This window comes from Cryptomeria japonica, chromosome 3 (assembly GCF_030272615.1).
Source record: "Cryptomeria japonica chromosome 3, Sugi_1.0, whole genome shotgun sequence".
NCBI lineage: Eukaryota > Viridiplantae > Streptophyta > Pinopsida > Cupressales > Cupressaceae > Cryptomeria > Cryptomeria japonica.
Window position 1 is genome coordinate 21,242,700 of NC_081407.1, and position 72,089 is coordinate 21,314,788.

Consider the following 72,089-nt stretch of genomic DNA (forward strand, 5'->3'; position numbering starts at 1 on the left):
GATAAACCTTTGTGCAAATGTTTAAGAGATAATCATGGTCAAAGCATTAATGGCCTGATGAAACCTTTGGGTTGGGTAGAGGTTGAGTCAAAACAAATGTTTTAACCATGTGGAAGGGTTTGAGGTAACCATTAATGGTTATTGGAGACTTTGGGGATTAAGTGGTTGAAGGTTGAAAGCCTTCAATGGTTATCAAAGACTTTGAGCCATTTAGTGGTTGAAGGTTGAAAGCCTTTAATGGTTATCAAAGACTTTGAGGGTTTGAGAAGTGACTTCCCTTTTGCTTAGGAATGTGACAAAGTTTAGAGAAGGGGTTAGGTTATTTAGAAGTGATTAGAAAATTCTAGAAGGGCTTTAGGCATGCAAGTGGATTTTGTAGGAAAATGCAAGTGGGAGAAATTTTGGTATTTTTAATTAAAATAAAATCATTTATTTCAATTAAATGGTGTAATTTGCATTTTGGATAAATATTCAAATAAATATTAATTTATTTAAATGAGAAAAATGAAGATAAAACATTAAAATGCTTGAAGACTTTGAGGGAAACCATTAAAGTCTTAAGAAGACTATAGAAGGAAGCCATCAAGTTTGAAGACTTTAAAACCATCAAGTTTGAATACTTTAAGGGAAACCATTAAAGGTTTCAAGTGGGTGAGGATAAATAGGATTTTAAATAAATAATTTATTTAAAATAGTTGTACAACTTGCTTTTGTAGGAAAATACAAGTGGGTGAGGATAAATAGGATTTTAAATAAATAATTTATTTAAAATAGTTGTGCAACTTGCTTTTGTAGGAAAATACAAGTGGGTGAGGATAAATAGGATTTTAAATAAATAATTTATTTAAAATAGTTGTGCAACTTGCATTTGTAGGAAAATGCAAGTGGGTGGAGGATAAAGGTGATTTAAATAAATTATTTATTTAAAATAATTGTGCAACTTGCATTTGTAGGAAAATACAAGTGGGTGGAGGATAAAGGTGATTTAAATAAATGTTAATTTATTTAAATGTGAGAGGTGGGATTTTGGGGGATTTAAATAAATATTAATTTATTTAAATGTGAGAGAATATTTAATTAAACAAATATGATTTATTTATTTAATTAATGGTCTGAATTTGGTTAAGTGAATTAAATCAAATAAATTGAATAATTTATTTAATTAATAGGAGAAGAGGGTTAAGATGAATTAATTAAATATTAATTTAATTAATTCATTAATTGATGGTTAAATAATCAAATAAATACTAAGTATTCATTTAATTAAGTGGACAGATTTATGTGACTACATTTGCCCCTCTTTGAGACGGTGCAGTTTATCGCGTCGTTTCAAAGAAAGAAAAATAGGTGCGAAGAAATGCCTCATAAAATGTAAATTTAATGGGTGGTATGCCTCCTCGAGAGATGGGCCGAATTTTTTATTTTTTTTGAAAAATCGGGCGATCTCTCGAAAAAGAATGAAAAGTGGAGGGGATGTAGAATAGAAGAAATTAGAACTAATGATGAAAGAATGGGAGAAAATGGAGTGAATATGAAGAAACAACAAGCCAGCGAGTACCCTGAGGTCATGCAAGAGATACATAGCAGATGTAGTGTGGGGTTTGGATTGATGCTATACAATTGATCAAAATTGGTTGGACAATCTGGTGCAATCGGTTTAATTGCCCCAGTCAAGTCAAAGCGTGACAGTTGATGTCAGTTGGTCGCTTGGACATGATAAAGTCTGAGTAAGTGAATCAAAGTGACCTGATGTGACTTAGACAATTGATATAATTGCCCGATGAAGTCAAGGTATATGAAGCAAAATACTCGTTGAGACTTAGACAATTGATGTAATTGTCCATTGGATTGTGTTTGATTGGTTGATCAATTGATAGTGTGTGCGTGAGATGGATGATTGTGGTGAATCATAGCAGCCCCGTTGAGACTAGGTCATTATGATAAATGCCTGATGTAGTCTAGGATTACCATGATCAATTACCTGTTGAGACCCGAAGATACTTGATCAGAGTATCTGTTGATAGTCTAGGTGTGTGGGAGTCGATGTATCTGTGCAGATAGAGTAACTTTCTTGACTTATTGGATGACTTAGGATAGGAAACACAATCCCTCCTATTTAGAGATGGATGGTGATGAACATGGCTTGATTAGGTTGATTGGGACACGATGTAGGGTATGTGATGGTGATTATCGAGATGGGGAGGGTGGGGAGGGGTTCAATGTTAGATAAAAGAAATGGAGGACCTATTACATTCCTATGGAAGAAGAGGAAAAGAGAGTATCCATTGTCATTACTATGTATGAATGATTTGCAGCTATTTATGAATGTATGGATGGATGGAATGCAATATATACAAATGAGATGGAATGATGATCCATGGTGCTTTATTTTTCATCATTGAGCTTTAAAATGTTGTAAGAAAATACAAGCAACTTGACATAAAGATTCAAGATGACCAGAGTATTTCTTACATGGATTTTGATATAGCAAGTTAATACAAGCAACTTGATATAATGGATCAAGTTGACCAGAGTATTGCTTGTGGAACAGACAATGATTATCTCTGTTCATGCATGACTTGGATCGTCCTCCTTGATCTTAGGCTGATCATATCCTAAGACAAGTGCATACCATACTAAGAGATAAAAACCTTTATCCAGTTTGGATGAGGTAGGAAGAACCAAAGGAAGAGCATTATACCTGCAAACAAACAGTATATACATAAAGAATAAAGAATAAGGATCCTTGGTAATGGTGCATGCCCATATGGTCGAGGTATACGCTGTAGTCAGCAAGCCGTAATGATCTATGACTGCATTTGGCATAAGATCACGTAGGTTGGTGAACTTCCCACGTAGACACCATTAGTACATGCCCTAGAACTTCATCGGAAATAATGCGCAAACGATACAAAACAATGCTGCAAGATCCTGATACAGATAAACGAACGATTGTACTCACAAATCAACCAAGTATTTGATAGCTTAACATAATTTTCTTGTCAAAGAAAATGTCACTTTTGTCTTTGTTTTGGTAAGGATGCATCCTTGTTGAAGACAGTTTGATTGTTGATGTTGATTGTGTGGTTGATTGGTAAATGGTCATTGTGTGAGTAGTTTGTCAATGTTTATTTTGGTATCTGCATGGATGGGTATGTACAAGGTGTTGCCATGTTTTTGTGTGATTTTTCAATGGTTTTGTCGATGTTTTTGGATTTTGAATTGTTTTGAATGTTTTTGGTATTTTTGCGAGATATTTTTGAATGTTTTTGGATTTTTGATGATTGTTTGAATGAAGAACTTAATGAATCATAAGACAATGTAGAATCCACTTCCATCAATAGGTTAAAGGCATTGCCCCCAGTTTTAGACATGACTATGAAAAAGTGGGATGCAAGATGTATGGAGTACTATCATAATTGCAGAGGAATAAAAAGCCATGGTTGATGGATGGATGGATGTATGTATGAAGTAGATGTGATCGCAACAAGTCTGAAAGACAATGGAGCCATAGCCTTTACGAGTGGCGCCTGTTTGCCAGGTTTTCACCATCGTACTTACCCAAGGTGCCACCGGAGTGGTTGTTCATCGTTTGGATGCATGATTTTTCTTTACTTTTTTTGAATGTTTTTGTATTTTCTTTAGGACATTTTTCTTAATGTTTTTGGTATTTTCTGGTATGTAGGGGAGCCTGATGCTCTGTACAGCTTAGGTATAAAACCATTTGAGGTGCATGCTGTTGATTGGATCTGCAAGCGGTTCTCCTTTTGATGTAGCCAACTAATATGCCCCAGACCCGAACACAGCAGTGACAACATATGAGCCCAGCCAGTTTGATTCAAACTTGCCCTGATGTTCTTGGTTTGGTTGGTTGCGAGGATTCTCTCGTAGAACAAGATCACCTACCTCAAATGTACGAGGTATAACTCGGTGATTGTAGCTTCTGCTCATGCGCTGCTGATAGGCTTTGAGATGGTTGTATGCAGCTTGTCGCTTCTCATCAAGTAACTCTAAGTCCTGAAGACATGAGACTCTGTAAGCTTCATCATCTATCAGATTATGCAAGGAAACCCGTAATGATGGTATCTCAACCTCAATAGGTAAGATAGCTTCTGCACCATAGACCAATGAATAAGGAGTTGCACCTGTAGGGGTTCGAATGCTAGTTCGATATGCCCATAGTGTCGGATTTAGTTGAACATGCCAGTCACGACCGGCATCATTGACTGTCTTTTTGAGGATTCTTAATATGTTTTTATTGGATGTTTCGGCCTGACCATTGCCTTGTGGGTAATAGGGGGTGGAAAAGCGGTGTTGGATATGAAATTTCTCACAAAGTTCACGGACATCCTGATTTTTGAAAGGGAGACCGTTATCTGTGATGATGGACATGGGCACACCATACCGGCAGATGATGTAGTTGAGGATGAATGAGGCGATCTGCTTGCCGGTGACTTGGGTAAGTGGAACAGCTTCGATCCACTTTGTGAAATATTCGGTGGCGGTAATAATGAATTTATGGCCATTGGATGAAGATGGATGGATTTTACCCACAAGGTCAAGGCTCCATTGACAGAAAGGCCATGGTGTTGTGATTGGTTGCAGTTCTTGGGCTGGTGCATGTATCAAGTTGCCATGAACTTGACATTTCTTGCATTTTCTGACAAAGTAGTAGGAATCCTTTTCCATAGATGGCCAATAATATCCAGCTTGCATGAGTTTCTTGGCTAGTGACGGACCACTTGAATGAGTCCCGCAAATTCCTTCATGTACCTCTTCCAAAGCCTTTGTTATCTCACCTTGTTCCAAACATCGAAGGAGAGTACCATTAAGACCGCGTCGGTATAGGGTTTCGGCAATAATGGTATATCGAGCAGTTTGGCGAATGAAGGTTTTTCGTTGGTTATTCGATTGGTTGGGAGGAAGGGTATGATCGCGAAGATAGGTGTAGAACTCACCGTACCATGGGGATTCAGAACCGACAAGGTGACATATCATCTCAGATTCAAGGATATCATAAGTAGGGATCCAAAGCTGTTCTACCAAGAACTCGTAGCGTGTTGAATTTTGTGGAAGATCTAAGAGAGATGCGATGGTAGCCATAGCGTCAGCAGCTCGATTCTGATCTCTTGGTATTTGCTCAAAAGTGATAGTAGTAAATGATGTCTTTAGAGTGTCCACCATTTGCTTATATGGCATGAGTTTATCATCCTTTGTCTGATATTCATCTGTTGCTTGTCGAATGACTAGTTGGGAATCGCCATATACTTGTAGTTCTTGTAATTTCCATTGTACGACTAACCTGAGTCCTGTGATCAAGGCCTCATACTCTGCTATGTTGTTTGTGCATGGAAATGTGAGCCTGTAAGACTTCGGGATGCTATCACCTTGAGGTGTGATAAACAGAATGCCTGCCCCCGAGCCGTGCCTAGTGTATGAACCATCAAAATATAGTTTCCATGGTTGTGCTGCTGTGATCATGAATATCTCCTCATCTGGAAAATTGGAAATAAGAGGATGATCGCCTGTGAGTGGTGCATCGACCAACTGATCTGCAATAACCTGCCCTTTGCTAGCTTTACGGTCCACATACTCGATGTCAAATTCACTTATAATCATCACCCATTTTGCTAAGCGACCTGTCAATGCTGCTTTGCTGAGTAAATACTTGAGTGGATCAATCTTTGCAATGAGTTGTACTTTGTATGTTAACAGATAGTGCCTCAGTTTAGTGGCTGCTAAGATTACTGCTAGGCAAGCTCGCTCAATAGGTGTGTAATTGAGTTCATAGCCCACCAGTGTGCAAGAGATGTAGTAAACAACACACTCTTTTCCTTTTGCATTATGTTGTGCCAGTAGTACACCCAATGTTGTACTGGTTGCTGAGATATAGAGTAACAACGGTCTACTTGGATCTGGTGGGATCAGCAATGGTGGTTTCATGAGATAGTCTTTAAGCGTCTGAAATGCTTGCTGGCATCGGGTGTCCCACTGAAAGCGGATGTTCTTGTGTAGCAGGTGTGTAAATGGGTGACACTTATCAGCCAGTTGTGCAATGAATCTTTGGATGGATTGAAGCCGTCCTTGTAGTGTCCTTAGCTGACTGATATTCTTTGGAGGTGGCATGTCCATGATTGCCTTAACCTTTGCTGGATCGACCTCAATACCTTTGCTTGAGACAATGTATCCTAGAAGTTTCTCGGAGGTTACTCCAAAGACACATTTCTTTGGGTTGAGTTGAACATGGTATTGTTCCAGTCTATCAAAGATTTTATCTAAGATGTGGAGATGCCCTTCTCTGGTGAGTGATTTTGCTAGTAATTCATCCACATAATCTTCCATCATAGTATGCATCATGTCATGGAAGATGGTGGTCATTGCTCTTTGATAGGTTGCTCCTGCATTTTTGAGACCGAAGGGCATTACATTCCAGCAATATGTGCCCCATGGACATGTGAAGGCTGTCTTATGTTGATCTTCTGGTGTGATCTTTATCTGATTGTATCCTGAAAAGCCATCCATGAGTGAAAGCATGGCATGTCCCGCTGTTAGATCCACTATGATGTCGATATTTGGTAAGGGGAAGTCATCCTTAGGACAGGCCTTATTTAGATCTCTGAAGTCAGTACAAATGCGGATGCCCCCTTTTGGTTTGCCAACTGGCACAATATTGGAGATCCATTTTGCATAATCAATTGGTCTAATGAAACCAACATCTAGGAGTTTCTTGAGTTCTGTTTTGACTAGCACTGCAATCTGGGGATGCATCTTACGAAGCTTCTGTTTGACAGGTTTGGCTCCTTCTGCGACGGTGAGGTGATGCATGACTAAATCAGGATCAAGCCCAGGCATGTCTGCATATGACCATGCGAAGTTGATCTGACGCTTCTGGAAGAACTCTATAAATTTAGGCTGTTCCTCTGGAGTGAGAAGAGATGCCAGATGTATGATTTGAGGATTTTCAGGAGTCCCCACATTGTACTCTTTGGTTTCCTCGATGAGAATTGTTGATCGTTCCTGTTGTGTATTATCAGGGAGAATGTCAAACCCTTCATCCTCAGGCGCCTCAGAGAGGTTTTCACCATTGGATACACTCTTTCTTTTTACTTTTGTCGGATCAAACAGTGCCACAGTGTGGTTTTCACTGGAAGATCCATGTTTTAGTGTTATATTTTTGCAGCTGAAAGGTTTGGCATCTGCCCCGAAGTATGCTGCGCTATTAAGTTCAATGGCAAATCCAGCTTTGTGATCCCCGCTTGGTAGGTTATCCCTTAATTCCAAAAAGTCAATGATGGCCTCATCATTTTGGAAGAGGTCAAGACATGGGGGATTTGGTTGGTTCCATTCAATGAGTTCAGGGTGGATAATGGGCATTACTTCATTGATTAGGTTAAGTGCGTTAGATGTATCAGTGAGGGTTAAGACGTTATGGTGAAGGTCGTTAATGGTACTCTCCCTATCAGAATCAGGCGTAGGATGAGACGTAGGGTCTGTGGAAGATGTTTCCAGTTCAGGAACCCAAGTGGTCTTTATCTGTGCTTCTCCGTAAACAGGGATGTCTTTGCATGGTGGAGGTGGTGATGTGTCTTCCTCATCTGAAGTATTAAGCTGTACCAAATCAAATTCCCATTCATGTTAGTCGGTCTCTGAATCACTTTCTAGCATCCGATTGCTATACCATACTGGGATGTCTTTTGAGTTAAACACTGCAGGTGTGATTGGTTGATGTACCTTTGTAGTGATCGGTGCTATAGGAAGTTTGATGGGGATAAAAGAATCTAGCACAGGAAGTATCGACAGTTTTGACTCAGTGGCTTCTACGGGAACTGCTGGTACCATAGATGCTGCTGCGGGTTCTGATACAGTTGTTGCTGCTAATGGTACTATGGATGTAATGGCTGTTGTGAATGGGATTACTGGTTCGCTTGGTGGGATGATTGGTATTGTAGATGGTTGTGTTGGGGTTGTGAGCCTCGATGGGGCAGTCGGGATGGTGCTTGAGGCTGCTTTAATGATGAAAGGTGTCCTTTTTGCAGTAGGTTGACATAATGGTTTGCTGGGTTTTCCTTTGAATCTGAGTTTAGGAAAGATTTCTTTTTCAAAGCCGAGGCCTGTATTTCCTTTGGGCTTGAATTCCGGCAGTAGAGGTTCATGTCGTCCTTGTTTGCAATATCTTAAAGCACTCTGACCATCATACCCCATTCTTTGCATAATGAGGAGACCTTTCCCATACTGATCCGTAGGAAGTTTAACTTGCGGTATATCAGTGGTGATGGGATCTTTATAGATCCATTTTGCTAAGTCCTCATCTTGGGTTTCTTCTTCTTGACTCTTTCCAAGGATGAAAGGTGTCAAAGCACATGCTGGTGTGATTAGTGGTTGTTGTAGTACCTGTTGTGGTTTACCATGTGTTCTAGGAGAAATGGGCATTTGTCGCACACAAAAGAGTTGACTCAAGTTGTACTCCCCAGGACCCTCCTCTGCTATCCTCATCTTAAGCTTTTCTTGCTTGGGTATAGTGGTGTTTGAACTGGTAAGAGAGGCGGGACTTATATATGATGTGGAGGAAATGGCTTCTCTATTATTAGGAACAGTAATCTCTGGTTGATGGCTGATATTATGACAGTACGCAAAGGGGTTTGCATCGCCCAGGATTGTGATCTCTACACCATTATGTGGGAACTTGATACATTGATGGTAGGTAGATGGAACGGCTTGCATGGCATGTATCCAGGGTCTCCCTAACAATAGATTATATGGCAGAGGAAGGTCCAGAACCTGACAGATGATGTGCTTTACCACAGGGCCCACTCGGATTGGTAGTACCACAGCTCCTTTGGATGAACGCTCTGCATCGTCATAGGCTTTGATTGTGATCTTCTTATGGGGATCCACTGATTCTACCGCATATCCCAATGCTATGACCAACTGTAGTGTACAAATATTCAGGCCTGCTCCATTATCGATCAAGACTCGCTTGATCCTATGCTGGTTGATAAATCCTTCGATGTGGAGTGAGGCGTTATGAGGTTGCTAGAAGGAAGAGTTGTCACTTTCGGAAAAAGTGAGACAAGGTGATGACTTTAGACTTCCAACCATGGCTTGAAATTGGTCTGTATTCAGATTTGCAGGGACTGACACCTCTTGGAGGGCTTGATCCAAGATAGTTTTATGAGATGGCGATGGGCGCAATAGCTCTAAAATGGATATAAGCGCAGGTGTTTTGTCTAATTGTTCCACAAGATTGTACTGCTTTGGGATGTAGGTGGTGCCTTGTGGAGCTGCCTTTATGGTGACCTTACTGCGACGTGTAACAACATTGCAATTTGAGTTGGGATTTTTTAAGGTTATAGTTGCAACTTGTTCACTGGCATCATACAGATGATTTACAGTGTAATTATACGCAGCCTGTGTATAATCTGTGGTATCAGTGCCTCGCCTAGAAGTGGAAGGACCCCTTTGATCTTGTGTTGGAAGTGGATTTTTGAACATCAGATGATCATTATTGGTTGTTTTTGGGTCATGTCCTTCAATTTCAATTTCTCCTCGATCAATAAGATCTTGAATGAGATCTTTCAATCGGTGACAATTACTTGTCTTGTGTCCTCTTCCTTGATGGAATTCACAGTGTTCAGTATCTCTCCACCATGCTGGTTTGACCTGAGGCTCATAGTTTGATAGTTTAGGTAGAGTGACCAAATTTTGAGAAATGAGTTGTCGCAATACTGTTTCAATGGGTTCCCCTAAGGGAGTGTAGGTGCGTTTCTGTTTTTGCTGACGAGGTCTAGGTTCATTATGAGATGTGATGCGACCTTGATTGGAAGGACTATTTTAATTATTCTGAGGTGGAGGATTTTGTCCTGCAAACCGAACCATAGGTTGTGCATTTTGTATAGTCCGGGCATCCACAACCCCATCGTTGACGATATTCTTGTTTTTATTCCAGAAGTTTGGTTTATCGCTATTGAAGCGTGGGCGAGGACCATCTTTTGGTTCATTATAGATTTTGATAAGTCCTTTCTTGATGAGTGCCCTTTCACACTTCAAACCCTTGGTGATCATATCATTAAAAGAGTCTGTGTCTTTGACATCCAAGTGAAATTCCATTTCTTCGTTTAAGTTGGAAATGAATATTTCCACTAGTTCTCGTTCAGGTAACTGAAGAGAACGTCTGCTAGACATTTGACGCCATCGTTGCAGGAATACTGAGAATTGCTCACCTGGTTTTTGTTTGGTGTTGCATAGATTAGCCATGGTGACATCGCGTTCAATGTTATGAGAGTAATGAGCTAGGAACTTCTGGATGAGTTCCTCAAAGGTTCTAATGCCACCTGGTAGTCGGGAAAACCATGATGTGGTTGTTCCTCCCAAGCTTTGGGGAAAAAGGCGCATTAGGTAGGTGTCTTCATATGCCACTTCAAGACAAGCGGAATGAAATTCTCTGACATGATCACGAGGATCTCCCTTTCCTCTATATTTTTCGAATTTGGGTGTTTCGAATCCTCGAGGAAATGGTGGTATGTAAAGATTCCTATCAAAAGGATAGGGACAGATGTCATTGAGTGAGAATTGGTTAGTCTTGACACCACTATGAAGCTGTTGGGCGAGATTCTCGACTTGTTGCCGCAACATCTCCATTTCATTTGGAGGAGGAGGTGGTGGGTTACCTTGAGGAATGTTATATCTGATGGGATCTCTACCTCTTTCCTCTTCATGGCGACTTTGTCTTTCTGATGCTTGTCTTAATTGGGCAAGATCAAAGTCAGAGGGGAGTTTTGTTCCTTCTTGAGCGAGTCTTAAGAAGTGAGCATCCGCATTGCTCCTAAGTATTTCGTCAAAAAGCCTGTTAAAGAGAGGGTTATGCTGAGCCCTTTCTATTGTTGCAGGAGTGGGAGTACTTGGGTTTTCGTCATCTGCATTTCCTCCAAGTGCTTCTTGAAATTCATTGAGATTTTCCTCTTCTTCTTCTTCCCTTTCTATTTCTCGTTGCCTGGACTGTGATCGGGTTTGAGCCATTTTGCTTGCAAGCTGTTGTTGAAGTTGTGTGAAAATAATGATGAGTTTTTGATGAAATGAAAGGTTGATGGTTGGTGAATTGTGTTGCACGTGGATCTCTAGCACTTTTAAGGTGGATGTAACCAAAATTCCTTCTTTGAATTGCTTGTTTGTTTGATAAGTTTTGATGTGATAAGGTGTAGAGAAATTTGAGATGTGTTACAGATTTAACTACCTAGTAATGAGAGGATTCACTCATGAACTAGTTTTAACTTGCGTAGATGTGTCTCTTAGGATGAGCTTATCCTAGATGTAGAAACAATCTAAAAAGTGATGTGATGTGTTTGATTTCAAGCAATATCTAAAAGAGAACTTGGGACAAGAACCTCTTAATGTTTTGAGAGTTGGGACGGATTGATGATGAAGTGATGATGTATGAGTGAGATGATGGATGAAAATGTTTTCAACTTCAATAAAAACTTTGTGTTATAAATGGGACAAACTCTATCTCTTCCCTTTCGGGTGTTGATGGTATTTCTCGAGCTGTGTTGTATGTGATACAGACGTTTGGGAAGAAGTTGGGATTAATCTTTCCTCCTTGGTTTTTGTGATAACTCAGAGCTCTATATTGCATAAAAGCTCTGCGGTTCAATGATTCGGAATCAAATTCGTTTGTTTTGCTTTGAAGATAGAGACACATGTGACGCAAGAAAACTCTATGGGAGACAAAGATTTGTCTATTGATATAGAAGAATTTCCTTCGTTTGATCAAAGCCTTTGAGCTTAATTGTCTTCTTTTCAAGTTGATATTTTGATGACGCTTCTTCTTTCGCAAGATGTGAAGAATGGTCATAAAATTTTTGACTCTTTGTTGTTTGCACTTTGTTTTTGATGTGTTTGGTTGTTTTGAGAAATGTTTGGTTGGATGAATACTTTGTTTTTGGGATTGATTTTCTGATTTTTCTTTGACAAGAAAACAAAGCAAGCACACAAACACAAGAATGTTGCCCTCAAAGGCACAAATGAGTATGGGTCTAGATCAACCCAATCTTTGGACTTGTATATGACCCTTCCTTTAGATGTATTTTAAGGTGTATTTCCAAAGCCTGAAGTCGACTCAATTTGCACTTGGTCTTTAAAACGAACACACTTCAAACACTTTTTATCCCTAAGGTCAAATGGCCAGTTGTGATAAATTTAGCCCACATCTTGATATTTCTTTGACTTTGGTACTACATACCTTATGAATCCCACCGTGGCAGGTAAGGATGTGATATACTAAGTCTTGCACGAGTATAACAAATAGATGATCCCTATGATGGGGGAGTCACCACTTTTATCAAGCCACAAGTGACTTTTCAAAAATCTATGTTTCTATTCAAGGAAATATGTATGGTGAGTATCTTGGGAGCAAAACCATCTATGCTCTTGCACTAAATTATATCGCAAATATCCTCAATCAATAGAATGGTTGGGCTACTACTTAAAGGTGTTTAGTCATGTTCGATGTTTTTGGACATAAGTTCATTCTGCAGTGACTCACTTAAGAGCCTTGTAACTGGTGGTGGGGCCCATTTGTCCTTTCGGCTAGTTACACTGTAAGAACAGCTATACCCAAGGCTACAGCTTTCGCTCTCACCTGATTTCTATAGCGGCTCGAAGGATTTACCGCTCGAGGTCGTTCCCAAGAGTATCGATCCCTTGGCAGACCTCTCTTAAAAAGATAAAATTTTGAGTGTTACTAACACTTTTCTCTTGCACCTAGGACCACGAAAGCCAAGGGAGAGGATAGTGTGTGTTAGAGGTAGAACCACTCGACTGACTTTTTGCACAAGTGTGCCAAGTACGAAAGACACTTGTTCTTTTTAATCCACCATTACAAATGTGATATAACTATTTGGAGATGTTGCTCCAACAGCCATGGTGTTCTTTTTAACTTCAAAGACAATGTGTTTTGTAACCTAGAATTCGGAAATCCTGGTCAACTTAAAGAAAAACACGTTTGCTTAAGTAAAAATTGTTTTTGCAAAAATCAAAACAAGTGGATTGTTCTTTTTATTTGCCCAAAAATTGAAGTGTGGCTTGTGATTTTTAAGTTTGATGTAAGAAAGAAAATTTGTTTTGTTGATTTTAAGCACCAAAACAAAATGTATCCCTAACTTGCAATGAAAGCAAAATTTTGAAGTTTGTTGTTTTTTTTACTTTGCAATAAAGAAAGATAAATTTTCTTTTTAAGCACCAAAAACAAGTTTGAGGTTCATTTTATGCACTCTAAAATAAAATGTGAGGTTTATTTTAACTTGTGCAAGAAGGAAAAATGGATTCTTTTTAACCAACTTTTGTTGAAAGAAAGTAAAAAAGAAACTTTTAAAGCATTTAAACTAACTCCTTCCCCTGCACAAAAAGATTAGAACCTGCATAAAAGACAATTAGTTAGAAAAATCCGCATGTTTTGGTGGGCTTCTACAAGCCTAATTTTTATTTTTTTTGGTTACAAGGTGATTTGTACAACGTTCTGTTACAATAGCGCTAGTCTGCGTTTGAACAGAGGCGCTATTTAACACAAACGCACTAAAAGAAAGGGAAAGACAGAGAAGGGAAAAACGCTGAAACAAGGTGAATAGCACCAAAACAATGTCAAATACGCCAAAACAATGTCAAAAGTGCAACCTGTGTGACATTTTCAACATTCAAACATGTTATTGGTTAAAAAAAAAAGTTGATCTTTGTGGTGTTTGGATTCACGTCGGGTTCACCAAATGATGCTCTGCAAAAAGGATTAGAAAATCTGTTTGATGGCAACACACACAAGAGCACAAGAAACAAATGTTAGTGTTAGCAACAAAAGATTATCCTAAACAGGCATATCAAGAGAGATATTAAGCATGAAATAGAAAGCATATAAACATAAAATAAAATAGCTAATCAAGATGCTCATAGTTGCTCCTCTCTTGTTCCTCTCCTCTCCAAGTCCCAAATGAGTGTAACTCTCAGCTTTTAGCACTAGCCATGGATGCCATATGGAGATTCAAGATAGTTGAATATGATAAGCAAATGCTATGCAAGTGTAGATAGTGATGCTATGAAAAAGCTCTATGCTAATGCCAGTATAACAACAATACTCTAATGCTTCCTTTTTTGCTTGAGGAGAAGGGTTCTATTTATAGAAGAAATGGGGAAATGAAGGGTTAAGATTGAATGGTTTAATCAAGGGCCAAGTTTGAAAGTTGGGGATCCATGTGCACAATTGACACCAATAAAATGGTGACAAGTGTCAACATAGGATTGGGTTGAGAGAAGAGGTTGGAGGCATTAAAGGCCTAAGAAGACCTCATGGTTATCTAGAGGCTAAGGGTCAAGTCCAAATTAAGATTACCCACTGGATTAAGAGTTAATCCAAGGATAAACCTTTGTGCAAATGTTTAAGAGATAATCATGGTCAAAGCATTAATGGCCTGATGAGACCTTTGGGTTGGGTAGAGGTTGAGTCAAAACAAATGTTTTAACCATTTGGGAGGGTTTGAGGTAACCATTAATGGTTATTGGAGACTTTGGGGATTAAGTGGTTGAAGGTTGAAAGCCTTCAATGGTTATCAAAGACTTTGAGCCGTTTAGTGGTTGAAGGTTGAAAGCCTTTAATGGTTATCAAAGACTTTGAGGGTTTGAGAAGTGACTTCCCTTTTGCTTAGGAATGTGACAAGGTTTAGAGAAGGGGTTAGGTTATTTAGAAGTGATTAGAAAATTCTAGAAGGGCTTTAGGCATGCAAGTGGATTTTGTAGGAAAATGCAAGTGGGAGAAATTTTGGTATTTTTAATTAAAATAAAATCATTTATTTCAATTAAATGGTGTAATTTGCATTTTGGATAAATATTCAAATAAATATTAATTTATTTAAATGAGAAAAATGAAGATAAAGCATTAAAATGCTTGAAGACTTTGAGGGAAACCATTAAAGGCTTGAAGACTTTAAGGAAAACCATTAAAGTCTTAAGAAGACTATAGAAGGAAGCCATCAAGTTTGAAGACTTTAAAACCATCAAGTTTGAATACTTTAAGGGAAACCATTAAAGGTTTCAAGTGGGTGAGGATAAATAGGATTTTAAATAAATAATTTATTTAAAATAGTTGTCCAACTTGCTTTTGTAGGAAAATACAAGTGGGTGAGGATAAATAGGATTTTAAATAAATAATTTATTTAAAATAGTTGTGCAACTTGCATTTGTAGGAAAATGCAAGTGGGTGGAGGATAAAGGTGATTTAAATAAATTATTTATTTAAAATAATTGTGCAACTTGCATTTGTAGGAAAATACAAGTGGGTGGAGGATAAAGGTGATTTAAATAAATGTTAATTTATTTAAATGTGAGAGGTGGGATTTTGGGGGATTTAAATAAATATTAATTTATTTAAATGTGAGAGAATATTTAATTAAACAAATATGATTTATTTATTTAATTAATGGTCTGAATTTGGTTAAGTGAATTAAATCAATAATTTATTTAATTAATAGGAGAATATGGTTAAGATGAATTAATTAAATATTAATTTAATTAATTCATTAATTGATGGTTAAATAATCAAATAAATACTAAGTATTCATTTAATTAAGTGGACAGATTTATGTGACTACAGATTGTATTAGGTAAAGTATGTCAAAAGACATCATATTTGTTCATTATTGCACTTAAAAAATTATTATATTATTATATTGTAATTAATTTTAAATTATGATTAAATATGATTATATTATTATGTTTTGATATACTCTTATTTTATTAAATTCTTTACAAAAGTAATTTTTTTTTCCTACCAAATTATTATTATTATTATTATATCAACATATATTTATTTTATATTATAATTAGTAATATTTGATTGACATAATTACTAACTTGTTGCATGATGGAGATAGAAGAATTGATTGATAAACTCATAGTGAGTGGTAGTTGAGAGGTGGAAGTGAAGAATATATTGATAAACTCATAGTGAGGTAGTTGAGAGGTGGAAGTGAAGATATAATTAGAATTAAATAAAATAATTAAGCTTTTCTATGTTTTAATATATTCTTATTTTATTAAATTCTTTACAAAAGTAAAAAACTTTTACTACCAAATTGTTATTATTATTATATAATTATATTTTAATATTAATTATATTATAAAATAAAAAATATGATGATATAATAATAATAATAATAATAATAATAGATTTATTACTTTAGTTAAGAGTTTAATAACTTCGTAATTATCTCAATCTAATATTAATTATTATAATTAATAATTTTAGATTGAAATTACAAAGTTAACTCGTTGATGGAGATAAAGGAATTGATTGATAAACTTATACTTAGTGGTAGTTGAGAGATGGAAGTGAAGATATAATTAAAATTAAATAAAATAATTTAATTTTTTTTTTTTTTTATGCATTTAAATGTCACAAACATGTTTTTGATTATAAAGCAGTCAAAACCGGAGGCTAATCTGAAAGAAACAGAAAAAAACATTACCAGCACACACACGACACACACGTCAGCCATGTTAAATTAAATGCTTCTAATTTTTATTAACATATATTCTTGCATTCATGAATGTAATACGTCTTTCATATAATTAATAATATAAAATTAAAAAACAATAAATATCAATATGGAGGGAGACTGAAAATGCTTTTTATCCCGGAGCTTACAAATTAGATGGAAGCGACAAGTCTACCCAACAAAAATTTACAAATTGAAAGGGACGGTCCCACTTAAAAGTTTATTTAAGTCGGTACTTTCAATTCAGGATAATATCCATTAATGAAAATGACATATAATTTTCATAATACTTCCATATTTACATGAACGAGGGACACTTGAGTTTGAATGAACGTTAAGCCAAGTTCATCAGATCTTCACAATAATGATATGACACAAGGACAGTACCACATTTGTTCAAATTCAGCTTTATAGTGAGGGGGATTTTTAAAGCAACATTATGGTAATTGCTCATGGCCTCAGTAATCATATTAACGATCCGCAGCAGAGATAGAGGTAGGTGTCTGCAGGCGTTACAGTTTTAAAGAGAAAAGTCTACTCTACATTTAGTGCATGGAGGTGCTTTGACACAGAACAAAGGAAGAGAAAAAGGTCAAGTTTTGTTTCCTTTTCTTCTCCCTTGGCTGTTGATAACACCAACAATCTGGTCTGGTTGTCGAGGTAAGCAAATCAAGCTCTGTTTGTTTGATCTGCTGTAATTAAAATTCTTTCTGTTTGCATCCATATTCAAACATCAATGATCAATGAATACATCATACATATAATTTATTTACTTATCTCAGCATTGTGAAGCACATGCATTTCATGTTAGTTTTGAGTAAACTATCGTGCAGAAACCCACATGCATTTCATGTCAGCGTTGAGAAACCTACCATACAGAGACCTACATGTAGTTTTCTTCTTTGCATGGGCAGCAATCCTAATTTTCTTGCAAGAAATCTTTTATCATGATAAGTAGATGCTAGCTCAACTCTTATCTGCATTGTCTTATCTTTGACAGGTGAGATAGTATTCTGTATTTGGAGTTATTGCAGTCTTCCAGGTCACTTTAACTATCCTTTTCTCTGCCATTTTGGACTATGTGTCACATTCCATTTCCTAGTTCAATTCTCTCAGGTCCCCAGATAGCTTGTAGCTCATTTAGTTGGATTTTCCAGTGAGGATCCTCTAACAAAGAATAAGTTCTTGGTTACCCACTTGCCTAAACTGAGTTTTGCTAGGTCCATCTTTAGTTAAACCTTTGTTGGGTTTTACTTCCAATGTATTTGGTTGGAGTTTAGTTACTTTTGTACCCTACTGATTAGATCCATTGACCTACGTTGGTCATTATCTGTTTTAATTGAATGTGCTTTGGAGTCCCAATGTTATAGTCTGGTCATTCTCTATTGCAACTGAATGCACTCTGCAGTCTAATGGACTTGCTAAGGGTATTTGTTTACATTCTGTAATTACGAATTTAGATTTTTTTTTAACCTTTAGATGGGATTCATAGTTCTGTTTAGAATAATAAGGATTATTTGTCTCTTGCTACCACGAATGCAATTCTCTCAAGATTTGATTTTGAAAAAGGGCATCAGATGGTATCTATCACATTTGATTTTTCTCGTGATAATCCACTTAGTTACCCACTAACCCAAAATGAGTATATTTGTATTTTATCAGGCACAACCCACTAACTAGATTCAGTCCTTGGTTACTAATAGGTATTTCTGTCTGTGTGACTTCAATGTCTTTGTTTCTCTAGATAGCATCCCATACTGATAGTAAGCGTATTAATAATATTTGTCACGTCCCAATGGAAGTTCAACTCTTTTGAGTCCTCATTTTGAAGTTGGTCTTACGTTAGATAGGATGTTTATATTTTTTTACTGGGAAACTACTAACTCAACCTAAGTTCTTAGCTACCAAAACGAGTAATGATAAGTCCATCTATTGTGAAAGGTGTTGTGCTATGATTGTAATATATTGGTTCCTGTAGATGGGATCCCATAGTTTGTTAAGCACACCAGAGATCATTTATCACTTGCCATCAAGAGTGCGATTCTCTGAAGCCTTCTTTTGAAGTAGGGTTTTAGAAAGTATATGGTGCATTGGATTTTCTCTGTGAGGAACCAAGAACCCTGGTTCAGCCATTGGTTAACCTTACACGCTACTTTTTTTTTAAATGACTCCAAAATGATTTTGTTAAGACTATCCCTAGTTATTATCTTTCACTGTTTGCTTCCAATTTGCTTGTTGCTGATGAGAGGATCCCCTAGTTCCATCGTTAAGTTAAGGACCATCTGTTACAAATACTCTTTTTGTTGAAGGATTTCTCCCAGTATTCAGCATATTTGGATTTTCTCACTTTGATGTTTGAACACACAAGGTTGAGTCCTTGGTAATTAGCATGTTTAGATTTTCTCAGTGAGAAATTAAAAACCAGTAGTGCAGGTTATGTGTTAGTATTTAGAGCATTTGTATTCTTTTAGTGAGAACTCACTTTCCCAGGTTTAATTCTTTGGTCACACAACATGTTTATTCATTGATCCTGCAATCAATTTGATTATGCCATCTGTAGTTAACCTTTGCCTGTTTGATTTTCAGTGGAATCATTTCATCAGATGAAATCCCATTGTTCTGTTAACCAGATGAAGGATCTTGGGTCAATTGTCCCCCCTTTAGCTACCTCCAAGTTCAGGGTTCCTGGAGACGTTTATGCATATAGTATTGAGTATTAACTTCCATAATGCTTTTATGTTAGCGTGGGAACTGCTAAATTTTTCAACTTTTGTCTATGTTATTTTGTAAACCTAGTTGGAAACAATCGTTTCATTCTATGTATGTACGTGGCCAGGTGCTTTTTGATATGTAAATTGTGCCATTCTTGAATCATTTACCATGCTGGTTATTTCAAAAGAATTGCCATAGCACACAGTTCAATGGAAAGATTTGTCAAGCATCAAATTTAGTTGTTTTGTATCATCCAATTCAATAAAACTATTCTATATAGTTAGTCATCAAAGCTCAGGTACCAATTTGTTAAACCATAATCTGTTATCATACAGTGATAGATGGTGTGACTGTTGAAGAATGAACTATATGGAGGTTCAAGTCAACTGTTTAGCATGCCCCTAAAGTATTGGTCCAACTATGATAATGCTGGATGACTATTTTACATTACCAACATAATTTTAGTATGCATACTTTTACACTAACACCATAAGCTGCTTCTAGGTGTAGTCACAGGTGAGCGAGGGTGTGTTTTATACAGCCTGTTTAATTTGTTTCTCGTTTATGGTCATACTAATGTAAAATTAACATGCCTTGTAAAGATCGAAAGAATATTTTTCTCCAAATTGAATCCCTAATGAACCTACTGTGTTCAGAAATGATGCCAAACGTGTAGAGTGATTATCCTTCCTCTCAAATAGCCATTGCTGATATCAAATTATCTGCATTAAAAATCAAATATGGAGGCAAGCATCTTGCTTACCTTTCTACTATAAGTATGCTCTAAATGAGAAGTTTGCTGAATGCATTTCTAATATGCTAGTTCTTGGTCCTATAGCCTTCCATCTCTGGTGAAGCAGAAGTTGATTTATTGTTTTCTAGGACATCTTTTATTAAATGCTTTTATATGTCTTTGCATGCATGCTTATGTGGGGGTAGTGGCTGAGTGATCTTAGAAAGAGTGGGGGAGGGAGGGAGGAAGGCAGGATCATTTTGTGTTTATGTCTATATGCTTTCTTGAATGCTGATTGGTTAAATCTTGGCTGAAAATTGAATATGGTGTGTAGCAGCACAATTTGATGGTTTTAATGAAAAAGGAATGTGAATTAGTAATTTTTTAAAGCTCTTGTAATTTCATATTCTTCCTTTAGATTGACTTTGTGCAAATTTTCATAAATCATTTTTTATGACAAGCAATTTAATGAGCTTTAATCCATTATCATTTGTTTTCCCTTAGTACTAGTAATATAAGCAACTTGGCAGATTGTTCGTTGGGATCTAAGAAGTTGTATGGAACAATAATAATTGAATGTTTTCCAGGAATTTGAAATTGTGTAAGTATTTGCTATTTTGCCACAATCAAAACTACCTGTTATGCACAAGTGGAGATTGCAAAATCACAGGTATGGCCAAATTGGCATTTTAATAACCACAGTGACAAATGTATAACCATCACGACAGTTTTGTAGTCACTTGGATGGTTATGTGATCTCTAGAACAAGGTATGTGGTGGTTTTGTCATGATGTAGAGAATAGTCATGGGAAACAAAGAGAGTAGTCCCAAGAAACAAAAAGTTACGTCTTTTGGCATTGTAGATCACAAATGGAGGCTTCTAGTGCATGAGAAATACTTCTAGGAAATTTCTTGTGGGTGTGAGAAGGACATTGACTAGGAGGTTTTAGAATTGGATTGTAAGCGTCGGGGATAAAGAGGATTGGTTGGTATACCAAAGGAAGCTTGATAGTGAGCAAGGAACAAGTATTGTTGTAATCACTCTACTTGTTTTCTATCTAATGCTTTCAAATATATGAGCTATTTGGTTGCTACAAGGAGATTTTTCTTTTGTTTGGAGGTTTGGAGGATAAAATTGAGTATGGTGTATGTCTTTGCTATCTACATGAGGTGTTTCTTTCGTTTGGAGGTTTTTTGGGATAAAATTGAGTATTATGTATGCCTTTGCTACAGGGAAACTTGAGGACACGTCCTCAGCATTTTTTGGGGCATCCCTATTTTTGAAATGTGCCGAGGATGGGGGGATGCCTAAGGGACATCCTTGGGTCACCCCCAACTTAAAAAAAAACAGGGTACATCTTGGAAAATTGAGGATGTCCTTGAAAACAAAAGCGGACGGCCAACCATCTTCAAGAAAGGTGGGTACATTTGTGACATCACCCAACTGTCTCGGAGATGATTGGCCATCCCATTAGATATTGGATAAAGCAAATTGACTTCACATGCCAACAACCCCCACACCCCAACTGTCCTAAATAAGGAGGAAATGAAATGAAGCTTTCTTTGTTTTTATATTTTCATATTAAAGTTGAAAGTGAAAATTTGCAGCCTTTGAGCATTTTGTTGTCACTTTTATCCTATTTTTTAAATTCACAGGCACATTGACAGTGAATTTTGAAAGCAATTAAGTTTTGACATTTGCTAATTTTTTTTGACTCTCATGTGAACTCTCAATTCAACACAAATATATTAAGGATCTGTAATGTATATAATAAATGCTTATCCATGTTATCACAGGAATATTTGAAATTTTGCCTTTTTTTTATATAGCCATCCCTTGCCATTTCCAAAAATATGGCTTGAAAAAATGCCGTCCTTGTCCCAGAAACTTGGGTTAACATAGCTTTGCCATCCAGATGTTTATTTCTATTAAGCACAATCAAAGTCACTTCTAAGACTCTTTTAGTCATTCTATCAATATCAATTGAATTTTTTGTGATTCTTCATTTTGATGAACTGTTTGACAGAAGTTATGAATCATTTTGGTATCAGAGCAGGTTATTGATCATGGGGAAATTGAGTGGAATTGAATTGTATGATAGTGACAAGCTCTTCAGGGGATCATAATTAAATTTGCTTTCTTGAAATCATTAGATTGGAACACAGAGGTGGATCAAAGAAATAAGGATCGAAAGAGATTTGAGTGCATGACTCAACAACAAGAGCATATGACTCAACAACAGGCCCAAATTACTCAAGAATAGTCATCCAATAATTTGTTGGTGTGTGCTCCAGCCTATAAATTTGGTATTAGAGTCAATGGAGAGGAGAACAAGCATAATGAGAATTTTTGGCATGAGGAGGATGCTGAGCGGAGTGAGGTAAAATGTGAAATTACTCCATTCAAGGTTGAAACTAAAGTAGAAATCAAAAATTTTGACGGTCAAGTAAATGCAAAGACACTAGATTCTTGAATCAAGCAAATGGATGTATATTTTAATGTTTATAAAGTGAGTGAGCTAAAGGGATTTCTTTTGCTTGCCTCAAGATGAGTGTTCATGGTCTTGTATGATGGGAAAGTTACCTTGCTTCTTGTGAGAAGAAAAAGAAACTGGTAGTATGTAATTGGGAGGGTTTCAAAGATCTGCTACTTAAAAACTCTGAAACTAAGCAGAAGATCAAAGGATCAGGACGACCCTTTTAATTAGGCATGTTGTTAGAATTTCAGCTTATGGTTTCAAGACAGATTGATAGAGGCATGAATTCTGTGGGACACGCTAGAGAATGTTGGTGTCAATTGTGATTCAAGGGCTTAGTTCGACAACAGTCACATGTCTTGGATCCGAGTTATAAATTGAATGATTTGAATTTAAAATCAGATTGGGTATAAACGAATATTCTTTCTCTTGAGTAGAACCTTAAACAGTCATGGAAACTCAATGGTTAGTGAGTTTGAATGTTAAGAAGAATAAATCTAAGTTTGGAGAAGTTTCTTACAGTTGTTGAGTGCAAAACATAAATATGCTGCTGTTGTACAACTCAAACTGTCAGTATAAGTAGAAAGACTTGATGTGAACATGATATGAATAACTGTGGAAAGAATGCCACAACAGAACCCCTTCATGTTAATGCAGAACAATCTCAAGGACTTCACAAATACCCAGGAAAAATCACCTATCTTTATCTTCAAATGGACAGACAAAACCAACAAAAACAGAGAAAACAGAGGGAAAAACACCATATTTCTGGTTGATACATGATTGCATATGGGCCAGGGATGCATCTGAATCACGTGTAATAACTTTCAATGGGGTTAGGTATATGATAATTAATTTGAATTGTTGAAGTATAAGATTGTCCATGTATTGTCCAATATATATGCGTAAGTTCATTCTGACTTTCTCTTCTATAGCTGCTCCCTTGCACTCAGTTGCAGCCATAGTTAAGAACTTTTAATGGGGTAAGTACATGATGAATCATTTAAATTGTTGAAGCATAAGATTTTTCATGCTTTGGTGTTAGCTCTACTTAAGTAGCTGTTTGATGTTGAAACTGATGTTGGTGAATATGCTACAGGTGAATGCTGAGTTGCTACAAGGAGGTAAACTTGTTATCATTTGGAGGTATTCACTTTAATCGTTAGGGGGCATCCGATATGTGACAAGGTGTTATATGGAGGTCTTCACTTCAATTGTTAGGGAATATCCAGTATATGACAAGGTGTTATATGGACAAGTTTATGCTATTAAGAAATGGGGACACCACTTGTTTGGAAAAGGAACTATCCTTAAGCCATTGTAATATTTCAAGCACAAAACAAGTTGCAACAAACAACACACTATGTGTGGATGGGATTTTTGCAATAAATTCATTTTTGTGATGAAGTATAGAAAGGAAGTACCAATGTTGTGACAAGTATGTTATCTAGAACACTGGTTTGTAGACCCATATCAGCTCTCACTATGATGGATCAACATTAGCTTTTCATGAAAGAGGCCTATGAAGAAGAATATTAATAAGACTTAGGTTTTGAAGAGAAGTATAGGCAACTGCAAGGATGAGGTTGCCAAGAAGAAAGATGACTTTTGCCTCAAGGATGGGCTGTTCTATAGGTTGGGCAAGTTGTCTATGGCAAGGACACATAGGCTTCTACTCATGATGGAGGTACATACCTCCAAAGTGGCAAGTCATTTTTGCGTTGGTAATAAGGTGGCTATAATGCCACAAGATTTTTGCCCATGACATTAATGGATGGACAATTGTTTTGCGATGCTATTGTGACATCATGCTACATTGCACTCCTATGTGCACAAAGTGCCATGACTTGCAACACCAATGCATTAAACATAACAACACAAGTGGAAGACTAACTCAATCACGGGTCAAGAGAACTATAAAAAAACTACAAGGAGATAGAAATTTCCTTATCTCAGCCGCCTAGGACTAGGATGTCCATCACTTGTCATGCCAAGGATAGAATGAGAGCATGGTGTCATCAATTCTCTAAGAGACCCAAACCAACACAAACAAACATCAACCAAGATGTGGGACTGACACTAGGATCCAAGGATCACACAATTACAACTTAGAAGGATAGGGGAACTTGAGGCCTCACCTGACACACTCTAGACTAGTCTTACTAATATGAGGCATGACTCCCAACACAAAAATAGAACTCCAACCAACCTACATAGAGTACCATACCACCTCAAGTGCTAAAAGAGAAAGGCAAATGTTTAGGAACAAATCTCCTTTAGGAAATTCCTCCAAAAAAACATGGTAAGTACCCACTATCCAAAGGTTGCTCAATATAAGGTTGGGTCACCCAATATGCTAGTCTAGGTCACCTGGAAGAGGTTTGGTTGCCCAATGGGGATGCCCTTGTGTTGTGAACTTTTCACACATCGCCCCATTGCTAACGGGGACCCCCTCTTTTCCGGCTTTCTGCGTTGTTAGGTTAAGGTTTTGGCTGCTTAGTGGGCAATTTTGCGTTTCCCATGCCCGAGTCTCGGAGTTTTGATCATGCCTAGTGCCGTCTAGGGTTATTTTTGAGGTGTTAGGATCAAGTTGCTAACGTTGATATTTTAATGATCCTAAATTTTGTCTAAGTGTTAACCTTTTGAGCGTTAACGTGTTTTTAAACATGCGCATCAGTGATTTTAAAGTGCCAAGGTATTCCTAGACCATTTGGAGTTGTTTTCTCACTCCTAAGGTATTATTTAAATTGATTTTGCACTTTATCCCGATAATTTCCTAGTGTTTCGCTCATATTTTGGAAAATTTGCTTAAATCCAGTCTAAATTTGAAGTTTCTAAGTGATTTTGAGTGGTTGAATTGTCAATTTCCTAAGGGAAATCCATATTCCAAGGGTTAGAGGGTTAAATTCCATGCTAGAGGTGCTTTTCCCCTCATATTCCAGACTACCCACCCTTTTCCGCCACTCAAAATCCACACTACACATGGGTTTCCCCTGAAATCCATACTGGTTATGATTTTCCACCACTGTTTATCCATACTTGGATCGATTTTCCCCTGGAAGTGCTAAAATTTGGCTTAGTGTCAGGATTTTTCCAGACTGCCATCGATTTTCCACCAAGAGTGCAGACTATAGTGCGGACAATGTTGAGGATGATTCCATGCCTGGGTCGATTTTCCACCAGGATGTTTTGTGACAAGTTAATGCGGATTTTTGTGCAGACTCTCAGTCCATACCCAAGTCGATTTTCCACTGAGAGCATTTTGATGAGTTTGAAGTGCGGATTTTCATCCAGATAGAGGTCGATTTTCCACCAGGGAGTATTTTTTTGTAGGTAAAGTGAATTTGGAGTGTGGATTTTGTGTCCAGACTGCCATCGATTTTCCCCTGGAGTGTTTTATGTGCATTTTGATGAAATTTTGCATGGATTTTTATCCAAGCTAGGATCGATTTTCCCTTATGGGGAAATTTTTGACACTTTCATGATTTTTAAAGGGATTTTTTTAATCCCAACTAAAGTCGATTTTCCCCTGGAGGCTCAATTTGGACTTAAATCGAAATATTTAATAAGTGAGCCCCATTTAATTGTTTTTAAATGATGATTAATGATTATATTAAAATTTTAAAAGCAAAATTAAATAACTTGCAATAAACATTTAATATTTTAACCTTCTAGAAGCAAGTTAGTTTTTTTACCAAACAAGTATTTAAGCAAGTGTTTTATCCCATATTGTTTGTGTGGTGAAAGTGAGAGGTAAAAGCAATTATAAGAGAGGAGTTTTCCAACATTATTTTATTATTAAATCTGCTAGGTGTTTCCATGAAAGGTGATTTTTCTCCCTTATTGGCGAATTTTGGCAAAGTGCTGAAGTGAAGTGTTGGGTTGAGGATTCTTTTCTCCTCCATTCTTTTCCAGCTTGCTGATCCATTCCCTTGCTGCCATTGAAGACCATTTCCAGATTTTCGATTTTTCCAAGTTTGGTGATTTTTTCAAACTTGGCGATTTTTGGTGAAAGTTGGCAATTTTTGTGTTTGGAAAGTTGGCGATTTTCTCCCCCATTTTTTGCTTGTTGTTCGACTTCCATTGTTGCAGATCCAAGCTGCCATTGATGACATTTTCAGAATTAAAAAAATGGCGCTATAGTTGGAGAAATTTCGATTTTGGTTTTGGAGGGGTTTGATGCCACATTTTGGTGATTTTTCATGCATGCTTGGTGACTGCCATCATTCCCAGCTTGCTGATTCGCTTTAGATCTGAGGTTTGTCTTCAGATTTGACCTCCAGTAATGGCTGCTCATTAATTTTCAGACTTCAATTTTCATTGCCCAGCCAATTCCAACTTAGGCGATTTGCATTTGGAGGTGTTTTGTGGAGTTTTCTGTGCATTTTCAGACCATTTTATCGTTGTTGCAGGTCTGAAAACTCCATTGTTAGGCGGTTGTCCTCAAAAATTTTCATTTCCAGCCACCTAACCACTTTGACGATTTTGCTTGGAGCTGATTCCTTAGCTATTTTCCATCATTTTCAGGGATTTTTAACTACTTTGCAAAGTGTTGGTAAGTCTGAAGTAATCAATTTTAAGAGTTGTCTTCAGAAATTTATTTTTTACTAGCCACACTTACATTTTTGAATATGATTGTTTCATCATTAAAACTGATTTTTATCGAGTTCATGCACATTTTTAAAGATTACAACATGTTTTAAAAGTCTGATTTTCAGGTTGTCTTCAGAGTTGTTGACCTCCATTGTTGACTGTGGAAGGTGTCTTCAGACATACTTTGTGTGAAAACACAACCTTTCACACCTTTCCTTAGTCATCATTGATCCGGTATAATCCTTTGCATTTTAGCTTGCATATTTTCTAAGCATAAGGAGGTATTAATGAATTTTATAGAGGGTTTCCATGCCCTAGCGTTGTCACACTTTGAATCTAATTGTCAAAATTTACCAAGTGTAGAGGAAGATTTGGAAAGAAGAAGAATGGTGTCAAAATGTGAATTTCGCTCCTGACCCTTCCAAAGGGTCTAGAGCGAAATTTCTTATAGGTCTTGTCCTTGGCCAAAGTCCATAGCGAAATTTCTTAAAACACTATTTTGCTCCTTGTTTGAAGCCTAGATTTTGTCCCTATGGCGTAAGATTGATGTATTCTTGCCTTGAGAAGAGATTTGAGGCAAAGAAATGATGAAATGCAAATTTTGCTCTTGACCCTTCCAAAGGGTCCAGAGTGAAATTTCCAGGAGATCTAAAGTTTTGACTAAGTCCTTGAGCGAAACTTATTCTTAAGCATTTTTGGAGGTGAATGATTTGATCTTGGTAAGGTAAGGTTGAGAATGAAGTCTATGTGAGGTAAATTAAGCAACTTTGTGAATTTTTGCTCCTGACCCTTCCAAAGGGTCCAAAGCGAATTTCACTATAGGGCATGTCCCTGGAAAGGATCTTGAGCGAATTTCATTCTAATGCCCTCTTGTTGATGATTTAAGGTGAGAAATATCATGGTAGAACAAATATATCATGTATACTTAATCATCCTTTGTTTGTTTTGCAGATTAACAAAATCAAGATGGAGGAGGATCAGGCCAGGACAAGGAACACCTACTCAAGTTTCATCATCATTAAGGACACTTCAAATGCATGAAGGAGGACTCAAGGCGCTTTTAAGGCGTTGGAAGGCTTCAAGTGTTTGAGGAAAGCGTTAGAAGACTTCAAGTGTTCAAAGGGTCGCAAGCAATATAGCAAACTATCCTCAAAGAGATCACATGATATCAGAAGAAAGATCCTGTAAGCATTTTAAGGTGAAGTGGGCTACTAAGGAGTGATCTGACCATAAGGAGGCTTCATCAAACATATGAGAGTCAAGGGGTTACATCATTCACTAAGTACATCAAGGATGAAGGAAGATCAATCCAAGCACAAATGCAAGACAAGGTGGCATCCCAGTCATTGTTCCTCCAGTCAGATAGCTCCACCTCAACATGTCTAGATTCAATGTACCTGACTCACCAGTGATGGCACAAACTTCGAGGCACCAACCCCTAACATTTATTGGTCCACATTTATGGAATGTAATTTTCTCATTGGCTAAGGAGAGTTTCTTGTAACAAACCCTGATTAGGGTTTTCATTGTAAAATCTTGGCCATTGGTCTTAAATTGATTTGAGCCATTGAATTGTATTGAGAGCATTATAAAAGGCCCAAGCTCTTCATTTGTAAAGGTGAATAGTGAGTTAATAGTTGGTTGATAGAGGTTAATAGCTAGGAGTTAGTAGCTAGAATAGTGAATAGAATAGCAATTAGAGTAGATTAGGAAGAGAAGGCAAGAAATTGTTGCCTTGATTGTAAATGAACTCCATTTTCATTGAAGTTATGGTGAAATGTATTGTTTCTTTGCAATATGCATGGTCTCTTGTTGAATCTTCATTTTAGATTATGGTTAATTAGATTGAATGAAGGAAGTTACTGATTGCACTCGCGTGGAATCCGCCTAGTCCAAACCAATAGCCTCTTGCTAATTGTAAGGGTGCCCTTCGTGGTCAACTGGCATAAAATAAGCTTAATCTCGAGTTGTTACGCGTCTGTTGTTCATGCATTAACTTGAATGGTGATCAGTGTCTGATGGGGTAACGATTTGAACATCTTCAAATTTCCCTTAGAAGATCGCACTGAGTTGGTGTCGGATTGTTCAACCTGATGGTGAGACCCAACCCAGTAGGACTCCACCTAGTCGTTCATCCATCTTCTTGCATTCTAGGTCTTAGATTAAATTCTTCAAACCCTATATCTTTTGATATTTCTTTATCTTCCAACCAGTAGATAAGATTCAAATTCCAGCAAATTAAACGCTCAGGTAGTCGAATGTAAGTCCCCTTGTGATTCTAGCAAAATCACATCATACCACAAGAGCTTATCCACACGTAGAGATCCTACATACCAGAACCTTGGAGTTGCCTTGATTGATCCTTAGGCGAAATCTTCAGCATTCGGGGAAACTTTGTTCAAGAGAGGATAAGATACCTTGGTATTTTATTTTGTGTTCGCATGTGCATGAAAAACACATCAACATGATCCTCAACGACATTGACATTGATCTCAAGGATTGGTCCCATGTACTACATGTTTATATGAAGTATCCACATGGGCATATGGAATTGACTTGTGGGTTAATCTTTGCATGTGTTGAAATGTGCAACCCTGTTCATTTTAGTTGTTCACTTCTCATTACCTCTTGTTTTCCTTCATTTGCATTACAACTGAATGGTCATGAGAGTCCACACCACCATCAAGACCTAGAGTCTTCACAACTTAAGGCCACAGTTAAAAACTCAATATGGTCGTGGCATGGAAAATGAGGTCAAACTATGGTACACCCATGGCCATCAGATTTCCCATTTTTCTTCCATGAGGATTTTTGTTCCCACAAAATAAAACTTGAAAACAAATTGGGAATTCAAATTTCTATTTTTCAAGAAACACATTCAAAGTTGCAAATTTCAAAATTTCAATCCCTAATCAAAATTTAAATTCTAAGAATACTCTTAGAAGCTAATAAGGGCATGGAAAACCATCTTTTCCAATCACATAAATTTTCAAAATTTTCAAATCATATTTTTGGTGTAAACTAGAAATTCTAAAAAATTTAAACATGGGAATCGCTAAAGTGATTTCACACAATTCAGCAATTCTCCATACAGGTGCAATCCCAAAAGCAAAATGCAATATGCAATCACATAAGGTGGGCATGGCCAAAGCAATAAAGGCATTCACAAAGCATGGATTGAGATTCTCTCACCTTCAATCCCAACAACTTGGAGATAGAGAGGGTTTTTAGTTGATGCATCTCCACTCGATCCAAATCAGCAATCACTTTAATTCAATTCTTCAATTCCAAGCAAACAATCAAACTTCATAATCTTCCAGTCAATCTTACAAAACCTCCAAGCAAGCAAAGAGTAAGAGGAGAGCAAAAATGGTAACCAAAACAAGTCACAATAGAATACTCCAAAAAACTATAGTGCAATTTTCACTTTTTCAAAATAGGCATTTTCAATTTTATAATTTTTTGCATTCCTTTTGAAGGGAAAATACTTAATTTAATACCGTGCAACCTTCTTTTCACAAATACAATATTTGCTTATAAAATTACTTGCCTACCTACTATATTTCTTTTTAACATAAGGTAAAATTAGAAAAACATAGGCAAAACATTTACACAATATGTATCACAAATTCTGAAAAAACACAATTCCTATTTCACAACATTGCAAAGCATCAAAACAATACTCATAACTAGCAAAAAGTCATATCACAAGCACTCAAGCAATCATGGAAAATGATTAAATGCAATTAACCCAAGTCAAACAACCTCTAGAAAAAATGCTAACATGCTTTATGTGTTTTCACATGATTCAAGAATCCACCATCAACTAATTTGACTCCAGGATCACCGGGCCACATAGGACTCATCTCATAGCGCTCAAAATTGAGTAATACGGGGAAGAACACAAACATTTTACCCAAGTTGATTGTCTCCAATTAAATCACCGTTGGGGAAACTTGTGTGTGCACACTTAATGAAACATTAGGTGTGTCTACACAACACGAGATAGCGGAAGCACAATATATAGCAACCAGTGAGATTTTACGACAAGATATAAAAATCGACTTCGAACTGAAAATCATCTAACAATAGCATGATTTAGACATGCATATGCATAATAAATAATTTCAAAGTAGAACTTAATAAACTAGCCCAATCACATATCAGCGTGAAAAGAGTGAAGCTAAAAACATGGTCCAAACTCCAAACATATAAAAATCACACATGTGAATCCAAATTACATGAAAAACAGCATTGGCATGTGTGATATTAGAATCAAAACACTAAAAGAGCAACAAAATGAGGCATATGTGCCTAGGGCCTAATAATTGCTTGTTTGCAAAGGATGTTTACTGGCCTAAAATGCAAGTAGCAAGCTTTATTAACGAATTAAAGTTATTTTGCACTAGTAAATCAAGGGTTACAAAGGAAAGATGGGCAATTGCATCATCATGTAAATGACTGATTCAGTAATAGCAAGGTCAATAGGATAACAAACTCATTTTTCAATGGTCCAATAGGCAGCCATTACCTATGTTGGTGTTTGTTTCCTGCAACCCTCATTCCTAAGAAACCCGTCACAGTTGAGGTCAAGGATAGAACCTATAATATGACTTTAGAAGCTTTCAATAGATTAAGGACAAGAAATTCTAACAATAACAAGGCTTGAACAAGGCCTTCTTCACTTCGAGCTCTACCACACTCAGGAGGGTATTCCTACTTTGATCAGTATATCAGGATATTACTTGAAATCCTCGTAGATATACGGACTTACTTATTGGTAGATTTCGTCAGATAAAACAGGGGATCCTGCATGTATTTCAACACCCACATCCCTGATCCCGTAACATTTCAATACCTGACCGAGAAAACAATACACATGCAATGCCAAGAGATACTAGGGAATATCTAGCATGCACCTAAAATAAAACCCCCACTCACTCAAAAGAAAAGAAAAGAAAAGGGAGAATATAACTTAATTAAAGATTTCTGAAACACTTCCGAAGCAAGGAATACAACCAGTGCCTATCCACGGGACCAAAGTCACGCCTATTAATAGAAAATAAAACCCCATTTTGCAAAATAGTTCGAAATAGGGAATTAACACGATTCCACTTAGCTATTGCAGTCATCCATTCTTGTTAATCCTATGAGTATTTCCCAGAATCACTGTAATTAGCATATAGAATTTAATTCCCTCCTGGAGAGAAACCTACAAGCATGATCACACGTTGATATAAACATACCAAGATAAACCAATATATCCTTAACATATCAATCTAAATGAATTTTGATAATAAACAAGGAGACAAAATATGCAATTATGAAAATAATTCCTTCATTACTAATTGATTTTTTTACAACATGGAAGTTGTATCTTCCCTTCTGTAAGTGGACTCTTAAAACCCAAATAACACAGGACTGCAATTACTTGATACAATTTTCATAACCCCTATTTACAACCATGGCATTCCTTTTATATGAAAAATAAGGAATTCACAAGTTACCGGTTGTATACATTTGGAAATTTTCTTCATGACTCATCATTCTACCTATAACAAAAAATAAAATCTTCCACAGGGCAAAGAACAAACATGTGCGTCCAAAAGCATTCTGTTGCATCTTAACCATCTTTGAGCTGTACCACCAGCGCGCTGCAGATGCTTCCAAATGGAGTAATGAATTACACCACTCCATCCAACAACGTTGAAGAGGTGTCCCACCGGTAAAGAAGTTGAGCATCCCCGAAACTAGAGGAGGAGCTCATAGCCCTAGACTGGCAGCAATGAAAGTGGAAAGAGGAGCTTTCACGCGAATCTTGTCAACAAAGAAGGGGTCGCAACTTCCATAATCTTGCAACATCATACAAAAGCTGCATCTGAACTATCCACCTTCTCTAGTTGCTTTCTTCCACTCCTCTTCCACTTCATTTGAATCATTTGGTGGTGTGGGGGGAAAAACGGATAACCCTTGAAAGGTTCCTTGCGACTGAAAAGACCTTTCAAGATCCTTGTGGTCATCCGGCTTCTTTCCAAAACCCCCTTGGCCATACAACAACTCAGTAGCATGTTATCCACAGTCGGTGTGACAAAATCTACACATAATGAACGCACAATCCTGCTGCTTCACTCTTGGCATAATCACCAAACTCATCCGCACAACAACTTCCATCATCTCTTCTTGTCGAAATACAAATGTGTTGATTTTATAGAGACACTGGGTATTCCAAAAATAGCCCTACATTGTTTTTTCATGCAAACTGTCCTTTATGCTCTTTGCTTTGAAATCCCACTTCCTCTTGCCAACTGTAAACTCCAGAAAATTCGTACGCATGCAGTTCACTTCGCCGCTGTTTTGAAATCCGCATGCATACTACCAAAAAGATCTCTCACTTATCTTCCTCAGTTTATTTTTGAACAAGCAATCCGGCCATGATCTTGTTGTACTCTCCCACTGAATTCACATCTCTTTTGGTTAGGCCTTGCACTTGATTAGACATTTATCCTTCATGCCTACTTGCCTATATGACGACTGCTTTGAAAATCGAGAAACCACATCCTTTACTCGCAATCACAGAAACTTCGTCATCTACCATACCGAGCGCCTAATTTACAATTTCAAACCTTGACCGTCGATGCTACTGAAGCAACTTTAATCAAACGGCTAAAACAATTCTAAAATCCACGCAAACATCTGCTATGTGTCCGGGTCGCCATGTTTGACTTTGAAAAGTCACAAGGACTTTCTCGCATATCCACATCCTTCTCTAATCTTCATGAAACCATCATGCAAAAACACAGGGCATACATTCGTTGCCTTTGTCAATATCCGCGGGCCCGCCAATTACCTTCAATGCCAACAAAACACACACGCAGGGCCACGGGACTGGAGATGACTCAACACACCTTAGCGCTCTTTACATATCTCGCGAGCCCGCGGTCTTTAGCTTGACCATCGCAAACATTTCGTGGAAATGCGGGATCCACCAACAAGCAACCCGCAAACTCGCAGCAATCAGCTTTACTTATAGGGACAACCCTGCGGGGGCGTGGAGTCCTTCTAATAAAAAACTAATTACCAACACCCACAAGCCTGTGAAGCAGCAACAATCAAAGGTTAACAAAATGTGGGGGTACGGAATCAACTGCTGCTTGCTAAAATACAACCCGCGAGCCCACGAGTTCTAAAATGAGGAACACAAATGACTTGCGGGGAAGAGGGATAAAGAGACTTAAGGCATTAAAATGACCACATGCAACTTAAAACAAGGGGTTGAAGGGTCGTGAGATTTTGCGCTTAGGAGGTAAACTACAAAAGGGAACTTTATTAAGAAACACTATAAGAGAAAACTCTTATAATCAAAAGGAGGGGTAGAATGTCAACTCATGAGCCTTAAAATTGACAACCTACCAGCAAAAACCAAAACTACAAAATGCACAATTTTACTGTCCTAACAACCTACTTGGTCAATCGTTAGCATTTCAGGGCTTGATCATTCAGTCTCATCATGGGTAGTATCTTGAGTTCTGGTTTATGTTTTTGGTACCTACTAGACCATGGGAAAATATTTCTATGAATTTTGTAGGCGGCAGTTACCAGTAAGCAAACTTGGGAATGCTTATCTCTTTGTTGTTGTTGATAGATTGAGCAAGATATGCATATGGAGTAGCCCAATACAAAAAGACTATCCTAGGAGAGAGATAGCTGATTTGTTTTTTGCCAATGTTTGGGTGCACTGTAGGTTGCTCAAATCCATCATTCTAAATAGGGATACCTGGTTTGTTGGCAGGTTTTGATTGACTTTTTGGGAGAAAATGAATGCCAAGCTCAAAAAGCGTATTGCTTTCCATCCCCAAATAGATGGACAATTAATGTTTGTAATTGGTATGTTGGTGAATCTCATAAGATGGTGTAACAGCAGATGCCCAAAGGCATGGTATGAAACTTTACCATATAAATGAGATTCATGCAATACATTAATCCTTTCCTCTACCAATTAGTCATCCTTCATATAATGTTTGGGATATTTGCCTATTGATCTACTTGATGTTGCACTAGGACAATAGGATGGGCAAGGAGGATTGAATTTGGAAGTGGCAAGAACAAAAAAGTTTGAAAGGATTTGTAAGATGAAGTACAAAATGAGGCATGGTTAGCATCGTGTGGAACATCATCTCAAAGTAGGAGATAATATGTGGCTGTCCTTATGCAAATATTGGTTGCACGGACAAACCAAGCAGACCAGACCTGTAAGGTATGGACCATTCACTATCTTAGAGGTAGAAATAATGCTCTTGGATTGGACCTGCCTTCTTTCATGAGGTTAGACTCGATGATCAATTGCAAATACTTACAGTTGTATGAAAATTCCATGTTGGATGAAGAAGAAGATCTTGTACTAACCTCACTAGATGACTTTGTCAATGACAAGTATGCGATTCTTTTAGAGGATGTGGTGCTGCAGCAGTAGAGATGGAGACCAGAAAAGGAGTCTAAGAGTCTTGGCAAGTGGGACTCGAACTAAATCAAATAATAAAGCAACCTTGGTTGCACTCCAAGTAGAGAGTGGGGAAGTTGGTTCCTCACCTAGTGTATCGTTGCTTTGTTTTTATTCTATTTTCTGTTTATTTATAAAATTGAAGACATTCATTTTAAAATGATTTGATTGTTTTTATTTTTTTTTGAAATGTCATTATTTTTAAATATTTAATTTATATTTTAAACTTATTAATATATAAAATTTAACATATTTAAAATGAAGTTTTAAGCTTGTTGTTCATGGCATAGCGTGATGGTTAAATTGTGGCATTTTGTTGAAGCCACCAAGGTTCAAACTCCCATTGGACCATTGTGATCATGGGAATTTTGCCCTCTTGATTTATTATGCTTGTGGGTTTGAACCTTCACGTTGATGTTGTTGGTGTTCATGCCAAGTGATTTAGTGCTCTAAACTCTTGTTGGACTAGTGTGCTCGTGGATTTTATGTCCTTGCTAGGCTACTATGCTTGCGGGTTTGACTATTCATGTTAATGATGCACATTCATGTCAAGGATTAGGTCTTCTGGTTTGTGGCACCTCTCGTGGCTTGGGCCAAACTAAAAATATTCCTGTCTAACCAATAAAAAAAGAATTTTTAAGCTTATTTATGTTTTAATGTTTTAAAATTTATTATAATATATTTAAAATTTAAATATAATATTATATATTAAAAGAATGCAAATTTATGAGTCAAATTTAATCACAATTTGTTTTTTTGAATTTTTATATCTGCTGAATAAATCCGAATTTTATCATTGCCAAACACAAATATTGTGAAATAGCTTTTTAGTACATTAATATACATATAAATTTATACAGGAGGAATAGTGTGATAAAAAAATCATGAGTATGTGCTAAGGCAACATAGGTACATTATACAAAGACATGTCAAGATCATTGGGAAAAGAATAACAAGGAAACTCATGTATATCTTGAATTTCATCGACTCATCTGAATAATTTTAGACCATTTCTTAAAAACATAGTGTGTGAGGTAGTTGTAAAATGCTCATCTCCATGGAGTCTGTTAACTGTCAATAAATCTAATAATGACTTTGACTGTCAGAAGCTTCTCTTATTGTCTTAGCTAACTATAACTATCAGGCTTACATTCTTTGTATTAACCTGTCATTCATGGTCCAGCGTTAACAAAAATACATCACAGTACAGTCCGTGGGACAGTAAAAAGTTTAGAGAAAACCCACTATTGCAAGTAAAATTCTGCTCAATAGAGAGAAGGGAGAGAGACACAAATTTAAAATTAAAATTACCTGTATGTTAATAGATTATCTGTATTTTCTTTCTTCCATTGATTGGAATTCATGAAAACATGTTAAGACATGGGCTGTGTGCCACTATACTACACAAACACATTTTTATCTGAGACATTTAAATTGGTTGTTCATGGTGCACATTTTACTGATAACTAATTTTTCTACAAACAACAGGTAATGCACAGAAGTTGTAATCCTAAAAGGCAACATTTTCTTTAACCAAGACTTTATCAAGTTATTGACATGCTAATGTCTACATGGAATGGACGGTTACATCCCATTGTTGCATGAGCATATCTATAGTTACACCACGAAATACCTAGCTTGTCAAGTTTCATTTCAAAGCATACACCATTTCTTTGATGCATTTTCAGCAGTATTATTGTTGATTTACTTTTTATGATAATTTGAATTATTATGTTTAGTATGCTTGCATGGCTTCTTTGATTGTCCACATTGTTTACATCTATTGTTACATCTCAATCATCAAACTGAACTTTATAATTGCTGGAAAATAATGTTTACAGTTTGGAGTGCCTGTAGATGATACATAAGTAGAGTTTGCTTTGGGAATTTTACTGGAGGCAATTCCTATTTTCATGTCCGAGTATTTTGCTACAATACACTTAAGACATTTCTTGATTGCCAGTGATGCAAATTCACTTATCTGCTATATGTAAATGTTGATTTCAGATGTCTTCACAATCGCATGGATCTGAACAAGGTGAAAATGCAGAGAGAAATTCTACAGCTCTTAATAAAGAAGTACAGCAACCATGGTGGGCTTCATTTAGGACATTTATGCAGGAAGTTTATGTTTATGGAATTGTAGTTGGGTATTGCGTTTCGGCATCCTTATTATCGATTATCAACAAGTGGGCAATTATGAAGTTCCCGTTTCCTGGTTCTTTGACAGCTCTGCAGTATTTTTCGAGTGTATCAGCAGTAGTTCTTCTTGGTTGGTTTAAAGTTTTGGAGCATGATAAACTTGATCTTCAAATCATGTGGAGGTTTTTACCTTCTGCAATGGTCTTCTACTTGTCACTGTTCACAAATAGTGAATTATTGCTCCATGCAAATGTTGATACATTTATTGTATTTAGATCTGTAGTCCCAATCTTTGTAGCCATTGGTGAAACTCTCTACTTGAAGCAGCCTTGGCCTCGCATTAAAACATGGTGTGCTCTGGCTATTATCTTTGTGGGTGGCTTACTTTATGTTCTAACTGATTATCATCTCACTGTAACTGCCTATAGCTGGGCATTGGCCTACTTGATGAGTATGTCCATAGATTTTGTTTATATCAAGCATGTGGTCATGACAATTGGGTTGAATACTTGGGGTCTGGTGTTGTACAATAATTTGGAGGCATTGCTTCTCTTCCCATTTGAACTAATCATCATGGGGGAGTTTCAGCAATTGAAACATGTTAGCTCGCGGAAGTCAAGTTTCTGTTCTCTTGAAGTTTTATTGCCAGTTGGGCTATCCTGTTTGTTTGGATTATCCATATCGTTTTTTGGATTTTCCTGTCGCAAGAGTATATCTGCAACAGGTTTCACTGTCCTAGGTGTTGTGAACAAGCTGCTTACAGTAGCCATCAATTTGGTAATTTGGGATAAGCATGCAACTATTGTGGGGACAGTGGGAATGTTGATCTGTATGCTTGGAGGAATATTTTACCAGCAGTCAACTACAAAGCCTCGATGTATCCCTTCTGATCCCGTTCCCAACGATGAGGAAAAGGTACTTCTAAAGCTACCATCCTCAGAGTTGGAAGCTTCTGCAAAGCAGGCTGTTGCAAAAGAAACTTGAGTCACATTTTACTATGTACAAAGGTTCAGATTATGATTAATATTTTTTGTAGTGGACTTTTACAGAAAATTCCTAGTTATATATAATTGTTGACCAATGTAAAACGTGAAGAGATCTGTAACGAATTTCTTCCATTGAAAAAGTGTCACAGCTTCTGCATTTTTGAACAATGCAGCATGTACTGCTGTTTAACCTTTTTTTTAAAGATAAAGTTAAATGCTTGTTCAAGATGTGAACAAACCTCCCACAAGATCTAATTGAAAGTAGTTTACCACAGAGATTGTTATGTTGTAATGTCTTTACAGACAAACCAGATTCTGCTTCACCAAATGATTTGTTTTTATCAGTGAGTGAAAGATGATGCAGTTGGATTTGGCAATTTTCATCTCAATTCAATGGGAGAAAGAGGCTTCATTTTGGTGAAGTGTGCAGTAAAAGCATATTCATCCCATTCATATGTTGCAAATTCAAACTAATTATTTATTTGTGAGTTCTGATTTCTTTACTGTTACGTGACAAGGGAATCACTATACTACAAAATTACAAACTACAAAGCTTGTGCTCTATGCAGCATCTCCTATTAGTACTTGTGAATACGCCACTAAGGCAAATGACTTTATTAATGTACATTTCACATTCTTAGGAAGGTATGTGTTTAGTTGTATAATCATATGCTGCAAACTGAAATTGGCTTCTGCTTGTGTTATTTGACACGCAATTGTTGAATAGCAGTAATTTATGAACTGAGAAATTGTAATAGATCTTATCCTATCCTTGTGGGAAGTTATTGTAATGTCCACTCTTTTTTAGTTGCCATTCAGTGCTCAGATTCACTTGTCTTCCATCTCCACAGGTGAAGTTCAGTGTTCGGAGATGAGTTTGCTAGCCAAAGGGGACCTAGACTTTGTCATTTTATGTCTTTGGTGAAAATAATAAAGTAACTTTATAATATAAAGTTACATAAGTCACTTTTTCTAAAAATAGAAAAAGCTAATAAAGTAACTTATAAGTTACTAATAAAACTAAATAAATGACTTTATTGAAAAAAGTCCCTTGCACACCTTCCTAGGCGAATTCTGATAACTTAAAAGTGGTTATTAATTCATGATGGAGATTTCCCCTCAAGTGGGCGCCACTTTTGGATAGCAAAGATTCCAAAGAATCTTTCTTTGATGTCTCTAGGGTTCGATTGGGTAAAAGATGCTTGTACGATTCATTTTGGTCATTGAGGATTATTTTGTTTTGCTTCCATTTTGGAGAATTGCAGATTTGTCCAGCATGTATTTAGTTTGGCAGACTTGGAGGACAAAATCCCTCCTACATTTGGAGATGTGGACGAAACCCCACACCTCTTGCACTTGTACGACAACATTAGGGCTTGAATTTCAGTGGTATAAGTGATTACCAGCAGGTGAATCCACAATTGCAGCTTGGGGAGGATCAACTTTGCAGATCTGAGCACATTTCAAACCATTATCAGCAGGTTGAAGTACTTAAAGTACAAAATTACATCATCTAGGGCCAGCCGTACCATCCATTGTTGCTTGGATTTCATTAAAAATAAAGTGAAGGGTTTTATTTGGGATTTCTTGTACAAATCTTATTATCAATAGTAGGAATAAGGGTTGATATTATTCTTTCAGGTTTATGAAGTCACAGGAGAGAGATATGAGCAGATCAGTGTGGGAAATTGACCATTTTTAGTGAATTCCCTTGGGGGTTTGAAGGAAACAACATCAGTCTAGTTAATTTGTGAAAGATTTGTTTTTGGCAATTATTTACTAGAGGAAATAAACTCATGGGAGCAGTCAGGACTCCTTGATAGCTCCTGTAGCAGCACCTGGACTTATTTATGTTGATAAAGCAGTCCTCCAGGCAAGGCGTGGGACCGCTGGTAGACCAATTTTGGCTTGTCTTTGGTGAATTCCATTGTTAATTGGTTTTAAATAATTGCTGTAACAAATTCAGTCATTCTGAAATTTTCGTTTCAATCATTAGCTTACGTTTATTGTTATCTATCAATTGCATCATTCAAATTCCCAAACATTCATACTTTACAAAAACACAAAAAAGTGAAAAAACCACAAACAAATAAACAAGAATCGATTTCCTTCTCTTTGGTCAAAGAATACAAAAGTCAGAAAAGTGAGTCAGTTTGTTACATTCCCAAGTCAACATCTTTCAATGGTATCAGAGCGATGATCTTGCTAGCCTTGGGGTCATCAGAGTAATTCTATGCAGCGGGGCAGATTTGGTACCTACAGATATTTCACACGCAAGAGACCTAGAGTGGATTTAAATGTTGTCACAGAACCACCCTTTGAGACTAATATGGGTGATATACCTGAAGGACAGAGGAGCCCACCCAGACAAGAGAGACAGATTCCACTCAATCCTGATGAGATTATGAGGAGCTTGGTTGAAGCACAACCAAGAATTGTTGAAGCAATCAATAGGTTACAGGACACTTGACATAATGGATTTGGGAAATAATAGGGGAAGACACAGGAGCTGTAGCAGGACAGTATCAACTGCAGGAAGTAGGGGCAGCAATAGAATTCCATCTTCTCTAAGTAATGCATCCATCTCACCACAGAGGGACAAGACCCATACTAGGACATCGGATAGGCCTATGCTCTCACGGTTCACTCCTAGAGATGTACCACCGTTGGCTGAGCCTCAGAATGGAATCACCTTCCAAGACACAGTTATGGCTGTTAGCGATGTGTGGGCATGTCTACCAACACATGTTAGAGATGCATTCCCGTTGCATCAATATTGTATGCAATGCTGCGATTCCATGAGGGGACAGAATGACAGGGGACCCAGACAGTAGTGGAATAATGATCTTAAGAAGGCTACAGATAAGCTGATTTTATCTACTTTTGATGGCAGCGGTTCCACTAGTGCACGAGCGTGGGTTCACAAGCTAGATATATACCTCTCCTTGAAACCCATGGCTGAAAACGAGGCCATTCAGATTGCTGTCCTACATTTGGAGGGTGTCGCATATGACTGGTGGCACCATGGATTGGTCACGCAAAATCACGCTTTCATTTATTCATACATAGAGTTCACAGAGGCTGATTTCCAGATCTGACATGAAAGATGTGAAACTTTATTACAGGGATTTAGCTCTCCTGAAACAGTCGGGTCATGTGGATACATATATTAATGAATTTCAGTGTATAGTAGTGATGGTACCAGAGATGCATGATAGGAGGGTAGTTATGCTCTTCATAGAGGGACTTCATGAGAGATACCATGGTTTAGTCAAGGCTTTGAAGCCTAAGACTTTGAAGGAGGCTATTCAGCTCACGTTAGACTTGGACACCACTCCTCCATCCTCCACTTTTCAACAAAACAAAAACTTTCCCAGGAACTCCAAACCCTTCAAGAAGCCTTTCAATTAAGGAGAAAGAAACTGTGTTTTACTTGTAAAGAACCTTGGGAACTGGGTCACAGATGTCTTGGTAAAGGAAAAGCTTATCTCATTGAAGTGAGCTTAGATGTGGAGGATGAACCCATACATGACACTGATGATGAGGAAGAACATATTGAGTCTCCCCAGATTGAGCTTGACTCTACTGATGCACAGGCTACGACCAATGTTACCATGGCCACTCTTTCCAGTTATCCTAAGTTCCACGCTTTCAGATTGAAGGGAACTATTCAGGGGCAGCGTGTACTGTGTTTAGTAGATACTGGAGCGACCCATAACTTTATTGATCAACATATGGTAGAGAGATGTGGGTTATAGATAGAAGAATTTTTAGGATTTGGTGTGAAGGTTGCAGATGGTGTAGTGTTGGGATGTATGAGGAGGATTCCTCAGCTCAGTATCCAGATGGGGGACTACACTTTGATAGATGACTTTTATGTTTTACCCTTAGAGGACTATGATACAATTATAGGTATGCAGTGGTTACAGGGAATTGGCAGATATGTCATTGATCACCGCATAATGCAGTTGGAGTTCTTAGCTGATGGTAAGAAGAGAATACTGAGGGCATTCTCGGATGGAGGCCCCAAGGAGGTTTCCTCCCACAGGATGGAGACTATAATCAGGCACAAAGATATCCTTTGGGATACACAGTGCTTTATTTCATCTAAAGCGCCTTCATCTCAGGATGGCAATTCATATCATATTGATATACAACATATTTTAGATAAGCATGGGGTGTTGTTTGGTGATATACCTCCTAGAGTACCACTTGATAGAGGCTTTGAGCATGTGATAGAAATAGAGGATGGAGCAAAATTAGTCATGATCACTCCTTACCGCCATCCTAAGGCCTACAAAGATGAGATTGAGAAGACCATCAGGGAACTTTTGGACATGGGATTCATTAGACCGAGCTCTAGTCCCTTTGCTTCTTCAGTTGTGTTGGTGAAGAAGGATGGGATCCTACACGTGTATTGACTACCATGCACTTAATAAGAAAACCATTAAGAATCGGTACCCCATTCCACGCATAGATGAGTTGTTGGATGAGCTTCATGGCTCAGTTTATTTTTCAAAGATTGATCTTCGATCAGGGTATCACCAGATTAAGGTGCGGGAGTTTGATATTCACAAAACAGCCTTCAGATGCCATTATGGTCATTATGAGTTCTTAGTGATGCCTTTCAGTCTCACTAACGCCCCTACTACATTTCAGTCATGTATGAACCACGTATTTAATAAGCATCTGCATAAGTTTGTATTGGTATTCTTTGATGAAAAATTCATTTATAGCAGATTATGGGAGGAACATCTGAGGCACTTAGATGAGGTGTTGAGTATTATGGAATTTCAGTCCTTGTATGCTAAGATGTCCAAATGCGAATTTGGGCTCACTGAGATTTTATACTTGGGTCATGTGATAGGAGTTGATGGAGTCAAAGTCCATCAGGAAAAGATCCAAGCTATTATTGATTGGCCACCTCCCAGGAATATTTCAAAGTTGCGTGGTTTCCTTGGTTTATGTGCATATTACAGGAGGTTTGTAAGGGGTTATTCTCAGCTTGCAGCACCTTTGACAGATCTCACCCGAAAAGGGGCTTTCAGATGGGCTCGGGAAGCACATGAGGTATTTGATAGACTTAAACAGGTGATGAGCACTTGTCCTGTGTTGGCACTTTCTGATTTCACCCAACCTTTTGTGCTTGAATGTGATGCTTCAGGAGAAGGTGTGGGTGCAATACTTATGTAGAAGCATCATCCTGTTGTGTATGAGAGTAGAAAACTGGAAGACAATGAGAAATTATACTCTACCTATGATAAAGAAATGTTGGCTATTATGCATGCTCTCACAAAATTTAGACAGTACTTAGTGGGGAGGAAATTCATTGCTAGAACTGATCATAACAACCTTAAGTACTTTTTAGGACAAAAAGATCTTAATGAGAGACAACAAAAATGGGTCAGTAAGATCCAAGCATATGATTTTGACATTGAATATGTCAAGGGGAAAAATAATGTAGTTGCTGATGCATTATCTAGGAAGCCATCCATTGCTGCCCTTTGTTCATTGAGTGAGATTTCAGCTGATTGGAAATCTCAACTTTTAGTAGAGTGTTCCAAAAATTAACATGCATGTGAAATTATGGATGAGATCATTCAGGATGACCGGTACACAGTTGTGGATGATGTGATTTACTACAAGGGGAGAATTTATTTAGTTTCGAAATCTAAACTGAAAAATCAGATTTTACATGCTTTTCATGACACTCCTATAGCAGGACATCAGGGGTATGGTAAGACTTATAAGCATATTAGAGAGAGGTTCTCTTGAAAAGGCCTCAAAGATGATGTTTTACAACATGTAAGGGAGTGTATTACTTGCCAACAAAATAAAACTAAAAATACACACCTTGCTGGTCTGCTGCAACCATTACCCATTCCAGAGAAAAAATGGACTGACATTTCAATGGATTTCATCACGGGTCTTCCCAAGGTTCAAGGGAAAGATTGCATATATGTAGTAGTGGACTAGTTGACAAAATATGCTCATTTATTTCCCATAGCAGCAACATATACAACTTCACAAGTTGCTGATCTGTTTTTCAGAGAAGTATTTAGGCTCCATGGTCTTCCAAAGACCATTGTCAGTGAGCGTGACAACCGGTTCATGAGTTCTTTTTGGCAGGAGTTGTTTAAACTTATTGGCACCGAGTTGACACCTAGCACCAACTATCACCTTCAAACTGATGGACAGACTGAGATTGTGAACAAGTGGCTTGAGGGGTATTTAAGCAACTATGTGTTAGGACAACAACGTACATGGGTTCGTTGGTTATATTTGGGAGAATTTTGCTACAACACAACACATCGCATGTCTATTGATATCTCCTTTTCGTGCACTATATGGTTATGATGCTATGACATTCATGGATTTGGCACTTGGAGATAGTAGAGCACCACTGGCACAAGATTGGCTTCAGGAAAGCCAAGACATTCTCAAGGCACTTAAGGAGAACATTGAGCGAGCCCATAATCAACATAAGTTATATGCTGATCGTTATAGGACTGAGAGAACATTTGAGGTTGGGGATATGGTATTCTTGCGCCTCCAACCTTATCGACATAGTTCTATGAAGATGAGTGGGGTAGAGAAGCTTAAGCCCCGATTCTATGGTCCGTATTGTGTTTTGAGGAGAGTTGGGGAAGTGGCATATGAGATTGAGCTTCCACTAGAGAGCAAGGTTCATAATGTCTTTCATGTATCTTGCCTCGAGAAGGCAATTGGACAACACACAGTGACTTCTTCAGTGTTACCACCCTTGGATGAGGAAGGGAAGTTGATCATTGTTCCAGTTGAGATCCTGGATAGGCGTGAGAGGACATTGAGGAACATGGTGATTAGAGAATTTTTGATTAGATGGAAGGATTTGCCCATAAAGGATGTCACTTGGGAAGGAGAAGCTATTCTACAACATCCAACTTTTCAGTTGCTTGAGGACAAGCAATTCCGGGAAGGGAGGACTGTAATGTCCCCTCTTCTTTAGTTGCCATCCAGTGCTCAGATTCACCTGTCTTCCATCTTCACAAGTGAAGTTCAGTGTTCGGAGATGAGTTTGCTAGCCAAAGGGGACCTAGACTTAGTCATTTTATGTCTTTGGTGAAAATAATAAAGTAGCTTTATAATATAAAGTTATATAAGTCACTTTTTCTAAAAATAGAAAAAGCTAATAAAGTAACTTATAAGTTACTAATAAAACTTAATAAATGACTTTATTGAAAAAAGTCCCTTGCACACCTTCCTAGGCGAATTGCAATAACTTAAAAGTGGTTATTAATTCATGATGGAGATTTCCCCTCAAGTGCACGCCACTTTTGGAGAGCAAAGATTCCAAAGAATCTTTCTTTGATGCCTCTAGGGTTCGATTAGGTAAAAGAGGCTTGTACGATTCATTTTGGTCATTGAGGATTATTTTGTTTTGCTTCCATTCTAAAGAATTGCAGATCTGTCTAGCACGTATTTAGCTTGGTAGACTCGGAGGACGAAATCCCTCCTACATTTGGAGATGTGGACGAAACCCCACACCTCTTGCACTTGTACGACAACATCGGGGCTTGAATTTCAGTTGTATAAGTGATTACCAGCAAGTGAATCCACAATTGCAGCTTGGGGAGGATCAACTTTGCAAATCTAAGCACATTTCAAACCATTATTAGCAGGCTGAAGTACTTAAAGTACAAAATTACATCATCCAGGGTCAGCCGTACCATCCACTGTTGCCTGGAATTCATTAAAAATAAAGTAAAGGGTTTTATTTGGGATTTCTTGTGCAAATCTCATTATCAGCAGTAGGAATAAGGGTTGATATCATTCTTTCAGGTTTATGAAGTCACAGGAGAGAGATATGAGTAGATCAGTGTGGGAAATTGACCATTTTCAGTGAATTCTCTTGGGGGTTTGAAGGAAACAACACCAGTCTAGTTAATTTATGTAAGATTTGTTTTTGGTAATTATTTACTAGAGGAAATAAACTCATGGGAGCAGTTAGGCCTCCTTGATAGCTCCTGTAGCAACACCTGGACTCATTTATGCTAATAAAGCAGTCCTCCATGCAAGGCGTGGGACCCCTGGTAGGCCAATTTTGGCTTGTCTTTGGTGAATTCCATTGTTAATTGGTTTTTAATAATTGCTGTAACAAATTCAGTCATTCTGAAATTTTCATTTCAGTCATTAGTTTATGTTTATTGTTATCTATCAATTGCATCATTCAAATTCCCAAGCATTCATTCTTTGCAAAAAAACAAAAAAAGTGAAAAAACCACAAACAAACAAACAAGAATCAATTTCCTTCTCGTTGGTCAAAGAATACAAAAGTTAGAAAAGTGAGTCAGTTTGCTACATTCCTAAGTCAACATCTTTCAATTATTATATGTGTTAATTGATCCTCTTGTTTTTGGATCAAATTTTTGAGAGGATGTGAAAATATGTTATTGTTACTATTTTTATAATGATTCTATACAACATTTCATGTTTCTATTTTTCAATTTGTAGGTCGAATTTTATTGCAACCATATAGGAAACAAAACTATTGGCCAGAAGTAAAAGTTAACCTGTCATAGGAAAAACTAAGTCTTGATTATTAAATGAAATTGATCAAGTTTGTATCAGATATTGGCATGACATGTCAATTCTTTGAATCATCTAAAATGGTTAAAAGTAAGATTCATCCAATCTTTTGGGTGTGGTCGTACTGATTGGGAAGGTGTCATTGAAAGTATTGACAATTCACCCTATTCTTTGGAGTGATCAAATGGTACGAAAAGGAACAAATAAGTTGCCTTTCCAATTTTGGAGAGGTGGGACACCAGCTAGAAAATATGGCCAAAAGGAAATGTTGGAGTTATCTTAACTCCAATTAAGGCTTGTTAGCGCAACTTTAAAACTGTTTGTCTTCCACCGTGATTTACGGTGTGACTGAAGGTGCAACTGTAGTTTCATGTTAGTCAGAACAGTGAAGCTTTGGTTGCATGCTTTATTTGGTGAAGCTAACAAAGGAACCTCTTCCATTCCGATCCAATTGAGGAGTTAACTCTACTTCTCACACATTCTGTTCCATCAATTTATGTATGATCTATGTTCATGCGTTGGTTTAAGTTTTGTATAAATCATGCTTTCAGCGTACTGTAAATGTACAATGAATTAATAGAATTTCATTTTCAGCTGTTATGTTTTTCTTCTTCATTTATCTGCAAGTTTGTCTTCTTTTTCCAGCTAGATCTGTATTTTGCTATGCAGAAAATTTAACATGGTATCAGAGATTGAGAGTTAGTAGGAAGAACAAATTATTTGCAGGCAGATTTCTGAAGAATGGAAGCTGACGTAAACCTTTGTTTTTAGAGCACGCTACTTGCTTTCTTTGTTCATGCTCTTTTTGCACAGGCCTTGCCTTCATCTTCTCCTTTGGGACACATCATTTCAGTGGGCCTATTATACCTCTCCTTTGTCATATTATGAGGGAGATTTTCTACTGTTAGTGCTAATGCTTCTTGGTTTTGTTTCAAGTTTGATCAGTTCATAATTGGCACCTGTATTTTCGACTAGCAGCTTCTTCTTGCATGCTTGAGTAGTGTCGTTGGGGGTCACTCGTGCAGATTCACGTGCCACGTGTATCTTTGAATGTCAGATGTTTTGCCTTTGTTTGCCATCTGATTATTGTTTGAGTAGTGTCATTGAGGGCACTCATGCAAATTCTTGATCTTGATCATCATCTTGGCCTTTGAGGATGTTCTTCATTCAGCACTATGGTAGACAGTTGTCCACACTTTTCTTGTATCACAAAGGATATTCTTCTGCACTTCATATAGTTGTAGTTCTGGGGGGGGGGGGGCGTTTTCCCACTGGGTTTTCCCTCTTTCCTCTTTCCTTTCGTTAGGTTTATTTCTTCTTAGTTTGAATTAAGGGGGGGTGTTGGAGTTATCTCAACTCCAACTAAGTCTTGTTAGCTCAACTTTAAAACTGTTTGTCTCCGGCCGTGATTTACGATGTGACTGAAGGTGCAACTGTAGTTGCATGTTAGTCAAAACAATGAAGCTTTGGTTGCATGCTTTATTTGGTGAAGCTAACAAAGGAACCTCTTACATTCCAATCCAATTGAGGAGTTAACTCTACTTCTAACACATTCTGTTCCATCAATTTATGCATGATTTATACTCATGCGTTGGTTCAAGTTTTATATAAATCACGCTTTCAACATACTGCAAATGTACAATGAATTAATAGAATTTCATTTTCAGGTGTTTTGTTTTTCTTCTTCATTTCTCTGCAAGTTTGTCTTGTTTTTCTAGCTAGATCTGTATTCTGCTATGCAGAAAATTTAACAGGAAACATACATAAAAGTGAGACTAGAAATTTGGATTTTTATCATACATTTGTATGCCCATGTATGATACTATCATAGGGAGGAACACAATTATAACTTATAAATTTATGAATGGCTCTTAGACACATCAATATGAAGACCACAAATGCCAATAAATAGGTGATGATTGCACGAATGATGGCTAATGTCATGCCCCATCAGATTACACTCTTCACTGATATGACCCCGACCATTACATATTCATAGTCACTCCCAATTGAATAAATTTAGAAATTTTTCTTACTCTGTAAAACTTCACAATTTTCTGCATATCCGATCAAACCCATCTCATTATTTATCAAGCAACATTCTTAATCTCATTATTTATCAAGCAACATTCTTAATCTCATTATTTTATAAGCAATGGTCTTGTTATTATTTGAAGTGGCAATCCTAGTCTTAATAAAGCCGCGATCCATATATGGAGATAATAATACAAAGAATAATAGATGTCGACTTCAATACAGTTTGTATGTTGGCATATGCACACTCCAATGAGACATTGTATGTGATTGAAGGTTTTGTCATTGATGGCAACCTTGCAATCCTATGGCACCGACAAGGCATTATACTGGCAAGGCATTACACCGGCAAGTTAGTGCACCGGCATCAGTAGATCACACTCTACACTGGCACTCAGGACACCGACATCGGCACCGAGAAAGGAAGTATACTGGCACAGAGGCCGACAAGATTCTGTTATATTATATTTTGTTTATTATTTTGTAAGCTGACTTGGCATATTGTAAAATGACTCTTATATATAAAAGAGATCATTGTAGACATTTTGTAAGGAAGTAAGGAAGTAAAGAAAGTGATGTATGCGAAATATTAAGGCAGACCTATTATGCGAAATATAAGTTAAAGGGTTTATGTAAAAAGCAGAGCAGCAACCGGTACTGGATCAAACATTATAGATGTTATTGTAAAGCAGTACAAGATATTGGATTTGTATAATCCACATTGTAAGTCAGTGAGACTTCCCATTGAGCAGTGAGCTCTAGGTAGTTGGCTTTCCTACATGTGCAGGCCCCTATTGTAAGTAATATTCTCTTATTGGCCAGTAAGTGGATATTGTGGGTCACAAATCCCACCGAGGTTTTTCCCACATTGGGTTTCCTCGTTAAATCCTTGTGTTATGGTGTGCTTTTCATTTGGATGTTCTTAATTCTGTTTATTGCATTATTTCTTACATACCGGTACACTCTTATAATATGTTCTGCATGTTTTAAGTTAAGAAAATCTGTAGACCGGTTAGATACTGATTCACCCCCCCCCTCAGTATCTGTGGGAATCCTAACAATTGTTATCAGAGCTTGGTCCTCTATTTTCAGAAGCCTAACAGCTTGTGGAAGATCTTGACACCGGTAAAGATGGAAAATCTGATGAAACAACTGGAAGGAGCTCTTTCAGACTATGATGCAGAAAAATTGAAAAATATCAAATTAGAAGATGATTTAAAGGCAGCTCAGGATATCATTCAGGCACTTCAAGAAAATCTTATTGTTGCAAGAAATAAGAGAAGAGAACTTTGTGAAAAGTTGCAAAAAAGGAATCACTTAATAGTCAGATAAGCAAGTTGAAACAAGAGAACATGACAACAAAGAATGAGATGCAGGATATGACTATGAGATTCTGTAAAGAGATTGAGGATAGGAAGAAGAATGAAGAAGAATTGACCAGAAGACTAAGTGATACAACAAATGAGAACACAAGACTTAGCTATGAAAATGACATGTTGAAGACAAATCTGATGCACACTCAGAGTGACTCCAATGAAGTGATGAGACAGAAAGAGGTCTTAGAAAGAGAACTAGAAACTGCAAATCAACTTAAAGAAAAATTCAAGAAAAGCTCAGAGGAACTTGGCACCTTGCTGAAGAATAAAAAACCTAAAGGTGACACTTTTGGAATTGGCTTTGAAGTTGGTGAAAGCTCTGGTACTGCAAATACTCAGGATCACAGCAAACCGGTAAGACAACCTAATGCCTATAAATTCAATGGAAAATGCTTTAACTGTAATAAGTATGGTCGTAGAGCAAATGAATGTAGATCTAGAAATTATCAAAATATCAACACACCCACCGGTCAATGTTCAAAATACAACAAAGTTGGTCACATCTCTAAAAATTGCAGAATGAATGTGAGATGTTATGTTTGTGAAAGATTTGGACATTTATCTAATCAATGCAGAACACAAACCAGCATAGGTTATGGGAAAGCTATTCAGAAGAATAATGTAACTTGTTATGCATGTAACAAGATTGGGCATATTGCTAAATTTTGTAGAAGTAAAGGATCACCGGTAGACAACAAAAGTTCTAGCTTAAAAGGTAAAGAAAAAGTTGAAGAGGTTAAGCAAGAATTCTCAAAACAATGGATTAGAAAAGCTGATCTAAATATTGGGAATACTCCTCCATCGGTAGAACCAGTCAATGCTTCACTGGCAGGATAGAGTGATACTTCACCGACAGGACAGAGCAGTGCTCCACCGGCAGGAAGTTCTTCATCTAATTGAAGAAAATTTCCTTGAGGGTTTGACAATCCAATGACACATGTGCTATTATTCCCTCGGTTAGAGATGAGAAGTTGGAAATTACTTATTACCGACAGATAATGTTAAGTGAATACTTAACCGACATGCATTTAATGTGGTAGATGGCGAAAAGACACTATAAATTTGAGGTTTTGGCTCCATTTCATTTCACCGAGATTTCAAACCTACGAAGAATGCGAAGATTCCGAGCTAAGGCATTTCGAGCAAGAGGCAAGAACATTTCAAGCAATCATCCATCCTAAAGGCAGTAAAATGTATTTTATCATGGCATCCACCTCTGCAATTGAATATATAGCAAACCCTACTGTTGTAGAAGTTATAAAAAGATCTAGGCCCGTATTTCAATTAGTTCCCGAGGTAGCAAAGAAAGATGATATCTTAGGTGCTTTTTCTCAAATTCCTAAGGGAGTTGTTTATGCTGGAAGCCCCTAAAGAACCTAAAGAAGAAAGACCCCAGAATTTACATTCACTATAACAGACATTAATGTGAGATTTATCAGCATGATATTAGGATATAAAGCTACTCATGCAAATGGACTCAATTCAGTTTCAAGTTTATGCATTAAGAGTGCTTATGATATGGTCACAGATAATGTAAAGATTGATGCATGTGAATGGTTGAAGGATGAATTAATTGACAACTTAGGCAAGATTAAGAAGGATAAGAAAGGAACTTTTAAATTTGGAAATCTGCTAGTATGTTTGATGCTACATATAACCAAACAGGTTCCCGATATAGGCTACAAAGAATTTGGATATGATATACTGGTAGGTAAACAACTAACAAAACTATTCAATAACATGGGAGAAGACAAGGAAAACAATATCCATGATTTCTTTCAAGCACTAAAGGCCAAAATGAAGAAAAGAATCAGGTTATCACAAAAGATTGTTGACAAATATAAGGATGAAATATGTTTTGTAATCAAGAAGGATGAGGTCTGGATGGAAGTAGTCATCCCTAGGACTGTTTGGGTAACAGAGATGGGCTATGAAATAGATGATCATATAATTGAAACTTATGCTAAAGCACTTCTGGAAGCCCCTAAAGAACCTAAGGAAAAAATATTTGGTAGTGCAGAAACTATGGAAAGCCAAATACAATCTAAGAAAAGAGTGAAAAAGGTTGAGGCAGTTGTGAGAAGAGGTTCCAGACAGGCAAAGGCTATTAAAGAAGATGTGTTAAAGCAAACCGGTATAACAGAGGATGAGTTAGCAGCTCCACAACCTGAAACTCAACTATCACCGGTAGGTACATCTTCGGAGAATGACATGCCTGCAACTTTCAAGAGAGTTGTAAGGAAAAGAGATCCCTCACCGGCAACCACACCCTCACCTAGGAGGACAAGACAAAAACAACAAGCAATGAGATCTCCGGTAAGAAAGACTACACCAAAGAAGAAGAAACTGACACCCAAGAAGAAGAAGAGGATAAATAAGGACTTGGCCCCTCTTGACATACTGTTGAATGAAATAATAGTGGAAGGGAAACTGAAAAATATAGAGAAACTATATGACACTTTGACAGCTGATGAAAAAGAACAAGTAGAAAATAGTGTTATATTGTATATGGATATGTATAAGAAATTTTTGATGGAAGTAGTAGATGAAGTACCAGATGAACTATTTAAGAGACTGGAAGCAAGGAGACAAGCAGTAGTAGAACTTGACAAGAAAATAAAGATAGAAAAGCTACTTGCTGTATATCCAGTGAATTCACCCAAAGAAATTGATGACTTAATTGCTCAAGCCATCTGGTCAGTATTTTCTACTACACACCGGCACATTGCTTTGATGGTTGGAAGAGTTAATGAGGTGACTGAGGAGACAGAAAATGCATGGGACATTTTCCTAGTGGAAAAAGAAAAACAAGAAGAATACATGAGTCACAAACCTATAAAGGTATATCAGAAAGAAAGGGACAAAGGTAAAAGTAAAGTTGGCGGACCACCTAGTATCAAGGTTAAAGACAACTTACCCCCACCTCCTTTTATTACTCCACCGGTAAAAACAAAAGCTACAAAAGGTCAACCGACAACTGAAAGTATGGATGTAGAGGATGATAATCCTAATCTTGAAGTCTTATATACAGTGGATGTTGATACTCAAAAGATCAACATTGTGGTAGACAAAGATACAACTGATAAGATTGAAATGGCTAGTGAGCCTCCGGTAGCTGAGCAAACTGACAAGACACAGAGGAAACCGACAAATGACAAAGAGCATAAGGTAGAGACTCAGACTCAGACTGAGACAATGCAACAAACAAAGAAACAGACAGAGCAAAAGGCTCCTGAATAGGAACAACAATAGGAACACGAATAGGAACAGAAGGGAACAGTGCCATCGACAACTGGAGAAGTAAAAAAACCATTGCTTAGAGAAATGCAAACACAAACAGACCTACCAGAGGTCAATACAAGCTTGGTTACTTCCACTGGAGGTACTCAGAATGTTGGATCATCATCAGGCTACAAATCAACTAATGTGATTGAGGTACTATTAGATTCGATTAAAAAGATAACAGATTGCAGCTCACAAGCTTATAAGGCAATAGATGACACTATACCAGTTTTGAAGGTAATTGCTCCTAACTGTAATATAGACAATAAAGATTCTTTTGGACAACTTGATACCTTGTGTAAATACATCACAAAAAACATTGAGAAAATAAAGGAAGAAACATTGGAGGACAAAGTAGAAATTGAAAAGCAAAAATTATTTGATGAGCAGATAAAGAAATGTACTAGAGATTTTGACACACTTCTATCGGAACTGTGTAATTTATTGAAAGAGTACAAAACTTTGTACAAAGACACTTGTAAGACAAACTTTTTGACTGTAGATATTGATAAGAAGATGACCAAGGTACAGGATGAAATCAATAAACTTGTAGATAATTTTGTTAACTCACCTGATACATTATCAGTTTTTGAACAGAAGATAACAAATTTTGAGGAAGAACTACTTAAATTGGAAAGAGAAAAGGAGAGAATAGTGAATTAGGCAAAGCATCTGAGATTAAAACTGAGTCCAAGATTGGACTATCTAGCATCATTGCAGAAAGAAGTATCTGAGGCACTAATACAAGGACAGAAAACACTGGCAGAGCATTTGCAACATCTCACCGGTACAGTTAAAAGAACAGAGACATCAATAAAAGATAGTAAAAGTTTATGGAGAGTATAAACTTGATTTTGGTGGATCTATTTCAAATTGTAACTACCCAGTTACAAGGTTGAAACTACAAACTATACTGACATCTTGACAACCTTTGTCATTGATGCCAAAAGGGGAGTAGTGGGACGAGAAAATTCAAACATCACAGGAATCATATGCTCAGGGGGAGCACACACATTTTTGGTAACATTTTTGGACTTCACATTTTTGGATACACTTTTGAAATTTTTCATGAGTGTTGCCATCAATGCCAAAGGGGGAGATTGTTGGCATACGCACACTCCAATGAGACATTGTATGTGATTGAAGGTTTTGTCATTGATGGCAACCTTGCAATCCTATGGCACCGGCAAGGCATTACACCGGCAAGTTAGTGCACCGACATCAGCAGATCACACTCTACATCGACACTCGCGACACCGGCACCGACACAGAGAAAGGAAGTATACCGGCATAGAGGCCGACAAGATTTTGTTATATTATATTTTGTTTATTATTTTGTAAGCCGACTTGGCATATTGTAAAATGACTCTTATATATAAAAGAGATCATTGTAGACATTTTGTAAGGAAGTAAGGAAGTGAAGAAAGTGATGTATGCGAAATATTAAGGCAGACCTATTATGCGAAATATAAGTTAAAGGGTTTATGTAAGAAGCAGAGCAGCAACCGGTACTGGATCAGACATTATAGATGCTATTGTAAAGCAACACAAGATATTGGATTTGTATAATCCACATTGTAAGTCAGTGAGACTTCCCATTGAGAAGTGAGCTCTAGGCAGTTGGCCTTCCTGCATGTGCAGGCCCCTATTGTAAGTAATATTCTCTTATTAGCCAGTAAGTGGATATTGTGGGTCACAAATCCCACCGAGGTTTTTCCCACACCGGGTTTCCTCGTTAAATCCTTGTGTTATGGTGTGCTTTTCATGTGGATGTTCTTAATTCTGTTTATTGCATTATTTCTTGCATACCGGTACACTGTTATAATATGTTCTACATGTTTTAAGTTAAGAAAATCTGTACACCGGTTAGATACTGATTCCGCCCCCCCTCTCAGTATCTGTGGGCATCCTAACATTGTAAACCCAGAATCAGATTTGATAGTTAGCCAAATAGATTAGTTAAGGCAAGGTAATTCTAAGAGGTGCGATGCATGAAGGATCAAAGGGCACAAAGGCAAACGACAACCCTCTTGAAAACCGTTGCCAATAAGAAGAGCCATGCCTCTTCACTCGATGAGGGGATATAAATGAAGATCGCCCTCCAAGTAATAAGCATCATCGAATATCACAAAAATTATAATCATCAAACATTAGCAATTATCACCATAAACATGGTTGTTTACCACTACAACTTGTAAATTGAATACATAAAATAATAATGTACATGACAATGCATATCAGACCCAACAGTAAAATATATCTTTATTCGCACATGCAATTATTACAGAGAAGAAGACTAGAGATGGTTGGCCAAGGATTACAATAGACTCGACTATACCATACTACTTCCTTGGCAGTACACGACATATTTAAAGGCTTCGACGGTTGCTGAGAGGTACACAACCGTCAGCCAACCGACACATAACTACCTGAGAGTGACAACCCTCTTAATACAATTAATCAATACACTATCAGGTAACCAACATTATCAAACATAACAATATGCGTTTTATGCCAACTACATTATCCCCCCCAAAAGAAAAGTCATCTTCAAGAGGACAAGTAAACATCAAGTAATATTTGGATAAACTAATGATAAGAGTGTAGGTCAAGACTTGTACTTGACAACCCCAGCATGTAGTGTACCTGCCAAATCAAAGCGAGGTTTGGGGGCAACGCTCCCAATGGGGTCAAGGGGCAGCGCCCCTTGCTTGTGTTGTACCTGCAATGCCCTTCCTAAGTTTTGTCCGCTAGATGGAATTTCCATCCCTCCATGGTGCTCCGTATCACTAGACGAAAGTTCAACTTGCCAGGACTGCCAGATAGTTCCATTCTACCAGGACCGCCAGATGGTAGTTCCATTCCGCCAACTCTGCCAGGACCGCTAGATGGTCGTTCCATTCTGCCAACTCTGTCAGATGGCAGGTCCACTCCGCCAACTCTGCTAGATGGGAGGTTCACTCCACCATGTCTAGGACTGCCAACTCCACCACGACCGCCCGATGCCAGGTCCACTCCGCCATGTCCAGGACCGTCAACTCCACCACGACTGCCAACTCCGCCATGTCTGCCAAGTGATGGTAGCATCCCCTCTTCCCTTGACAATGGCATCTCCTCCATCTTACCAACAAAGTTCTCATGACTACCAAGAGTTTCCTTACTTCCGTACGGCTAGTACAGATGCCTCCAACTATCACCATATGAGATCTCCTTAGCCGCCAATTTTGTACGGATTCCTCCAAATTTACCCTCCAACTCTGTACGAAACTCTACACACCTCGTACAGATGTCTTCCTTGTGTACGTATGTCTTTTGTACGGTCTTTCAATCTCCTTGCGTTGACCTGTGTGGTTCCGTATGGTTGTCCTCCCCCTTTGCTCAATTTTGCCTCTGTCAAAATGTTTTCTTCCTCGCATACGGGTTTGTATGGGTCACCTTCCCCTTGTCGTACAGATGTGTACGAACTTTTGCTACCTTTTGTTGCTCGTACAGACTAGGGAGATGTGTACGGTGCTCCTTCTCTGGACTAGCTTCGATTTTTCCTTGCTTCTTGTCTGTGTACTTGGCTTTGGATGGCCTTTAAGGTGCTCCGATGCTTGACAACTTGTAATTCCTTCTGGGTGCCTTGTTCGTACAACCTTTGTTCTTCCTTCATGGGCTTTTCCCTTCCACTTTCCATCTCTGTACTTCCAGATGTATCATTCATAACTTTACATGCTTTCATCAGTTGCTCTTCACAAAGAGTGTTAGGTTCAAGAAAATTGCATGTTGGTAAAAATACCTCATAGTCCTCCATTTGCCAGTGGAATAGTCCATTTAGGGAACTCGTCTTATCTTCAGAGCAATCTTCCACTTCATCGTTGGGTTCCATGCCATTTCCACCCTCAGACTCTGAGTCGGAGGATGTCAACCCTTCACTCACCGCTTGGTTCCTCAAGTCAATGACGTGCTTCCTCCCATCACTCTCAATTGAGAGTGTGTTGCGTTTCCAATTATGATTTGCCTTGGCAGTAATCAACCATCCCCTCCCGAGGAGTGCATCGCACGCCTTCTTTTGTAATGGGATGACTACAAAGTCCACAAAAAAATTATTGTGTCCCAATCATTACTTTTTGTGCCATCAATGTTCCCAACGGCTGGATGCTGTATTGGTTGGCACCTACCAAATGGAAGGTTGGCGGCCAGAGCGCCGGCTACTCCCGAGTCTCCATCGACAATAGTGTTTGTCAACTTCTTCCCCATTATTTCCATCTCAACGACCGCCGACTTCCTTCCGATGCTCATCGTCAACAACATTGGATCACTGGACTCATTCCCTTTGAGTGATGGTTTTCCCGTCAGTTCCTCCTCGTGTAGCTTACATTGTTTCTAGATGACTGTGTTGGCAATTGCCATTCTCAGTTGCGACATAGTTTGAAGAAGGTATACCACCTTGATGGGTACGGTTGTTTGTAGCCCCTGTCAGACTATGTTCTTCTCTGACTCCCGCAATGACGTACTTGCAGTTCCATTGGAAGTTACTTGTTCCTTCACCAACACTTGTTCTACTTCGGCTCTTTCCTTTTTCATACAAAAGTTTTAATACATCGCCTTCTTTGTCTTTTCTCTCGTGATTGCCAAAATTGCATCATCTTTTTCCTCCACGTCCAACATATTAATACCCTTCTGCTTCAGGCCGTGGGTGTCTTCATGGTCATCTGGTCCACACCATTTGTAGAATAATTGTATGTTGTCTTTCTTGTTATGGCAGTCTCTCGCAAAGTGTCCCCATTCACTGCATTGTCGGCACTGTATCATAGGACATCCTCTAGAGTCGTACTGTATTTGGTTTCGCCCTCATTGATTTCCATAACCACTTGGCGATACATTATGTGATTTGGATGGGCTAGACTCTCCCTGTGTGAAGAGTACTTGTGTACTTCTCATCTTCCAATTGTATGGGCACTCCTTGATTGAATGCCCCAGCACTTGGAAAATTTCACAAAACATATTTCTAGGACAATTACTTTTCATGTGCCCCTCCCTTTTGCACTCAGTACACCATAGTTCATTACCTTCTTTGTTGGTTCCTTTCTCAGCCTTCAATTCTCTCATCATTCTCAACATATCTCGTCGAAGGGCTCGTACGGTTTTGGATTCTTCATCACTGCTACCTTCGGTGCTCTCATCATCATCAGTCTTCCTCTTCTCTTGGGAAAAGGTTTTCTCGAATGTCCATCGCCCGATTGTAAGCATCGACGTATGAGGATAGAGGCACTACTTTCATCTTCTTGCGCAATGAGGGTATCAATCCCTCTGTGAACCACCTCTTCTTCAACCCGTCGGCTGGCTGGTTCTCCATCTTGTTCAATAGTTCTTTGAGCCTACGGTTGTAAGCGCATACACTCTCATTTCTCCCTTGCTTAGTATTATAGATTTCGGCGACGATCTCATTATCATCCCTCAGGAGTTTGAATTCCTCCTGGAATGCCCTCTTCAGATCATTCCATCACGTCTTGTGCTGGGTGTCGAGGTTTGTGTCCCAGTCAATAGCGAGCCCCTGAAGGGTGGCGGGAAATGCCTTCAGCCAGTAGTCCCTGTCATCTTGGCCATTTGCCTCCCAAATGGTTATGCATGTTTTGCAATGCCGTATGGGGTCCTTAGACCCGTCTCCCATGAACTTCGACAGTTTCTACTTCTCCTGGGTGTTCAACATTGTTTTCACTTGGAAGGTATGTGTGTATTCGCCTTGTGTTCCAGACCTGGGTGGACTGTTTCGACCGCTACGTTCCGGTGCTTTCCCCGCACTCTCGGCCACACAGTAAAATATATCGTTATTCACACATGCAATTATTACAGAGAAGAAGACCAGAGATGGTCGACCAAGGATTACAATAGACCTTACTATATCGTACTACTTCCTTGGCAGTACATGACATATTTAAAGGCTTCGATGGTCCTTTAGCCAACCGACACATAACTACCCGAGAGTGACAACCCTCTTAATACAATTAATTAATACACTTTCGGGTAACCAAAATTATCAAAGATAACAATATGCGTTTTATGCCAACTAAAAAGGTGATCACTTCCAAATCAAACGTGGAGAGAAGCAGATATATAATTAGATCTGTATACAAGCATTTGGTGATCTTAATTATTTGCCTTTGCATTATTGTCAATGTTTTTTATTAAGAAAGCAACAAGAACAAGGGTGCCGACCCTTAGTACAATAGTCCGAAGGCAGTAAGAGAAAACAACAAGGCAAGGGTGTTGGCCCTTAATACAATAGCCCTTAGGGGATAAAGGAGAAAACAAAATAGGTGTGAGAGCTCTGTACAAAACAATGTTGGACAGACTAAGAGAACATATATCAAATCAGCAACATCCCAAACCAAAATCAAGGAAGAGGAGAAACACTTGAGCGTTGACAAGGAGGAGCTTGGGGGAGGGGGGAAGACTTACCCTTTTGTATACGACAAATCGTAGTCCAGGCAATATTGTCATTAGGACCATCAAAAGAAGGATCAAGCGGGGAGGACCTTGCATGGAGACCATCAACAACTCTAATAGACTATTGTTGCAGAACAACAATAGGGTGAACTGTAGCATAGAAGCATCAGGAGCAGAATTAGTAGAGGTAGAACTGAGCTGCAGAGTAGGAGCAACAAGAGAGAGGTCCTCAGAGATGGAAGGGGCCACAACAATGGCATCAAGAGGATACAGAGCAACTTCGGTAGCAGTGAGAGGCACAACTTCATCTTGGGAGGAGACATCATCCTCATAAGAGGAGCCAATAGAATCAGAGTCCAAGGCATTGACTGTCAAATGATCTAAGGAAGCATCCTTCCACCAAGTAGCAGCACCCTTGTGGTGTGGAAGAGAATAGTCTGAAGCAAGATGATCTGTTGAGAAGCATTTCTAACAGCGAAAGGGGAGGCACTCATAATCCAATGGTTGAGTCCATGGCCTATCCCCAACCATGAGAACCACATCCCTCGAGAGAGGCAAATAGATGTGAATGTCGAATAAAATGTGGACAAAGGTAGAGTGCCCCATAAATGACGTGGCATCATCCACCTTCAAGAAACAACCAATAGAGTTACCAATGGCCTTAAAACAAAAAATGCTCCCAGAAATGGAGAGAAAGATTAGGAAGGTGAACCCATACTAGACACACATTAAGTGGTTTAGTAAGGGGATTTAAAGAAGTTGTCTAGGGCTTGATAGATAGAGAGTGATCTCCCGAAGCCCAAAATTTTCCCAACACCAAATCTCTATCTGAGGAAGAAGCAAAGGAAGCAATGAAAAAGCCTTTAGCACAAGGAAAAAGATCAATGCTGTGAGCAACCAAAGGCTTCTAGGAGTCACTCACCTAACGATGGAGGTTCGATCGAGAAGGCAACCAACAAATCTACACACTAATGCGCAACATTGATAGAAACCAATATTATCCACAACATCCTGTCCACAAACCACCACAAGGGAGGATTTGGCACAAGGAAGAGGATGAATACCCTTAGGAGGATGAGCATATCTGGCCACACGAGAAAAAATTCACCCACCAGTGAAAGGAGGAGGTCTAGGAGGAACCAAGACACCATAATAATCCACACCCCTAGCGTCAACACCAACTACAACAAAATGACCCCTCGAAACAACGTCTCTCTCTCTCTCTATATATATATATATGTATGTATGTATGTATGTATGTATGATTGGCTATTGAATGTATATGTCTACAATAAATCTTGTGTGAAACAACCATCATGTATGGAAATGGAAGGAAGGAGGTGTAAGGAAGAGGGGACTTACAAGGTCACCATCTAAGTAGCCTCCCTAGGGATGTCCATTTCGTCTGCCCTTAGGGCCAAGCGGGCAAAGATCTGCTCTTGGGCTTAGATGGGACAATCAAGAAACCTCCACTACGATCTCCTCTCCAACTCTACAATGATGACTATTAACCTTGAGAGGATGAGGCATTAACAGGGAAAGCAAGTACCAGTGCCCCACTAAGTAGGCTACCCTAGGGATGCCCATGTTGCCTGCACTTAGGGCCAAGAGGGTTAGTGTCCACTCTCGGGCTTAGTGGAGGATGGCTTTGGGTGGACCTATCATGCTTCTTCTTCCAACCCAATGTGTTTGAATAGTAATATAAATATTATGTGTTATTATCTAACCCCAATAGTTGGAAGATATACATATGTATATGTTCTGTTGGTTATGGTTGTAGGATCTAAACCCAGGACTGTAATGTGGTAAGGAGATATTTTACTTGGTAAAGATGTGACCCTAACCCTAATTGTTGCAATTGTGATTCTTGGGCAAATTATTCTTCTAATTTTGGAAGGGGACATTACAACTAACCAAACCTTAACTAATCAAATACAAAACCAAAACTTATTTGTTCACAACACAACGCATACCATTCATTCATCATCTTATTCCATTAGTTCATCTTGGCCAAGTTATTACAAACATTGTAAGGGAATAAATCACAAATACATATATAAGTTAGTGATCATATCTCAATGTTTGATGGGCACATTGATATTAATGTATAGATGTGCTTTTTAATTCTAAGAATTTAAAGTAGATTTAGTTATTAAGTTCTAGTGAGTCCTCTTTTGAAAAGAGTTATTTTATTTGAACAAACTTTGATGGCAATGCATAAATGAATGTTTCTGTTAAAATAAATTTGAAGTAGATTGCTAGGCTTTTGTGTCTTTTTTGAATCGAGTTCTTGAGTAGAAATATTAGAACACAATGATAAATTCTCTTACAATGAATAACATGAGTGTTATTCTAATTTCAATGGAATATTCAATTATTTACAGTTGACTTTCCGTGCAAGTGATTCTCTTGCTTTTTGAGAGGCATATGTGCTCTACCCTTCATGCATGCATATTGTTGGTATGTGAAGGCGGAAGAGCAAAGATCGGCAAAACAACAAACCTTGATATGCTAGTGAATGGGAGCCCTCAAAAATTTGTGTTCTTGATGCTGCTAAAATTTCTAAAGGTGCTCACTAGAGGAGCCCAAATTTCCAATACATTATCTCATACAAAAGAATTGGAGGAAATTTGACCCAGTTTAGGCATTTCTTTTTCTAAAAATGTAGTATGATTATATGTATACCTTGATTTCTATTTGGTAGGCTAGTGACGACTGTAAAATTTAAATCTCACTCATGAGTCAAATCATCCTATTGTATGTTGGTGCCACTTACAAAACTTAGTTTTCATGCCCTCTGGTCATGTTGTTAGGGGATTCTTAAAGTTGTGTCAATCTGTTCATTTTTTGACATTTCCTTGGTTAGTTTTAAAGTTCATTTGTCAAATATTTTTGAACTTTAGAATCGTTGTTTTTTAGGATATTCAAGGATGCACTATTCTAAATGGATATGTCAAAGCAAGCAATAGGGATATGGTCAATATTGCACTAGTTTGTGCTATTTCAAGTGGAAGATAAAGAAGTTCCTAATTGATTGTGATTTTGGAATTGGAAAAAAAAGGATATGATTGAGATTGGTGCTAGGATCATGAAATTGGTGAATGACTAAGTGAACTCCTCACGAAGCACCATTTCTCAGCATCGTCAACTATAAATCCTCTAGCACTCTATTATAGTGGCAAAGACAACATGGATACATTATCGGGCATGAAAAGGGAGTCTAATGGATATCTGGGGCACAAAATGAATTACAAAGCTAGCATAAAACTTTGCTTTCTCTCGAGAAAAGTGTTTATGTTGTCAAGTAAAAAATCACATAAATCAAGTGGCAATCAATGGGAAAATAATGCCAAAGTGTGGCAATGGTGTTATGAAAGCGTGCTAAAAGGGATAGATGAAATATTCAAAGAATTTAGGCATTGTTTTGTGTTGGAAAAACCACCTCTATTTTCTTATGGTAACCCACAATTTGTAAGTCTTAGTGATCCATGTCATGTAGAAAGAATTTGAAAACTAAGTAAAGATTGACACTATTTTGTAATGGCATTGCTAAGGAAAAGTTACAATTAGGTTCCAATATGTGGCAATTACTTTGTGAATTTCTACCCAGAGTTTATGCGGTTTAAAAGACAATACAAATCCACTTTTAGTGAGGTTTTGTCATTTCTAAATCCCTCCAAATGTGAACTTGTAATGGCTTAACCATCAAGAACGGGTACCTCATTGGGAAGAAGATAAAATCATTGATATTGGCACCCTTTTTGATAGGTTGAAGCATTTGGAGTTTAAGGGTTCTAAATTTAGAAACGCTAACAAATCAACATGACATAGTATAGTGGATTCATCATGGTTATGGTTCTAGTTTTAAGACATTAAGTTGATATTGATAGGTCTCTTGTTAGATTTGTGGTCATAAGATTTTGATAAATTTTCAGAAGATTCATCAAAGTTTTATTTCAAAAGATTGCTTCATATTCAATTGTGTGCAACATGTTATTTTCAGCATTGACTGAATCAAGTAATTGTCAAATAAGCCTATTTTAGGTTTTATCTCTTATTAATTATCTTATATTAATTTTTTATTTTTGCTTTTTCTATAAATAGAGATAAAGTAACTTTAAGGTTATAGTTTTTGGAATATTCAATTAATATTCTTAGATCCCTAAAAAACTATCTTTGTGAGCTTATAAATAGGTGCTTGGGTACAAGTTATAGCTAACACTAAGTGGCAAAAATTGGTGTTTCGGTGAAATTATGTATTATTTAGTGATGACATGTTTGCAATTTCATCAAGTAAATTGGAAGGAGATTGCCTTCAGTTGAGCTTTGTACTGGCAATAATAGTTTTTCTGAATCATAGCTTTGATTGGAGTTTAGTTGTTAGGTTTGTGAAATTGTTTGAAGTTCAATTTATTCAATAAAACTTAAACAAATGACAGTGAAATGTTCAAGACTAGTAGCACTAAGACACATAGCATTCTATGAAACAAACAATGATAAGCCATGTAACAATCTACTGATCATAAAAACCATAGATACACATCACTTGACACAAATATTTGAGTGGAAAACCCTAGAAGGGTTAAAAACCACTATGAAAGTAAATATTATTATGCCAAACTAGCCATAAACCTCACTGGTTAAAAAATGCCTTATTGGCCATAAACCTCATTGGTTACATTCAAGGCACCAACCCCCTTACAAGTTTAGGAGCACCAACCCCTTACAAATTCAGGAACACCAACACCATCTATGTAAAAGACTGAAATACACATATTACTACTTTGCTTACATTAACACCATTGGCTACAGATAGAATCTGTAACTCACAATCACATCTCTCACTCCTCTCTCCAATACAAAAATACAATGACATAAAAAACATATATGACCTCTGTAGTAAACAATTACATCCCTACTACTTTGCCAAAAACAAAGTGTTTCATTCTCAAACCAGAATTCTCGTTTCTTTTTGTGATACCATCTACATTTATAGATCAAATATACCTCTTATCAATGCAAGAATTATGAACATCATTAAACCCTTGATCAATTCCTTATCTCAGAAACCAAAAATTATAACTTGTACATTCTAAATAATTAAAACATTAACGTGCTAATAAACATTCATACAGTTTGCAAAAGAACCGTTCTCTCTTTCAATGTGCATTCCAAACTTCATCGAGAAAGCTTCATCATTTTTCAATCTTCATTGAGCGGTTAGAAGAATCTGTTATTTGTAGATTCAAATTGGTAACCACCCATCAATTTTTTGTCACAACCTGAAATAGTCGTTGATGTTTGAAAACTCGAACTTCATACCCGCGTATGCTAGAGATTGAATATAAAGGTCATATGAATAATTTTAATATTATCGACACTTGAGACTATGCTATTTATTATGACCATTAAAGTTCCTGTCATTGCAATCGATATCTATCACAAGTTCCCATTGCATATTTTTCTGCTCCTGTCACCATGATGACAGGAAGGAAAACTTTCACTGTAGGCCCTTAATTACAAATTCCAACTATTCTTTTTGCATTAGAACTTCAAGGGAACATACACTACTGATAGACAATACTTCTTATCACTTAGCAAACATATTTTCAAATAATGCATTATGTCATCTTTGATGCTTACAAATCTTCAACACAACCATGTGACACCATTAGACATCAATTACAAACACAATGCCAAAAAAATCTCCCTTTGGAATTGATGTCAACATCTATAGTAATTGCACTCTTTCTCCTCTTGTCTAAATGCATTGTAATAAACATAAGGATCTTTAAGATTTCAAAAATCACCATTCTTTGCACTATCACAAGCTTGGCATGTATGCACTAGAGCAAAGTTTGCACTTCCTTACTAAACACCCTTGGTACTAACATTCTCTGCACTGCTACTTCTGCAACTTCTCGTCATGACTTCTTTGTAGGCTCCAACTGCTGCAACTTCCTGGCGTGAAAAACTACGTGCAACACTCTATCCTATGCTACCCAATCAAAACAAGCTGGAACATTGTCAAAACTGAACATAGAACATATTCAACAAACACTCTCATCGCCATTGAAACATTATCAAACAATTACAACTTATTGTCATGACTTCTTTGTAGGCTCCAGCTGCTGCAACTTCTTGCTATGGACAACTACATAACACCCTGTCTTATGTTGCTCAATCAAAACAAGATGGAACACTATCAAAACTAAACGTAGAACATAGTCAACAAGCACTCTCATCACCACTAAAACATTATCAAACAAGATCAAAATGACATATCAAAACAAAAACTAAATTGTTGAACACTGAAAACACATTGCTGAAAACACAAAAAACTGTCATCTCCCCCTTTGACATCAATGACAATGGGGAGAAACATGAGATTTAATGTAAAGAAAGATAACAAGCATAAGCTCCCCCTAAAACCAAACCATTTCAGAGATGAATAAGTGAATTTAGAGGAGAAGGGTAAGACACCCAATCTTTGTCTCAACCTTTCAGAGACCTCCTTTGCCAAGGGTTTAGTGAAAATATTAGCTACTTGGTCTATGGTGGAAACATAGCTCGTAGTAACTGCATATGCTATAACTTTCTCTCTCAAAAAATGATATTTAATAACAATCTGCTTTGTTCTTGAGTGCTGAACAAGATTTTTAGAAATGTTGATTGCACGGGTGTCATCACACAAGATGGAAACCGGTTCAGGAACGTGTACCTTCATGTCTAAAAGTGTTTGCACCATCCAAAGAATTTGTGTACAACATGAAGTGGCAGCTATATATTCCAAAATTTTCTGTAGTTGACAGTGACACTAATTCTTGCTTTTTGCTATGCCAACACATAAGTCTATCTCCCAAGAAGAAAGTAGCACCACTAGTGCTCTTCCTATCATCAAGACACCCTACCAAATTTGCATTAGTATAGGCAGTTAAAGTGAAATCAGAATATCTAGGATACCATAATCTATAATCTAATGTCCCTTTGATGTACCTAAAGATTCTCTTGACAACATTTACATGACACTTTCTAGGAGAGGACTGAAACCTTGCGACTAAACATATTGCCTGCATGATATTAGGCCTAGATGCTATAAGATATAGTAAGCTTCCTATCATAGATCTATATCTAATTTGATCAGCATTAGGTGTATCATCAACCTTACTTAACTTACAACTTGTTACCATGGGTGTTCCCACTGGTTTACATTCATCCATATGAAACTTTTTAAGCATCTCTCTTGTATACTTAGTTTGTGATAGAAATATACCTTTGTCAAGGTGAGCGATTTTCCATCCAACGAAAAAGAATAATTGTCTAAGTATAGACTTTTCAAACTCTGATTGCATGAGGTTAGAAAACATTTTCCACATATCATCATTATTGCAACAAAAAATAATGTCATCTACATAAACTTCTACAACAAGTACATCCCCATCTTGTATCTAAACATATAAATTGTTGTCGTGGACACCTCCTCTTGTGAATCCTTGTACCAATAGATGCTTATCCAACCTAGAGTATCAAGCTGTAGGAGCTTGCTTCAAACCATATAAAGCCTTTTTCAATCTATAAACATGATTAGGACTTTCTTCACATATGAAACCTTCTGGCTTTTCCATATAGACCTTTTCATCAAGATATCCATTAAGAAAGGCCGTGTTAACATCCATTTGGTAGATTTTGAAGTTTTTAAATACTGAAAAAACTAAGAGTATCCTTATCGCTTCAGGCCTAGCCATAGGTGCAATTGTTTCATCAAAGTCTATACCCTCGATCTAAGAGTATCCCTTACACACAAGTCTAGCTTTGTTTCTTCCAACCTTACCATGCTAATCTAACTTGTTTCTAAGTACCCACTTTGCACTAATAACTTATTTTTTTCTTTTCAATCTGACTCGATTTCTCCTCCATGGCCTTGATCCAACATTCATCTTTGTTGGCATCAATATAGTTCTTAGGTTGTATTGTTGATAACAAACAAAAATTTGCTTGCTCACTTGATAAAGCAACTCTTCTTCTAGTTTGAACCTCAACATCTTTGTCTTCAATAATTTGTTCTTGAGGATGATTCTTTAGCAATGTCATAGAAGAAGTTTTAGATCCTGTCACCCCAACGACAGGAACATATGTTTTTATGTCCAGCGGTTTGCCTGCTAACTCTTCTTTATAAGCTATCACTACAATTTCTGAATCAGATTCTTCCTCAACATTTTCAATGTTGTTTTTGTCAACCTAACTTTTCATCAACCTTTACATTAGCATTTTCAACTATCCTTTTTAGCCTTTTATTGAAACACTTATATGCCTTACTATGTGTAGAATAGCCAAGGAAAATACCCTCATCACATCTTGACTCAAAGCTGCCCACACTTTCATCATCTCTCTTAATGAAACACTTACCTCCAAAAACCTTAAAATACTTAACAGAGGCTAACTTACCATACCATAACTCATAATATGTGTGCTTGGAATTAACCCTTAATTGAAATCTATTTAGCATGTATACTACTATATGAACTTCTCTCCAATACATGTCATGTAACTTTGCTTCATCAAGCATTGTTGTAGCCATCTCTTTCACTATCATATTCTTTCTCTCTACCACCCCATTTGGTTGAGGTGTCCTTGTAGCAACATATTTTCTTTTAATGTCATGTTGTTCACAATAATCTTCAAACTCTCTTGAAGTGTATTCTCTACCCTTGTCTGACTTTATCTTCAAATTTGATTCCTTCTCAACCATCTTTCTAAACACTTTAAATCTGTCAAATGCTTCTGATTTGTGCTTCAAAAATGTTACCCAAGTCATCCTTGTATAGTCATCAACAAAGAGCATGAAATATCTCTCTCCATTAATAACTGTTGTTCTAGTAGAACTACACAAATCCTTATGGACAAGTTGCAATGGTCTTGTGGATAAATGATATTTTGATGCAAAACTGATTTTAGTTTGTTTCCCATGTTGACACTCTTTGCAAATGCTGTTCGCTGGCTTGTGAATGGGTGGCATGTCTCTAACATTATGATTTCTACTCACTTTGACAAGATTATCAAAGTTTAGATTCCCAAGCCTTTTATGCCACAACCAACTCTCCTCCACATGTCCCATAAGACATATATCTTTATGATTATCTCTACTTGTGACATCTTTCAAACTACAGACATTTCCAATATTCCTCTTACCCATTGCAACTTGATGCTCTGTGAAATGGGAGATTGTTAGACAAAAGCCTATGGTCGTATAACACATGAGAAGCGCACGAAACAAAGAGACATGTTAGTGTTAATCAACCAAAGACTAATCTAAGCAGACATACCAAGAGAGACACTAAAAACATAATGAAACATTTAACTATGAAAATAAATGCAAGAAGACATCTCCAAATGCCTTCCACCATGCTTGTAGCTCCTCCTCCCTTGTTCCTCTCATCTCCAAGTTCCAAATTAGTGTAGCTCTCAACAACTTTTTGCACTATGGATGCTTTATGGAGGTTCAAGATTGAAATGCTTGAACTATGCTATGCAAGTGTAAAACAAACAAGTTATGATATGCTATGAAATGAACTAAGATTTATTTTAATCCAAAATGACAATATATTGGTGATTTATGCTAAATGCTCTTCTCTAAAATTGGCTATAAGTTAAATGCATACAAGTTTTCAGGATCTGGATTATGAAGAAATGAGCTCTATTTATAGGAAAAATGGAGCAATGGATGGTTGAGATTGAGTAATCTCAACAACGGTCAGGATTGAATGGTTTATGATCTATGTGAGGACTTTCAATCCAATCCCAGGATGACAAATGTCAACATGAGATGGGTTGAGAGGAGAGGGAATAAATATTAAATGCTTGACATGACCTGAGGGTTAACTTGAGAGGTAAGGTTAATGTTGAGTTGAGTGAATAAATTCCTTATTCAAAGAATAATGCTTTTATCCAATTGATAAAATTTTGTGCAAGAGTTAGTGAGGATAACCATGGTCAAAGCAATAAATGCTTGAGGAGACACATTGGTTACATGAGGGTTGAGTTAGGGTCAAAAACCCTAACCATGGGTGCAAGTGGATTTAACCATAAATGGTCATGTAATAGCCATTAGTGGTTTGGAAGACTTTAGAGGTTAGCTTGTTGTACACATAAAACATTAAATACTTTTCAAAGACTTTGGAGTCTTTGAGAAGTGACTCCAAGTTTCTTAGGAATGTGACAATAATTAGGGGATGGATTAGGCTAATTAGGAAGGGGTTTAGAAGAATCTAGAAGGGGATTAGGATTGCAAGTGGGTTTGGTGAGTGAGGAAAAATAAGATTTTTATTAAAAGAAAATTCATTTATTTCAACAAATAGGTGCAAGTTGCATTTTTAGGAGCATGCAAGTGGGGGGGGGGGGGGGGATTTAATGATTTAAATAAATGTTTTATTTAATTTATTTAAAAAAGGAAAGAGGATTAAATTAAATAAATAGGAATTATTCATTTAATTGATTGTGAATTTGGTTTAATGAATTAATTAAAATAAATTGAATAATTTATTTAATTAATAGGAGAATGTTTGAGGATGAATTAATTAAATGTTAATTTAATTAACTGTTGGTTAGTGGGTTTTTAATCAAATAAATAAAAAATATTTATTTAATTAAACTTGACAGATTTATGTGACTACATTTTCCCCTCTTTGAGACGATGCGGTTTATTGCGTCGTTTCAAAGAAAGAAAAATAGGTGTGAAGAAATATGTCCCATAAAATGTTAATTTAATGGGTGGTACGCTCCGTCGAGAGATGCGCCGAAAATTTCAAAAAATTGGGCGATCTCGCGAACAAGAATGAAAATTGGCGGGGTGGTAGAAGAGAAGAATTTAGCAATACTGGTGAAAAAATAAAAGAAATCGGAAATAAAATGGAGAAATGGGAAGCTTTGGAAGTTCACAGGGACCATGGCGGTGAGCGGGGGAAAATTAGGTTTACGGCGGAGGGTATATATGGGGATGAAGGGGTAAAATTATGGTCATTTGCATTCGTCTCCATAGTGATTTTTTGAGCTTTGATAGTGACCTTTTGAAAGAGCTAGCAGCAATCAGGATGCCGGTACTGATAGCAGATCATCGGCTAGAGCGAGTGCATCGATTCCAGCAGCTAAATGACTACGAACCAGTGGTATGTGAATTTGAATTTTTGATTTTTATGCATTTTTGATAGGTTTTTTAGCTTGTCCAAGTTGAATCAAAACAATAGCTCTAAAACTGTGTTTTGACGCTGTTGTCAATTTAATTAGCGCTATTGTGCCGCTATAGCATTATTGCATAGTGGTTTTAGTGTGTTTACAAATTGTAGCGCTATTGCATAGTTGATTTAGCGCTTTTGTATGTTTAGTGCTATTGAGCATGGCTTGTAGCGCTTTTGTTTTTATGTGGCGCTATTGTATAGTTGTTATAGCGCTATTGTTGGTTTAACGCTATTGTGTAGTTGGTTTAGCGCGATTGTCAGCATACTAGCACTATTGTTTGCAAAGTAGCAATATTGTTAGGAAAATAGATGCCCCAGTGTGTTGAAAGAGAATCTCTCGATGCCAATGATGGATGAATGGAGATGCGAGTTGTTCTGAACCATAGCAGCCCTGTTGAGACTGAGGCCATTAGGATAAATGCCTATTGTAGTCTAGGTGTGCCATGATTGCTTACCTATTGAGACCCGAAGATACTTGATCAAAGTATCTGTCG

The 72,089-nt window shown here is 37.5% G+C and overlaps 1 protein-coding gene across 1 annotated transcript; it reads left to right on the top strand.

The window, feature by feature from the left end:
• The first annotated feature begins 16,832 nt into the window (after positions 1-16,832).
• LOC131068613 (GDP-mannose transporter GONST3) lies at positions 16,833-39,049 on the top strand. Its single transcript, XM_058003843.2, has 2 exons — positions 16,833-17,192; positions 37,552-39,049. The coding sequence occupies exon 2, from the start codon at positions 37,552-37,554 to the stop codon at positions 38,668-38,670; it is 1,119 nt and encodes a 372-aa protein (XP_057859826.1). The 5' UTR covers positions 16,833-17,192; the 3' UTR covers positions 38,671-39,049.
• Positions 39,050-72,089: the final 33,040 nt, after the last annotated feature.

Coding starts and splice junctions, on each gene's coding strand:
- LOC131068613 (XM_058003843.2), top strand. CDS start 37,552: ATGTCTTCACAATCGCATGGATCTGAACAAGGTGAAAATGCAGAGAGA.